General features: G+C 48.9%; 1 protein-coding gene across 2 annotated transcripts; it reads right to left on the bottom strand.

Moving 5' to 3' along the window:
• Positions 1–13,649: 13,649 nt before the first annotated feature.
• On the bottom strand, positions 13,650–61,492 carry Mgat3 (beta-1,4-mannosyl-glycoprotein 4-beta-N-acetylglucosaminyltransferase). 2 transcript variants are annotated; one of them, XM_052161198.1, is made up of 2 exons: positions 61,305–61,492; positions 13,650–18,195 (listed from the first exon to the last, which is right to left on the bottom strand). In XM_052161198.1, exon 2 carries the CDS (start codon positions 18,192–18,194, stop codon positions 16,578–16,580), a length of 1,617 nt encoding a protein of 538 aa, XP_052017158.1. In that variant the 5' UTR covers position 18,195; positions 61,305–61,492; the 3' UTR covers positions 13,650–16,577. The 2 variants fall into 2 exon arrangements, with proteins under 2 accessions (XP_052017158.1, XP_052017159.1); XM_052161199.1 differs by lacking the exon at positions 61,305–61,492 and adding an exon at positions 38,336–38,516.
• Positions 61,493–67,559: the final 6,067 nt, after the last annotated feature.

Genomic DNA, 67,559 nt, shown 5'->3' with positions numbered 1-67,559 from the left:
TCGGGACCTCTGGAAGAGCAGTCAGTGCTCTTAACGGCTGAGCTATGTCTCCAGCACCTGTTTTTTTGTTTTTTTACGTCAGTATCCACTTTGTATTTGAAAATCTAGGCTACTTTCTGATTCAAAGGAGGTGAAAAAATGATACCTGTCAAAAGATAAGTAATGGAGATTGTTCACTGCAGTGAATGTAACTAAAATACACTTAGAGGGGCAGAGAAATAGTGCTGTGGTTAGAAGCATTGGCTGCCCCTCTTGGAGGACAAGGGTTAATCAGCTCAATCAACTCCAGTTCTAGGGTATTTAGTGCCCTCTTCTGGCCGCTATAGGTACTGCGTCCATGTGGTGCACAGACAACAAAACACCTACCTATGCACATAAAATATTTTTAAAAATACAGTTAAAGCCGGGCGGTGGTGGCGCACGCCTGTAATCCCAGCACTCTGGGAGGCAGAGGCAGGCGGATTTCTGAGTTCGAGGCCTGCCTGGTCTACAGAGTGAGTTCCAGGACAGTCAGGGTTATACAGAGAAACCCTGTCTCGAAAAAAACAAATCAAAAAAAAAAAAAAAAACAGTTAAAATTTCATAAATACAAATGCTTTCATAAGACCATACTGTGGGTCCAGGCAATGGTGGCACAAGGCCTTTAATCTTAGAACTAGGGAGCAGAGGGAGGCAGATGTCTGTGAATTAAAGGCTAGCCTGGTCTACTTAGTAAGTTCCAGGACAGGCTGGGATACATAATGAAACCTTGTCTCGAAAAACCAAAACCAAACCAAACAAAACCATATCTATAAGGTGACTACAACTGAGATGCTGGCATACACAATTTTATCTTGTTGCTATTTTACAACGTATTGGCCTCAGACAGCTCTGAGTTTGAACTTACAGCCCAACCACTAAGGCACCTCCCCAGCCCAGTTTGTGTTTATATTGTTTGTTTGTTTGTTTGTTTATTGCATATGTGTGCAGCATGTGCACCTACAGGAGTCAGTTTTCTCCATCCTGCATTTGGGTGCAAGGGACGGAACTCAGGCTGTCTGGCTTGGCTGCACGAGCGTTTATTCACTCAACTACCTCATAGGCACCCTGGCTGTATATGTTTGTATGAACTGCTCTGAGTCCTCTGTGGCACAAAAAGAATGACGGGGAAAGAGCAGGCAGGTGGGTGCCTTAGCCATCGCTGCCCACCAGGGAACAGTGCAGCACAGCTGGAAGGGACCCATTTGGGTTAGTGTGCTCTGTCGTTGACATCGGAAAACTGGTAGGATTCTTTCCAGCTTCTGGCTATTATAAATAGGGCTGCTATGAACACAGTGGAGCACGTATCCTTATTACCTGCTGGGGAATCCTCTGGGTATATGCCCAGGAGTGGTATAGCAGGATCCTCCGGAAGTGACGTGCCCAGTTTTCTGAGGAACCGCCAGACTGATTTCCAAAGTAGTTGTACCAATTTGCAACCCCACCAGCAGTGGAGGAGTGCTCCTCTTTCTCCACATCCTTGCCAACACCTGCTGTCTCCTGAATTTTTAATCTTAGCCATTCTGACTAGTGTAAGGTGAAATCTCAGGGTTGTTTTAATTTGCATTTCCCTAATGACTAATGAAGTTGAGCATTTTTTAAGATGCTTCTCAGCCATCCAAAGTTCTTCGGGCGAAAATTCTTTGTTTAGCTCTGTACCCCATTTTTAATAGGGTTATTTGGTTTTCTGGGGTCTAACTTCTTGAGTTCTTTGTATATATTGGATATTAGCCCTCTATCTGATGTAGGGTTGGTGAAGATCTTTTCCCAATTTGTTGGTTGCCAATTTGTCCTTTTGATGGTATCCTTTGCCTTACAGAAACTTTGTAATTTTATGAGGTCCCAGGTATGATAACCCAGGTATCCCTCAATGGAAGAACGGATGCAAAAAATGTGGTATATATACACAATGGAGTACTATTCAGCCATTAGAAACAATGAATTCATGAAATTCTTAGACAAATGGATGGAGCTGGAGAACATCATACTAAGTGAGGTAACCCAGTCTCAAAAGATCAATCATGGTATGCACTCACTGATAAGTGGATATTAGCCTAGAAAATTGGAATACCCAAAACATAATCCACACATCAAATGATGTACAAGAAGAACGGAGGAGTGGCCCCTGGTTCTGGTAAGACTCGGTGTAGCAGTCAATACCAGAACAGGGAAGTGGGAATGGTAGGAACTCGCTCCACCCAACTCAGCACGCCCAGGTTCCCTCAGAGCTACTTGAAAAAACCCAACAAAACAAAACAGGTCATCTGTGCAAGGCACCTGGCAACCGATGCCCCTCTTTCCGGTTTTGTTTTGTTTCTTTGCTTGTTTGAGATGGGATCTCCCTATGTAGCCCTGGCTGGCCTGAAACTTAACAGAGATCCTCGGGTCTCTCTGCCTTCTGGGTTCTGGGATTAAAGGTACACACCACCACACCCTGCTCTTAGTTTTGTTTTGAGACAATGAGATACTCTGTAGCCAGCGGTGGCCTTGAACTGGGCCCTTCTGCCTCTTGCCCATATTGCTAGTTCCCTGTAAGGCAGTGGTTCTCAACCTCCCTAACTCTGTGACCCACTGATTGTGATAGTTCCTCATGTCAAGGTGATCCCTAACCATAAAGTTATTTTCGTTGCTACTTCACAACTGTACTTTTTTTAATGGTCTTAAATGATCCCTGGGGCAGGATAGTAAAACAGCCCCAAAGGGGTTGCCACCCACTGGTTGAGAACATGTGCCCTAGGGCTTCTTAACACACACACACACACACACACACACACACACACACACACCCTTCTCTCAGCTCTAAATGGAAGGGGATAGATATTTTTTGTCTAGGGACATAGTTGGTTGTCTTTTTTTTTTTTTTTTTTTTTTTTTTTTTTTTGGTTTTTTTCTCTGTGTAGCCCTGGCTGTCCTGGAACTCACTTTGTAGACCAGGCTGGCCTCGAACTCAGAAATCCACCTGCTTCTGCCTTCTGAGTGCTGGGATCAAAGGCGTGCGCCGCCATCACCACCCGCTGTCATTCTTCTCCAGAGGGTCTTGCACTGGCATCTAGCTGTCAGAGGCTAGGACACTACTAATAATTTGCTACCTGTGTCAATGCTCCATGACAAAGAATGAGCTTGACCCATAATGACAGTAGTGCCAAGATCAAGAACCTAGGCTCTCAGAGAGGCTGGATCCAATCAGGTAGCTCAGGCTGGCCTCAAACTTACTATGGAGCCGAAGATGAGCTTGAATTCCTGTTCCTTCTCCCCCATGTCCTGACTTCTGGGATTACATGCATGCACCATCACACCTCCCACAGCCTAGAAGGTCAAACCCAAGACTTGCTCCGCACTAGGCAAGTGCGCTGACAACGGGTCCTTAGCTCCAGCCCCGCTCCCTCTCCTTCTCTTCCTCCCTCCCTATTTCTGTTTTTTAAATTTATTTCTCTTTTAAAATTATTTTATTTATTTATTTTAAGTATGTGAGTCCATGTCGCTATCTTCAGACACACCGGTAGAGGGCATTGGATCCCTTTACAGATGGTTGTGAGCCACCATGTGGTTGCTGGGATTTGAACTCAGGACCTCTGGAAGAGCAGTCAGTGCTCTTAACCACTGAGCCATCTCTCCAGCCCTTCAATTTATTTCTTTTCAATGTGTTGGTGTTGTGCCTGCATGCACACTCGCATGAAAGTGAGGGATACCCTAGAATTGGAGTTACAGACAGCTGTGAACGATATGTGGTTGCTGGGAATTGAATCTAGGTCCTCTGGATGAGCAGCGGGTGCTCTTAACCACTGAGCCATCTCCCCAGCCCCCACTCCCTCTCTCTTTCTTTCAACGTAGCCCAGCTGGTGTTGTACTCAAGCTGATTCTCGGAGTTCAGACTCTCAATGGCTAAGATTCCAAGCATGTGTCACCATGCCCAGCTTTCTGGGAGGGTCTTACATTCAGCTGCCAAAACTGGATGCAGGAATGAGTGATGTGCCCAGCTACGCTAAGGTGAGAACTTTTGTTTTGTTTTTTGTTTTGTTTTGTTTTTTTTGTTTTGTTTTTTCGAGACAGGGTTTCTCTGTGTAGCCCTGGCTGTCCTGGAACTCACTCTGTAGACCAGGCTGGCCTCAAACTCAGAAATCCTCCTGCCTCTGTCTCCCAAGTGCTGGGATGAAAGGTTTGTGCCACCACCGCCCTGCTAGCGAGCTTTTCGAGGGGTGGCGCCCCAACACAAAGAATCACAACCCTTTAAAAATGTCTCAGAGTCCAGTTGTCCACTTCAGCACCTGCTTCCTCATCAAGCCAGCTTGGAGTGGAGGTAGTGCTCATTCTTCCGGAACCTGCCAACTGATGATGAGCTTAAAGTTCTATAGTAATAGAGTAATAGTTCTATAGTACTAGAAAGTGCCTTAGTCAGGGTTTCGATGTTGCATGGTTGCTGCAAGGATGAAAGCCATTATCAACAGCAAGTTTGAGAGAAGAGGGTTTATTTGGCTTGCCCTTCAGTATTGCACAGTCCATCATTGAAGGACAGGAACTCAAACAGGGCAGGAACCTGGAGGCAGGAGCTGATGCAGTGTTTCATATGAATTCAAGACCACCAGCCTAAGGATGCCACCACCCACAGTGGGCTGAGTTCTCCCATACATTCACTAAGAAAATTCCACACAGGCTTGTCTACAGCCTGATTTAGGAAGGTATTTTCTCAACTGAGGCTCCCTCCTCTCTAATGGCTCTAGCTTGTGTCAAGTGTGACACAGAAGAAGCCAGCACAGAGGGACACTTGATGGAGTGTCAAGAGATGCAGGGAGCCTGTGTCTGGTAGGACAGCCTGCAACCCCAGCTACTCAGGGTTGTTTTAGATTTTTAGACACTAACAGCCAGAAGTTACTATTATAAGAAAAGGCTTTGCTGGTCAGTGGTGGTGCATACCCTTAATCGCAACACTCAGGAGGCAGAGGCAAGCTGATCTCTGTGAGTTCAAGGGTAGCCTAGTCTACAAAGAGAGTTCTAGGACAGTCAGGGCTACACAGAGAAACCCAGTCTTGAAACAAAAACAAAAACAAAAGGGCTTTGCTCCTGACTGATATTTAGCCTACGTGTCAAGTCTAAGCCATTGCAGACTGGGGACCACTGATGTTGTGAGCAGGAGGTATTCCAGAAGAGATGTAGCCTATAGAAGACCTACTAACCTCAGCGGACAAGTGGGCTTTTTTTTTTCTCCAAGATTTATTTGTTTATTTTATGTATATGAGTACACTGTAGCTAAGTCTTCAGACACACCAGAAGAGGGCATTGGATGCCATTATAAATGGTTGTGAGCCACCATGTGGTTGCTGGGAATTGAACTCAGGACCTCTGGAAGAGCAGCCAGTGCTCTTAACTGATGTGCCATCTCTCCAGCACAAGTAGGCTTTGTGTGACAGAACCTCAGCCTCAAGGCTGGTGTGTTAGAACATTCTGGAAACAGAGTATTAGGGGATTAGGGGCTGGAGACAGTTCCTCCTCCTTTGCTTGGTGATTCACTCCTCAGACAGCTATTGAATTGTACCAGGATGTATTTGTCCTCAAAATGTAGGAGACAAGCACAGACAAACAGGCCAAGTAGAAAGGCCAATGTAGACAGCATTGGAGACATCATGGAAGACATTGGAGACATGATGAAGACATCATGGAAGCCCAGAACCTCAGCCTAGCCTACGCTCCGGAGGGCATAGCAGAGACAGGTAACTTGCAAGGCCTGAAGAACCTGCCACTGTGTGGTGCCTTAGAGAGCCTGAACTGCATGTAAAATGAAGACAGAAAAGTTCTGGGCCATGAGGATAGCCCACGGGAACTTACCATGGAATGTTCTTGTTAGATGACTTGAAATGCTCTGGGTGGTACCCAGGAGAAAATTCAACATAAAAACTTGTCTGGAAAGTCCCAGGCGTACCAGTGGTAGGGAGTGTCACATGGACACACTGGCAGGGCTTTCTTTTTTCATATGTATGTGTATGGTGTGTGTGTGCAGATGGAGGTTAGAGGTTGGTGTGGGGTATTTCCAACCATATCTCTTGAGGCAGGTTTCTCGCTGGAAGCCAGAGCTTGAGCTCATGGACTCCCTAGAGCTAGCTTGCTCTAGGGAATTCCTGTCTCTACTTCCTGAGGCTTACAGGCTGGCCACCACACCACATGGGCCTGGCATTTACATGAATGCTCGGGATTTGAACTCTGGTCTTTGTGCTTGTACACAAGTACTTTCCCCACTGGATCCTCTCCCCAACGCCACCAGTGAGGTTTGTGCCCTGCCTTAAGTCTTTGGCTTTCCCGGGTTAAGAGAGGGAACTCTATAATTTATGTAAATTTGATTTAAATGTTTCTGAGTCCCTGGGCTTGGCTGGTGCACACTTTTCGTGATCTCAGGACTCGGAAGGCAGAAGCAGGCAGTTTGAGGCCAGCCTGGTCTAAAGAGAAACCTGTCTCAATAAACAAACAAAAAGCTTTAAAAATTAAATAATTTGAGCTAAGCATGGTGGTGTAGATGTGAGTGTGTGTGTTGTGTGTGTGTGGGGGGATACTGTTGGTATTAGTGGTTGTCTTAGTCAGAGTTTCTATTCCTACACAAACATCATGAGCAAGAAACAAGTTGGGGAGGAAAGGGTTTATTGAGCTTACACTTCCACACTGCTGTCCATCATTAAAGGAAGTCAGGACTGGAACTCAAGCAGGCCAGGAAGCAGGAGCTGATGCAGAGGCCATGGAGGGATGTTTCTTACTGGCTTGCTTCCCCTAGCTTGCTCAGCCTGCTCTCTTATAGAATCCAAGAATAACAGCCCAGGGATGGCACCACCCACAAGGGGCCCTCCCTGCCTTGATCACTAATTGAGAAAATGCCCCACAGCTGGATCTCATGGAGGCCCTTCCCCAGCTGAAGCTCTTTTCTCTGTGATAACTCCAGCCTGTGTCACGTTGACACACACACCCAGCCAGTACAGTGTTGTCTTATATCCCTGGTTGTTCTGCAGCTCAGTGTGTGGACCAAACTGGCCTTGACTTTACAGAGCTCTGCTTGCCTCTCTCTCTGCCTGCTGAGTGCTGGGAATACAGGTGTGTAACACCTTATCTGAGTGTTTCTTTTTTCTTTGGTTGTAGGTTTTTTGTTTGGTTGTTTTGGGGGTTTTGTTTTGGTTTTGTTTGTTTTGTTTTAGACAGGGTCACATGAAGTCCAAGCTGGCCTCATACGCCTGGGTTGTTGAGTCATATCCGTCCCATAAAAGCCATTCCAAAACATTCCAAAAGAATAGCTACTGTTGAGGGTGTGGTACCCCAGGACACCTCCCCATTTCCAGCTGATGGCACTGGGTAGACCAGTCAAGACCAGGATGGAGAGGACAGGAAAGTCATCTCAGACAGAAGCTGAGTTCCACCCCGGCCCTGCCGCATCTCAGGAGACCTTGATGCCTTGGGACCCTTCCACCAGACACCTGACCCACAGTGAGCTGGCGCTCGGTAGGGAGGGTTCCCAGGAGAGGTGCGACCCGCCCCACTTTGTTGGGGATTGAGATCCACAGAGCTGACAGATCTCTGCGAAGATAATAAGGTCATCAGGACAGTGAGGACGAGGGAAGAGGCAAAGAAGGAAGGCAGATGAGTCACAGAGGTGAAGGGAAGAAGCCTAGGGAGGAGCTGGATGCCCATGTGTCACCTGTGCCACATCGAAGGGGGAGGGACACACGGGGTTTATAAACTCCCAGCAAGCTCAGGCTCTGCTGCTAGGTGCACACACACACACACACACACACCCAGCGCAGCTGGAGACGTGTGATACACACAGCCCATTTGACAGATGAGCGGGCTGTGAACAAGGGAGGGCTGCTGGGGGGCTGAGGAGGCTGGGCGTGAATAGCTGAGGTGCCAAGGGTGACATCTTGTCCTCATTTCTTTCAGAAAACTATCCGTTCTCTACCTTGACTAGCGTAGACTCAATTCTGACTGCTCTAAGCTTCTAAACTGATCCGAGATTCCACCCAAGTCACCCCGATCTGCTCAGGATGGTCAGCAAACCTAACAGAAGCCAACAAGACCCAGGCTCAAGAGTTTGTTTTGGGGTTTTGGTTTTTGAAGACAAGGTTTCTCTGTTGTAGTCCTGGCTGTCCAGAAACTCTGTTGAGCAGGTTAGCCTCAAACTCAGAAATCACTCGCCTTTGCCCCTCAGGTACTGGGATCAAAGGTGTGCTGATGATCACCATGCCTGGTTCAGAAAGAGTTTTGTTTATTTGTTTTGATTTTTCAAAATAGGGCTTCTCTTGTAGTCCTAGCTATCCTGGAACTCACTCTGTAGACCAGACTGGCCTCAAACTCAGAACACAAGAGATCCCCCTGCCTCTGCCTCCTGAGTGCTTCAATTAAAGGCACACATCACCACCACCTGGCCAAGATTTTCTTTCTTTCCTTTTTTTCTTCTTTCTTTCTTTCTTTTTCCAAGACAGGGTTTCTCTGTATAGTCCTGACTGTCCTGGAACTCACTCTGTAGACCAGGTTGGCCTCGAACAAGATTTTTTCTTTTTATCTATCTATCTATCTATCTATCTATCTATCTATCTATCTATCTATCTATTTTGGTTTTTCAAGGTAGGGTTTCTCTGTGTAAAGCCTTGGCTGTCCTGGAACTCACTCTGTAGACCAGGCTGGCCTCGAAATCAGAAATCCACCTGCCACTGCCTCCTAAGTACTGGGATTAAAGGTGTGCGTCACCACTGCCCGGCTAAGATTTTTTTCTTAATCTTTTTTTTTTTTTTTTTGGTTTTGTTTTGGTTTTTTGTTTTTGTTTTTGTTTTTTGAGACAGGGTTTCTCTGGTGTTTGTTTGTTTATTTGGTTGGTTGGTTGGTTGGTTGGTTGGTTTTTTTGGACTTGGTTTTTTCGAGACAGGGTTTCTCTGTGTAGCCCTGGCTGTCCTGGAACTCACTCTGTAGACCAGGTTGGCCTTGAACTCAGAAATCTGCCTGTCTCTTTTTTTTTCTTAATCTTATGAGTGTTTTGTCTGTGTCTAAATAAGGACATTGCACACTTGTACTGGTGTCCCCAGAGGCCAGAAAAGAGCTCTAGGTCCCCCTGAAACTGGAGTTACACATGGTTATGGTAACTTGTAGGTGCTGAATACCAAACCTAGGTCCCCTGGGAGAGTAACCCTTGTTAAGTCCTGAGCAATGTAGAGACTGAAGTCTGTGTCCAGTCACTTCGCCACCTTGGTTTTTAATTATTTCTTTTATGTATATGAATACACTGTCTTTGTCTTCAGACACCCCAGAAGAGGGCATTGGATCCCTTTACAGATGGTTGTGAGCCACCATGTGGCTACTGGGAATTGAACAGTCAGTGCTCTTAACCGCTGAGCCATCTCTCCATCCCTCCACCTTATTATTTTGGAGACAGGGTATCTCACCGAAGCTGGAGCTTACCCATTAGCTAGACTGCCTGGCCAGCAAACTCCAGGGACCTGTCTGCCTTCCCAATACTAGGATATGAGCCACTGAGCCCAGGTTGTTTGTGTGGTTACTGGGGCCCTGAACTAAGGCCTTTACCCCTGGATTCCGGGTACTTTACCCACTAAGCCAGCTTCCAAGTCTCCAGGTGCAGGGCTGGTAAGGAAAGGAAACTGTTTCTTCTGTGCTGAGTCTGAAGAAAGGAGAACATGAACCTGGGAGCTGTGGCAACCATCTCAGAAGCCGGAGACTAACCATACAGGGACAACTTGCAAAGAGAGGTCACTGAGCCGCAGGGCCGGATGACATTGCACTGGCAAATGACCAGTACCACAAGCCGAGAGGGCACCGCCACCACCTGAAGCACAGCAAATTCCTTCTCCACCTTTGTAGGTTCGGTTGGTTTTTCTGTCATGTATTAGAAACAAATGCGTACGCCGGGCAATGGTGGCGCACGCCTGTAATCCCAGCACTCTGGGAGGCAGAGGCAGGCGGATTTCTGAGTTTGAGGCCAGCCTGGTCTACAGAGTGAGTTCCAGGACAGCCAGGACTACACAGTGAAACCCTGTCTCAGAAAAAAAAAAGAAAGAAAGAAAGAAAGGAAAGAAAGAAAAAGAAAGGAAAGAAAGAAAAAGAAAGGAAAGAAAGAAAGAGAAAGAAAGAAAGAAAGAAAGAAGGAAAAAGAGAAAGAAAGAAAGAGAAAGAAAGAAAAGAAAGAAAGAAAAGAAAGAAAGCAATGCATAAGTTCTTACAAGTCAGTCTAATTAAAGCGCCACAGAGTTCAGTGGGGCTTTAAGTAAGTGAGCTCAGGAGACTGGATCAGGGTGCAGCATGGGCTTGCCTGGGCAGGTTTTTTTCTTGGAGGTGGGGCATTTTGTTGAAGGGAAAATTTAAATGACTTCTTGTTTGTTTAAGGGGGGAGTTGGGTTTTTCAAGGCATAGTTTCTCTGTGTAGCAACTCTGTCCTGGAATTCCCTCTGTACACCAAGCTGGCCTTGAACTCACAGATCTGCCAGCCTCTGCCTCTAGTGCTGGGATTAAAGGCTGACACTACCACCGCCTGGCTGAAAGATTTACTGTGTACACCAGGCTAGCATCAAGCTGGTGGATAACTACCTGCTTTGGCCTCCGAGTATTGAAACTGAAAGTGTATGACACCACCCCAGCCCCTACATTTTGTAATATAAGGGAATTAACCTCTTGCTATAAATGAATCTCTTAGAACTTATCAGAGCACCTGAGGCTAAAGATGCTGGCAAGAGGGCCAGACCCAAACAGGACTTTTTTTCCCCCTTAGATTTATTATATGTAAGTACACTGTAGCTGTCTTCAGATACCAGAAGAGGGCATCAGATCTCTTTACGGATGGTTGTGAGCCACCATGTGGGTGCCGGGATTTGAGCAGTCAGTGCTTTTACCCGCTGAGCCATCTCTCCAGCCCCGAAACACGACTTTTTATTGACTTGTATTTTAACCGTTCATTTGTAGGTGCATGGAAGGGGCTCCTAGAGAGCTTTGTGGGTAATGGACTTTCACGGTCTCAGGATTCGGCTGCCCTGAGCTCACATGTGGCTGGAAGCTGTTGGTTTTTGCTGTTATTGTCTGTTGGTTGTTTTTTGTTTTTTAAGATTTTTATTGTTTTTATCTGGGTATAGTGGTAGAAGTCTTTAATCCAGCCAGGCGGTGGTGGCGCATGCCTGTAATCCTAGCACTCTGGGAGGCAGAGGCAGGTGGATTTCTGAGTTCGAGGCCAGCCTGGTCTACAGAGTGAGTTCCAGGACAGCTAGGGCTATACAGAGAAACCCTGTCTTGAAAAAAAAAACAAATCCAAAAAACCAAAAAAGAAGAAATCTTTAATCCTAGCACTTGGGAGGCAAGAGACAGAGGGAGGTGGATCTCTGTGAGTTCAAGGCCCACTTGTGTGTGTGTGTGTGTGTGTGTGTGTGTGTAGGGGGGGTGTATAAGAGGGGCTATCAGGCCCCATGGAGCTAGAGTTACAAGTGTTTGTGAGTTGCCTGATGTGGGGGTGCTGAGGACCAAACTCGGGTCCCCTATGAGAATGCTTGGGTCCCCTATGAGAATGATACAGGGGCTGGAGAGATGGCTCAGTGGGTAAGAATGCTGACTGCTCTTCCGAAGGTCATGAGTTCCAATCCCAGCACCCACATGGTGGCTCACAACCATCTGTAAAGAGACCTGATGCCCTCTTCTGGTGTCTGAAGACAGCTACAGTGTACTTACATATAACAAATAAATCTTTTTATTTTTTAAGATTTATTTATTTCATTTATATGAGTACACTGTAGCTGTCTTTAGACACTCCAGAAGAGGGCATCAGCTCTCATTACAGATGGTTGTGAGCCACCATGTGGTTGCTGGCAATTGGACTCAGGACCTCTGGAAGAGTAGTCAGTGCTAACTGCTGAGCCATCTCTCCAGCCCAATAAATCTTTAAAAAAAAAAAAAAAAAAAAAAAAAAAAAAAAAAAAACCCGAGCTGGGCTGTGGTGGTGCATGCACTTGGGAGGCAGAGGCAGATGGATTTCTGAGTTTGAGGCCAGCCTGGTCTACAGAGTGAGTTCCAGGACAGCCAGGGCTACACAGGAAAAAACCTGTCTCAAAAAACAAAACAAAACAAACAACAAAAAAAGAATGATACACATTTTTTATCAACGAGCCATGTCTCAGTCCCTTGGCAGTAGAGTTCTAACGGTGGATCTGACAGCTATTATCAATGAAGCTCTCAGCTGCCCCTGCTGGATGAAGGTTTGCAGATATCATTAATTCTCTATGTGTACTAAAGCACTGTATACCCCCATTTTTAGAGGCCAGAGACAACCAGTCCAAGAACATCCTGACCTGGGGTCATCATGGAGCCTGCTGGTACCCACACCTACCTGGACAGCCCATGAGGAAGATACAGCAAGGAGGGCTTGCTGAGGTGGGTCATAGATACTGCACCGCAGCCCTCTCCTCAGTGGATCAGAGTTTGTACTTCCTGTCTGTGTTCCGGCATGACCGCCAGCCTCTGCTGTCCTGTGTCCCTTGCCCTGGGCCCATGCCTGGCAAGGCTAGCAGCTTTAGGTTTGTCATGATACCTATCTTCTCTTTTGTGTCTTCCTGTCTTCCTCCTCAGCCTGCAGGAAGTGCAGTCCCGCAGTGACATTAACCTCTGACCACATGTGAACTGGAACCTGCCATGTATCACACCAACATCTAAAGCGGGTGTGATTACGTTTTCCTTTCCACATTCACCAAATGGTCATGATAGAGAAAGAGATTCTTCAGCCTAGAACTTGGCTGAAAATATTTACTTAAGAAGTAATACCTGAAAAGATGCATTATTTGTAAATATTGATGATAATGATGACACGTCCCAACACAAGCTAGAATCCGGAAAAACTGACTGGCGAGTGGGTCGCTGTCGCCCTCTTCTGGCCATGCAAGGGTGTCTTCAGCTTTGCTTCCCTGGTTTTCCAACACTCACCTTCCCCCACCTCTAACCCAAGCATCCACTCAGTTTTGGGAGTGTGGCCAGAGACCTAAGCAGTTCCTGTCTCAGGAGTCAGGCCACTAACGCTGCTGTCACCCTCTGGCTTCCGGATCTGCAGTCTGATGGGGTTACACAGTTGTCCCACAAAAGCAGCACTTACGAGTCTGATCTGCCCTGTCTCAGACTATCCTTAGGACCCAGCTAGGGACAAGAGGCTCTGTGCTCCAAGATCTTAGTGACTGTTGCAGCACCCGAGGAGAAAGATGGTCATTCCCAGATAAGAGGTCACAGTCTTTTCCCAGGTCCAGGACATAAGCGGCCACGTGACCATGACTGACACTGCGAACCAGGGGTACCTAAAGACAGAAGCAGGCCGTCCGATGCTGCGAGTAGAACAGTGGGAGTGATCAGCAATGCCAGACCCCTGGAGGGTCCGGGTTTCCTTCTTCCTCCCATTGAGCAGCCTAGTGTTTATAATTCCATCCATAGGTGGGAAACACAAGCCTAAGATGAAGGTGACCACATTCCCTAAGTAAAGGAACTGTGTACAGATTCTTTCTCCCCACATATCCAGACCTTATGAGGGCCTGGTGCCCCACAGGTCCAGGTTTGGCAGGGAGACTAGAGTTGTCTGGTCCTATACACCTCTGCCCTGGGGCATCCACAAACTGGACACACAAAACACACACACCCTCCAGACTTCTCAGTTGTTTTATTATTAATATTATCTTCTCCTTTAAGCATCCCTTTAAGGGTGAAATGAAATTCAACCATTTACAGAGAAAATGATTTCAGAATGTACATATTGATTTTCCTTTACAAAAAAAATAATACTATTATTATTATTATTATTTTTATTATTATTGGTGTCCTTAAATTACACATTTCCCAGGGCCCCACCTTCTGCTTGGGTGAGTCCTGTCTTCCCATCCTGAATCTCACCTTTGTTCCCAAAGCTTCATCAAGCTTGTCCCTTATAACCACTGTGACCCCTGGTTGAACGAGGCCATCTGACGCCAGTATAGGCTTCCTTGGGTCTAGAGGTCACAGGCCAGTGGTTCCTGGAGAATGTACCCACATTCACATTCAATTCGGTTTCTCTTCATATTGGGGGAATGGTCCTGGGTCCCTGCCCCCCAACTTCCCAGTGTATGCTGTGGTTATATGTGAAACCCTTTAGCTCCCACATCTCATAGGTGGTCTCTCAGTCTATGGCCAGGCCTCTCCTGCCTAGTTGAAATAATATACTATCTGAGAAGAAGGCCAGCCAAGCAGACCTCTGCCTTCCCAGGGTCCTTCTCTTTCCCTGAATTGGTCACTTGTGGGCAGGAGCCCTGACATGCCTGAAACAGGACATCTATGGAGCAGCTGGGGGTACCAAGAGTTTGTGGGTGAGGATTTCATTCAAGGGGTAGGTATCACACAGAAGCATCCACAGACACCTCAGGAGAGAGCCCTGGCTCAGACGGACCCATAAATCTCTGGGATGCCCTGACTTCTGTGGCCACGTCTCAGTCCCCAGAGGAAGCAGGGAGGAAGGCTCTTTGAAGAAGAGGTTCCACAGGGGATGTTCCTCAGTGGGAGGAGAGAAGCCGTAGAGCCCTTCACACCGTTCGTCAGAACAGCTACCACCTGGCAAACTGCTCCAGACAGAGCTACATCCAGGAGCTGCTGGGGCGGCAGGGGGAGGAAGTGGAGGCCCAAGAGGGACTGAGGGAGTGGTGGGCTCTCAGCTGCATATCCCTGTAGCTAGGAAGATTCCATTCCTCAGACTGAAAAACAGACAGACAGACAGACCCTGCACTCCCTTCTTAAGGTTCCCCCAAGGACTTCCTGCCTCAGGTATTTGTGGAGCCAGAGGAGATGAGACTATGAGATCCAGGTCCTGAGGAAGAGGACAGCCAAGCCTGGGCTCCTACGCCCACAGGTGAGTATCATCTTTGCACAGGGACACATGATACAGACGTACAATACACACCAAGCATGCACCCATGCCCATAAATATACATACACGCACTAACACGGACCATTCCACAGGTAGCCCCACATACTGGCATCGAGGGAATGTCAGGAGCCTCAGGGAGAGGCACCCACTCTTCCCAAACACCTGCAAGTCCCCACTGTACCTCAACCCCAGGGCAGATAGGAAGAGAACAGGGGTAGTGAGCAATCAGTTGTACACTTCCTGTAAAGGTGCTGCTGGTAATACAGAACTCTCAAACCGAGGCAGGCACATGGCAGTCCCGCTCAAAACTACATTTCCCAGTTTTCCTTGCAACTACCTATAGACATGCAGCTAAGTCCTGACCAGTTAGACGCTATCAGAAGCAACAGACACACCTGACTCCTGGCCTTCACAGGAAGGAGTCTGCACGTCCTCATCTTACCACGTGAGCAGGTGCAGCCACTCTATCCAGACCTGGAAGTTGTATGTGAAGCTAAGCTGACTAACAGGCTTTGGACCAACTCCTCCTAGACTATTTACTTAGTAACAAGCTGGTCTTACTTTAATTGCTGGTTGCCAAGGGACTTCTACAGCAGCTTAGCATCTTCTCAAATAACCCTGCACCTCCCACAAGGCAAATTAAGATGGGTTGATATACCACTGACCTTAAGGTCCTTTCTTGGAATCCGAGAAAACCTTGTGGCCTCTTCCTGGCCCTAGCCTGCTCTTATGGGAGCGAGGGTTGGGGGTGAAGTGGCACAGGAATACTTACATTTGGGATGTTGACAAAATGGGACGACTTGGTGCCAGCAGAGAGTGATGGGGAGGGGGAGAGGGATTAGAGGCCTCTGTCAGCCTCCTTCTCTTGTTCCACCAACTACATTGGTTGTCCCTGCGGCCTCCAGCCCCTGTCCCACCCCGAGAACTAGACTCCTAGAGTCCTTTGCAAGTGGCTCCCACGAGATGCCAATAGGAAGAGTGAGAACAATCGTCAGGGTATATTTGGAACCAAAGGAAGATTCCCCAGCCCCCAGGCATGTCTCCTTACAGAGGCAGGGGGCTAACAGCCACCAACCAGCTCCATCCTCCCAGCATCTGTGACCTCGTTCCTTGGGTCCAGCAGGTCTGAAGACGCTGCAAAGTGCTCTCTCTCTCTCTCTTTCTCTCTCTCTCCAGGGTGCCATTTCCCAATGTTTCCCAAGCTTCTAGGCCAAGATCAAGAGCAGATACACTTTCTAGTCCCTCCCTACTGTCTCTTCTTGCTCCTCGACCCAAATGTATTTATCTTCAGGATGCTAGGAACTCCTGGCATTGTATTCCTTCTTGTCCATTACAGGACAACAATCCAGGATGTCAAAGGTGGGCTTCTCTCAACTAGACTATTCCATAGCACTCCCAGTCCCAGAGAACCACCTTATCCTCTTCAGGAACACCTCTTTCCCACAGCACTCTTGGGGACAAAATGCTGCATAGATGTCCGGGCTTGCCCTTCTCTATTAGAAAATATTTTTTTGTGTGTTTTGGGGTGAAGGCCTGACCCTTTCTAGAGGCTTGAGCACAGAGGACCATCTACAAGGACTCCTGGCTCTCTCAAGAGCCCCGGGATAACGAGGAGGCCAAAGATAGCCCTGGTTTAGCCATCATCTTGGTCTGCCCAGCCCTGTGAAATTGCACAGTCCTAGCCCTCCGCTGTATCCAACTTGCCGCTGCCGGCTGACGACCTTCCGTCTGAGCCCTGGTTCCGGCGCCCACCCTCTACAGTGCTTTTGGGCCCCTGGTAGGGGTTTTCCAGCAAGTAGCGGAACTGGTCATAGTTCTTGAGCAGGTATTTAGGAGCATACATGTGCTCACTGGGGTCTACAGGCGGGTACTCCTGCTGCGTGCCGTCGAACCATCCCCCAGTGCGAATCAAGCTGCGGATGTAATTGAGGTCCCTCTTGTCCTCATAGTCACCCCAACGGGGGAAGTCGCCATTCTGGGCCGACACAAGTTTGAAGTAGATGCCCTCGGGTGTGAAGCACCAGGAGCAGTGCCAGCCCGCGAAGTGCAGGGGACTGCCGAGAGACCACTGCACTAGGATGTGGCCAGTGCGGTTCTCGTAGTGTCGGAAGTTGGGCATGGTGTAGTACTGGCGGCGGCGCAGGCGGATGCCGTCCAGCCCGTACACGGCCTGCAGCATGTCAATGGTGCAGCCTGACACCACCTCCAGTGTGCCGGGTTGCTTCCAGAAGAAACCATACAGTGACTTGCGCATGTGGAAGGCGAAGGGCTCTGTCCAGCCATCGTAGAGCTTAAGGAACAGCACACCATCACGCGCAGGGATCTCGTCCGCGTCATCGATGATAAAAACGTCATCAGGCCGTAGGTTGCGCAGGCGGGAGACGCCGTCCTGCGTGAGAAAGGTGCGCAGGTAGTCATCTGCAATCCAGCCGTCCTGACGGCCACCAGGCGGGAAGTGGTCCAGGAAGACGTAGAGCACCTTGTGGCGGATGTACTCGAAGGTGCCATTGGTCAGCATCTCCCGGAACTTGAGCGGCCGAGGCTCCCCGTAGGCGGTGAAATTAGATTCGCAGACCACGAAGGCGTCCACAACATCGCCCAGCTCATGGAAGCGGACATCCAGCAGGTCGAACTCATGGTTAATGTTGATGGCGTTGATAACCCGCCTTGGCACCTCCCTGGGTACCAGACGCTCCTTGGTGGGCAGGTTGGAATACTGAACCACCGTGGGCACCCCGCAGCTGGGTCCGTGCCAGCCTGGCAGGCACACACACTCAACCCACTTGCGCCTAGTGCCCCGGCTGCCCAGGCGCTCCCGTGTACTCAACACGTGCCGCATAGGCCTCCGAGCAGGACCCCTGGCGGAGGAGCCCTCAGCCACCTCTGGTTTCTCTTCTGTCCGCCCTGGAGAAGGTTTCTCCAACATCCTGGTACCCGGTTTGAAGCACACACCGCCAGCTTTGGTGCGCACAAAATACTCTGTGGTGTCCTCTGGCAACACGAAATCCACCCGGTGCAGTTCCTCGGCGGCCTTGCTGGGGGACAGTGGCTGGAGCAGCGGGGAGTGGGAATAGAGTGGAGTCCGCAACAGGTCAGGGCCACCCGGCTCCGGACTGGCCTGGGGAGTGACAGGGGCATTGTTCCAGAAGAAGCTGGATACGAGATTGGGGCTGAGGGAGGCCAGTTCTCTCGGGAAGGTGACATAGGACAAGGTCTTAAAGAAGTGCAGGAATGAGATTAGGCACAGGCCGGCCATACAGAACATGAGAAAGAGCTTGTAGCGTCTCATCTTCATCCTGCAGGAGACAGAGAGAACAAGAAGTCAGGGCGGCCTGAGGCTCCTGTCCTAGGAAGGGGACTGGAGAGGAGTTCTAACTGCTGTCACTTGTGAGAATGTCCTGTACTAAGTCACCCATCTTCTGTCCTTTAGTGTTCACTGTGCCAGGCCTTTAATGACACAGGTCACGCACCTTTAATTGACAATACTTAAAAGGTAGAGGCAGGTAGATCTCTGTGACCCGGAGGCCAACCTGGTCTACCTAGTGAGTTCTAGGACAGCCAAGGTTATATAGAAAGATCCTGCCTCAAAAAACAAAAACAAAAAACAAACTTGACTGTACCAAGACCCCTGTGCTCCAGGTTCCCACAGCCCTGAAACCCATCACAGGTCACCTTTCTGTAGACTGCTCCTCCACCAGAAGCCACACGCTGCTCGTCAGGGGTAGGCTTGGTTCCTGGAGCAAAATGTAGCCAGGGGAAAACTGTCCTAGAGGGTGACAGGCTCCAATGGGTAGAGGGTGGGGTGTGGAACAGCTGCCAAGTGCCCAGGGGCTTGTTAATGCCCTGCCCTAGGCTACTGTTCCTTTTATATTTTTCCTTTTCTTTCTTTCTGTGTGTGAAGGAAACAGCCAATCCTTTTCCATGCATTTTCATAGAAAAATGCTGAGAGACTAAGAGGGATTTTGTTTGTTTTCTTGGTTTGTCCAGACAGGGTTTCTCTGTGTAGCCCTGGCTGTCCTGGAACTCCCCCTGTAGACCAGGCTGTCCTCGAACTCAGAAATCCACTTGCCTCTGCCTCCCAAGTGCTGGGATTAAAGGTGTGCACCACCACTGCCCAGAGTTTCTCTGTGTAGCCCTGGCTGTCCTGTGCCTGGTGTACTCACTCTGTAGACCAGGCTGGCCTCAAACACAGAAATCCGCCTGCCTCTGCCTCCCAAGTGCTGGGATTACAGGCGTGCGCCACCTCGCCTGGCTGCCTGGCTTTTTTTTTTTTTTTTTTTTTTTTTTTTTAAAAAGACAAGGTCTCTACATCAAGCTCTGGATGTCCTGGAGCTCGCTATGTAGACCAAGATGGCCTTGAACTCACAGAGATCAGCCTGCCTCTGCGGGCCAAAGACTGGGGATTAATGACTTTCCTTTACTACTACACCTAGCCCAACTAGTTTTAAACTGAAATTGGATCAGAGTTAATTTCTCCTCTCTCCTCGAGATGCAGAGAGATCTCCAACTGAGGACAGCTACTGTGAACTTATATGGAATTCCTTCCTTTGTTTCTTTCTTTGTTTTTTTTCTTTCTTTTTTTTTCTTTTTGTTTTTTTTCAATACAGGGTTTCTCTGTGTAGCCCTGGCTGTCCTGGAACTCACTCTGGAGTCCAGGCTGGCCTCAAACTCAGAAATCTGCCTGCCTCAGCCTCCCAAGTGCTGGGATTAAAGGCGTGCACCACCACCACCCAGCATTTCTTTATTTTGTTAACTGAGGCCTACCAATCTGCTTTCTCCAAAAGTAAGGGTTTGAAAGTTCATATTTAATCTGCCTCCCGTTGCTGGGATCAAAGGCATGCACAGCCCCCACCACCTGGCAGAGAGCGTGTCTTTCTATTCCATGCTGCAGCTGTCAGGAAGCGAGAGGACAGAAGAGTCGGGGACCTGGGAAAAGAACCAAAACCTCGAGAGGAATGTTTTGTTTTTTTCTGAGTTTCTGGAGTTTGATTGCAGGCCTTGCATGCTCAGGCACTTTCCTACTGAGCTCCCCTGCCCTGACAGGAACATTTTAAGGAAAGGCCAAAGATACCAAAGACTGTGTTTCTGTTCCAGGCCCTCCCTGTGCAAGCTTGTCCACAGTCTAGTACTCTGAAAGAAATACATTCTCTGCTAGGGGTGGTGTGGGGGAAAGGCGCACGCGCTTAGCATGCTGGAGGGCCCAGGTGGCACTCCCAACACCAAAGCCCACCAACATCACATCAAAAACCCAAATAAAATGGAGTTCAGTTAATAGTGACAAGCTGGTATGTTTCCTCTCTGTAGACAGGCTGAGTGGGAGCTAGACCAACATCTCTATCCACAACCAGAAGCTATTTGAGAAATTAAATGGCACCAATGAATAGCAAGTGGTTAGTTCCCACTTCTAGAGAGAGTACAATGATTCATTTAGCAAAACAAAGGAAATGAAAAGGCTAGGCGTTGTTTTGTGGAATTTAAAAGGAAAGGGAAGATCTATTAACACGGAAGTCTTTTCAATTCATTATTGATTCAAGAAAACAACTGGATTGGATCTAGTGTGCTGAGATTTGTGAGAGATACTTAAGAACCAAGAACAAAGAAATCGACTTTAATTATTCATGCCCAGAATTCAGTCTGTTTATTTTTTTTATTTGTTGTTGTTAAAGATGTTGTGTGTTTTGTTTAGTTTTGGTTTTTGCTTTGTTTTGGTGTTTTGTTTTGTTTCTGTGAAGGATGAAGGGGCTTAAAAGGGGGGAGTATAGGGGGTTAGGTGAGTGTGGCTAGGCGGCGTGGGGGAAGGTGTCCAGGCAGGCCCTTGCCTGGGCACCTCTGCTCCTGAGGGACCACACACACACACAGACATGGTATAGAATAGAGTTTATTGGGAGTTAGTGGTAGAGAGAGAGAGGGAGAGAGAATAGAGAGAGTGGAGGCCGGCCATGACCACGTGGAGGGGGGAAGAGCCCAAGGGGCAGAGAGGTGAGAGAGTGTGGGAGAGCAGAGAGCAAAGAGGGAGAAGAGGAGCAAGTAGCCCCTCTTATAGTGGGCCAGATCTCTGGGGCGGGGCATACCTGGCTATTGCCAGGTAGGTGTGGGGTAGAGCCTAGACAAAACCCCAACAGTCTCTTTGTATAGCTTTGACTGATGGCCTTGAACTGCTATGTAGACCAGGCTTGGCCTTGAGCTCAAAGACACCTGCCCACTTCTGCTTCCTGAGTGCTGAGATTAAAGGTCTGGGCCAACAGACCTACCTGACTGGTTGTTTGAGACGGGGGTCTCACTATTTAGCACTGCCTGTCCTAAAACTCACAACACAGACCAGACTGGCCACAAATTTATAGAGCTCTACCTGCCTCTGCCCCCTACGTGTTTGAGGCTGCCTGGTGTACAGAGTGAATTTTAGACAGAGCTACACAAAGAAACCCTGTCTCAAAAAAACCAAGATAAGTAAGCAAATAAATTAAATAAATAGATAAATAAATAAGAAAGATATGTTCCTGGCCTTTAGCAAGCTCCTTGATATTCTGAACCTGTCTTCATACCTGGGACCTGGGCATGGAGTTTCCAGTGCACAGTGGGTGCACAGTAAGCTCAGTAAACATTCAACCATTCTAATGCTCCAGGCTGGAAACCTCCAGCAGGATCTTCTCTTATCTTCTCTTAGCTGTATGATCATAAGGCACAGTGTGCTCAATCTAGAGTCTCCCTCTCTTTTTAATCTTTATTTTGGTCACTGCCTCAAATACTCTGGGCTAACGCAGCATATATGTGAAATGGGATAAACAAGCATCTGGCCTCAGGGCCTCAGTTAAGTCTCTTAGCCTTTCAAGAGGTCACTGTGACCACAGTTTTTACTGATGGGGAAACAGACTTGGAAGGATAGCAAGACGGTGCCCAAAACACCATGACGGTGACTGAGTCACCGCTCGAAAAATGACTGCAGGTTCCTCAAGCAAGCCTGCCTCTCTCACTCAATAGTATAGAAAGAAGATCCAGGTACAGTTAACGTTGAGGAGCACACTGGGCCCTGATGCCACGTTCCTGCCTCTGTTACTTGTGCCTCTGTTACCATGTTTCGATGTTCCTGCCTTTGTTACTATGTTGCAGTGTTCCTGTCTCTGTTACCTGGTTGCCATGTTCTTGCGTCTGTTACTATGTTGCAATGTTTCTTCTGCCTCTGTTACCTAGCTTCACTGAGGCTTGCTGCCTCACACCAGTTCTGTCCTAAGCATGCTTTGTGCACAGCCTCACACAATCTCCCCAACACAAAGCCATACCCGTGTCAGCCTCATATACATGAGGAAACCATAGCCAGAAGAATGAACTAAAGTGTACATTGCCACAGGGTCAGTAGAGTACTTAATTGCAAAGAGTCAATGATGGTATCTCAGCCAGTGACAATGCTCTCTTGAGCCCTTTCCAACTGCTAAGTTGAACCCAAGTGGAATGACAGAATTCACCCAGAGAACACGCAATGGGCAGCCAGCCACGGCCACCTCAGCCCATATCTCTATGTGCCAACACCTAGCTAACCACTGAGAACCTTCAGGGACAAACCCTGCACAAGCGGAGCTTTCTGTCTGTGTGGGATAAATCACTCACACAATACTGTGCAGGAGGAAGAGCGCTGATCTGGGAAATAAGGAAGCAGAATTAAAGGACAGAAGGCACACACTCATGGGCTGGCCAGACAGGCTCCCTGAACAGTGACCTGATGGGCCAAAGGGCTGGTTAAAGGACATCTGGAGAACTGAGCATGCGTCACTTTTTGAGCCTCTAGAGAGTATTTTCAGAGGTTTGCCTGGGAAGGCTGAGGGGAAAGGGTGCAACCTCTTCAGGGGAGGACACTATCCAATGGGAATGGGTCCAGAGGGAACAAAATGGCAGAGCCAGGGCAAGTTCCTCTCTTCTCCTCCTGCCGACCTTGGAACTCCAGGGCCTAAATCAGCAGCTTCTAGAGTTCCCGTCTTTTGGCAGACCTAGAATCACACCGCTCCTTTGTGCATCTGTGGCTTAAACTCAGACAAGGATACCTTGCTGGGGTCAGGGAAAAGAAGCGCTCAAGGTCAAGTTCAGGAGTGTAGACTGGGCTGGCAAGAAGGCTCAGCAGGTAAAGGAGCTTGCCACCAAACCCGATGGAGAACAAACTCTGGCAAGTTATCCTCTTACCTTCTCCTGTGCTTTGCCTCCACCCTCCATAATTGCCTTCCAAGGTGGTAAAAGGAAGCGCCATGGACAGAGGGCTCTGCAAGGGTGGCAGGGAACTGTCAACTCTGGGAGGTACTACGTTGATTAACTGGATGGGAAATAGACTGGCTTTGGGTAGCAGCCACACTGCCATCTGCATGGCACTCGGAAATGGCCTGGGCAGGGGCTTTCAGCTGCATGCCTGAAGCTCCTAGCTCTCACTTTTCTTAGATAAGAGATCCAGATAAGAAGGCAGGTCCCTAGCCGGGCGTGGGGCGTAGTGGCGCATGCCTGTAATCCCAGCGCTTGGGAGGCAGAGGCAGGTGGATTTCTGTGTTCGAGGCCAGCCTGGTCTACAGAGTGAGCTCCAGGACAGCCAGGGCTACACAGAGAAACCTTGTCTCAAAAAAAAAAAAAAAAAAAAAGGCAGGTCCCTGTCATACAACTGCTAGAAATGGAGGCTCTAGGGACACCGCCCCACTCCTACCTTGTTTCCCAGGATGTTCCAGACTTTGGGAACCCAAGATCCCAGGAGCTGCCTGAGAATCAAGTTCAACTGATGAAAGACTTGACTGACATCCAGAGAGATGAGCCACTGCCCTCGAGGTCCAGACAGGCAGCCAGCTCTCTGAAGGCAAAGCCCTTTGGAGCTCTTCTGCAGAGATGGATCCCAGAGCTCAGGGGCTACTCTTAAGTCTAACTCAAGCCAGGAAAAAATCACCAGCAATTCTCCAGGGGCTTTCCAGAACCTTCTCAAGGTATTCACTGTCACTCACACAGGTGCAGATGGCCCCATCCAACCCCCAGCTCTGTCATTTGCTGTGTGCATGGCCTTGGGCATGCTCCTCTGTTTCTCTGTAGCTTCACCGTCTTGTCAGAGTGTGTCTTGTTAGAGTTATATAGAAATCCATGCAAAGGGCCTGGCTCACTCAGCATAAGTATTTGATCTTGAAATTTGTCCCCGCAAATTGACTGCCTTCAGGTAAGGGGTTCACAGGACCAAAACTCCAGCCCAGGGAGGTGCTATCCTATCTCAAAGCAATGAGAAGTGGAGTTGGGGCTCTGCTGTGGCGACCAGACAGAGCCTGAGCCTGCTGAGGCAGGTGTAAGCTGGAGAATGGCACCATGCCCCAAGAGACCCACCGCACCAGCTGCATCCTGCCCCTGGGACTGAGGGTAGAGGTGAGCTACCTCCTGGACACAGGAGGCTGAGGCCAAGATTCTCTCCCTCTTCTCTCTCTCTATTCCCTCCCACACACCCTTTCCCTTGGCTCTTATCAGAAGGTGACATGAAGAAGAAATCTGACAAGATGGAGTGCCACGGCTGTGAGTCAGGTTCTCTAGACATACAGACAGCTCAACAAGAGAGGCACAGACAGAGGATTTATTGAGTGGATTGGCCCACGTGGTTTTGGAGGTTGAGCTGTGAAGTGGCATGCCTCTGCCAAATAGAGACCCTAGTGGGCAAGCTGTGTGGTCCAGTCCAAGTCCAAGGGCCTCAGGACCAGGGAACCCTGGTGTGATCCCCAGTCCAAGGCTGAGAGTTGGAGAGTTCAGGAGCCACTAGTGTGAGTCCTGGAGTCCCGCGGCCAGAGCACATAGACTTGTGGGGTCCAAGGGCAGAAGTGCCCTAATCTTGGAAGACAAGAATTCACTCTGTCTTTTTCTGTTTGCTTCAGGCCCCTATCCCATTGGACAGGGTCCCCCATGCTGAGGGTGGAGCTCTCTCTGTCGCATGTGTTTCTTAATACTGTTAGGGTAACAGCCATCACAATGACCCAGCCATGACCTCAGACTCAGGCTCAGCGGAGTCTGGCTAATACCCCTGGAGGTTGTGACTGGGTTCATGCAGCAGCAACTCTAGGTCACAGCTTGACAGGTGTCACTGAGTGAGAGGTGCCTGTGGAGCTCTCCATGGTCCTGAGCTTGCCGGAGCAGATCAGGATCTTTGCTGGGACCTGATATCCCCTTGACTGCCCTTGTCCTAGCTCCTGCTAACTGGCCTGTGCTGTAGTTCAGATTGTTCATGACCTAAGAGTCATTCCCCTCTATGACACCCAATGGCCTCCCTCCCTCCCTGCCCCTTGATGCCTGGATCTCTGGTGTTCTCAGCTCTGGGCTCGCAATGAGGTCTCTAGTTCTTCCAACTGGGAGAAGGGACCAGATTCTACCATGGTAGAGAAATGGTCAGGCCAACAACTATAGGCAGTACTGGGGTGTACATGAAGTGGAATATGAAGGCAAAACCCAGCTCAGATACGCCTTCAGGAATTCTGCTTGGTCCATCTGCTCTACAGAGTATCCTGACTTTGCGCTAAGATCTGCCCTGTGCTTACCGTCCAATCTGTTCTAGGTTGCACAAGGTCCTCTAGCACTCTGCCTGCTTCTGGGAGCAGAGCAGGAGTGTCTGCAGCAATCTGCATGCCCAGCAGTTCCTGAGGTATGAGGCAGGCAGACCTGTAGCTACAAAGGACAGATCCATATACTGCCTGTGACCTCAAGGAGTTTCTCGACTTCCTGTGCCTTGGTTTCTCCTTTTATTGGTCTGTGGAGAGGGCTAGAAGCCTGCCCAGGCACACAGTAGGTTCCTGTGTGCTCATTCCTGGTTACTGCTAAACCTGGGAATTTGGTACTGTGACTTAGCTGTGCACTCTCAGGCAAGTCTCTTTGCCTTTCTGAGCCTGTCTCCTTGGATGAAAATATATTCTTTTTGCAGCCCTGTAGGCGAGCAGAAGAAGATGTGATGTTGAAGCATCCTCTAGGGCGTCTGGTGCCGGAGGCTGCTCTGTAAATGCTCATTTTGGTGTGTCTCCTGCCAGACACTAGGACGCAGATGTCCCACTGAACGCGCCTTGCTCTGGCAGGCTTTGGTAAAGGACTGGGCCAAATGGGAGCTGCCTACCACTGGCGACTGACACCCATCACCCTGCAGGATCATCTGAGTGTCTCTCTCCTGAGGCTTTCAGGACCTTGGGCCAGGCCTTCAGGCATCTCCAGTCTCTCCTCTTAGCCAAAAGGCCCCTAAGTGGGAATTCTGCCCAGTGTGTGGGAAGATGGCTCATGGGCAAAGTGTTTGCTGCACAAGCATGTAGACCTAAGTCTGATCCCCGGCATCTGTGTAAGGAGCTGGGCATGGCTCGGGTAAGCTCTACAGTTGAATAGCCAATCAGCTAGCTCCAAATTTTAATGAAAGACCTCAGAAGATAAGGTGGTGAGTGACTGAAGATGTTGACATCTGTCCTCTATGTGTACACATACATATGGACACAGACACATATTCAAGCATACAACACATACATACATCCCACCTATAATAAGGAAGGATGCTGCCCAAACCTTCATCCCAAGCCAGTGCTCTGCCAGTGTACCTTGGTCTCCCCTCATCTACCTGGCAGCACATCCCTTCCAAGCCCTTTGAACCCCTGGAAATTCTTCCCTTTTGTTAGAGTACATCAGGCTCCCTGGAGCTTCCGTGACTAGTTCCAGTTCTCATCTTGGGAGTAAAGCAGAGCGAGTCAGCGTCACAGGGCTCAGAAGGACATGAACACCTTCCCTGGTCTCTCAAGATACACAGGGATCCTTGACTTGAAGCTGATTGATCCCATGTGTAACAACAGACAGACTGGGTGCTGACAGAGCACGCCAGACACCTGAAGCTCTGGGATCTGGAGAGAGGCTGATACTGGGTTTGTCTCTTCACTTCTCATCCACATCCACTCCTCTGAGGGGTACGCATCTGGCTCGGCTCCACAGGTCATGGCTGTATATAGTGATAGAGGGGTCACTCTCTAGCCCATATGTCATCTGGCTTCCTAAGCCTCTGTGATGGTTTGTATAGGCTTGGGTCAGTGGCACTATTAGAGGTTTGGTCTTGTTGGAATAGGGGTGTCACTGTGAGCACCCCTTCGTCCTAGCTGCCTGGAAGTTAGTCTTCTCTTATAGGCCTTCAGATGAAGAAGTAGACCTCTCAGCTCCTTCAGCGCCATACCTGTCTGGATGCTGCCATGCTCCCACCATGATGACACTAGACTGAACCTCTGAACCTGTAAACCAGCCCCAATTATATGTTATCCTTTTAAGAGTTGCCTTGGTCTGGTGTCCATTCACAGCAGTAAAACCCTAACTAAGACAGAAGTTAGTGCTAGGACTGGGGTATTGCTATGATAACCCTGACCATGCTTTTGTTTGGAAGAATGTGGATTTGGGGACTTTGGAAAGCAGTGGAATGCTTTAAGTGGGGGCTTAATGGGCTATGCTAGTACGAATATGAAAGACTTGGTTGTTGAGATTGATTTGAACTGTGCAGACCCGGCCCCCAAGAGGGTTCAGTGGAGAAGAATCTCAGTATGTGGCCTAGAGACTGTTTTGTGGTATTTTGGTAAGGATTGTGGCTGTTTTCTGCCCTTGAAGAGTCTGCCAGAGAGTAAGGTAAAGAGATTTATATTAATTACATTGACAAAGGAAATCTCAAAAGTGCCCAGCAAAAACTTTGTTCTTTGGTTAAGTCTCATGAAAAACATTTTGAACAAGAGTAGCAAGCTTAGAAAGGAAAAATATAAAATATACGGTTCCAGTATTAAAGGGACACCAGGAAGTGAAATGGAGCTGAATCCTGTTTTCAAGGATATTAAGTTGAATTAAGGGAACTGTGACCTTGGGGCGAGATTCTACCTGGGTATGTTTAGGAGCGGGTGTGGTAGTATATGCCTTTAACTCCAGGAGACTGAGGCAAGCAGATCTCTGAGTTCAAGGTCAGCCTGGGACAAAGCAAGTTTTAGATCCCTGCATGGTGGTACACATCTTTAATCCCAGCACTTAGGAGATAGGCATGAGTTCAAAGTCAGTCTACAGAGCACGTTCCAGGACAGCTAAGCTTAGGCAGTGAAGGAGTTGGCAAACAGAAAGCTGCTGATAATGTAATAGAACAAGGAGGCCATGTTCCAGCCCCAGGAAGCAGCAGAACTCATTTGGCTTTGGCTTTATATTCAAGAGGAGAGGGAGACTACAGGGACAATTGATGCTGGTCAGTTGCAGTTAAGAAATTAGTGGTGATTAAGAAGAGACCAGCATCATTGAGGTAAAATCTTCTGGGAAGTGTTTTCTGAGAGCACAAAGAAGCTGCAGTCCAGAGATAGGCAAGGTTGTACCTCATGTTGCAGCTGGACTTGGTAATGTGTAAGAGTCACCCAGGTGGCACTGGTTTTCAAGACATGGGGTCATGAAGAGCAGCTGAGGCTCAGCACTGTGAGAGGCCATGGAAGGCCATTGGTGAAGGTGCAGCCTCAGTTGCAATTGATAGTCCAGGAGTGAATGAGTCAAGAGGATTTTAGGCTTGGCACCATGAAGAGAGCTTCTGAGAGGCTATTGGTGAAGCTTAGTTGCAACGAAAGACCCCAGTGTATTGGAGATGCCAGTCCCATGGGATGACCACCAAGAACAGCAAAGGCAGTGAAGTGGATCAACCTGAGCTTAGAGTGCTACAGAGGGCAGAGCTGGAGAAGTGACTCCAGCCCTTAGGAGGAGCCCAAAAGATCATGTGTGGATCCCAGACACTGAAACAAGAAGATGTAGTGTGAAAGTTGCCTTAGGATCCCAAGATGTTCGAGATGCCTGAGCCTTGGGCTGTCTGCTGAGGAAAGCTGCTAGCAGGGAGTGGAACCAGCCCAGGAGAAAGAAGTTTGTTGCAGTCAACAAAGATGAAAACGGAGTTGGAGATCTGAAGACCACTTTGATATCAGGCATGGAGATGCAGAGTTTGGAGTTTGCTCAGCTGGTTTCCTGTCTTTCTTTGGGGATTACAGTTAAGTGATTGGATGAATCTCATTTTGAGACTGGTACAGACTATGGGGATTTTGTTTTTGTTTTGTTTTGGATTTGTTTTTTTTCGAGACAGGGTTTCTCTGTATAGCCCTGGCTGTCCTGGAACTCACTCTGTAGACCAGGCTGGCCTTGAACTCAGAAATCTGCCTGCCTCTGCCTCCCAGAGTGCTGGGATTACAGGCGTGCGCCACCAGCCACCACCACCACCCGGCAACTATGGGGATTTTGAAAGCTGGACGAAATGTATTTTGCATTATGTTGTTTAGGTATGGCCTACATAGACTTAAATGTTTGAACAAGCCTATGGGAGCCAGGGAGTGGAATGTGATGGTTTGTATATGCTTGGGCCAGGGAGTAATACTATTATGAGGTGTGGCCTTGTTGGAGTAGGGGGTCATTGTGGGCGTGGGCCTTATTATTTTTCATAAATAAATAACTTATTTATTATTATTTGTAAGTACACTGTAACTGTCTTCAGACACACCAGAAGAGGGTGTCAGATCTCATTACAGATGTTTATGAGCCACCATGTGGTTGCTAAGATTTGAACTCAGAACCTTCAGAAGAGCAGTCTGTGCTCTTAACTGCTGAGCCATCTCTCCAGCGCCCTCCTTTTTTAAATAAATAAATAACTTATTTATTATTATATGTAATACACTATAGCTGTCTTCAGACACACCAGAAGAGGGCATCAGAGGGTGTGGGCTTTAATACCCTAGTCCTACCTGCCTGGAGGCCAGTCTTCTCTTAGAGGCCTTCAGATGAAGATGTAGACCTCTCAGCTCCTCCTGCACCATGCCTGCCTGGATGCTGCCACACTCCTGCCTTGATGATAATGGACTGAACCTCTGAACTTGTAAGCCAGACCCAATTAAATGTTGCCCTTATAAGAGTTGCCTTGGTCATGGTGTCTGTTCACAGCTAACAGCTAACCTAAGACAGCCTCTGTAGTGCCCGGCTCTGCTGCTTCAAATGCACAGAAAAACTAGGGACTGGTTCCAGAGCCAAGCCTGGTGGAGATAAACTTGCTTAGAAGAAACAGAAGCCTTGGAGTATGCAAGCCACTCATCCAGCCACAAGTCTGACATGGAAATTCTGGGGGTTTTGTTTGTTTGTTTGGTTTTGGTTTTTTCAAGACAGGGTTTCTCTGTATAGCCCTGGCTGTCCTGGAACTCACTTTGTAGACCAGGCTGGCCTCAAACTCAGAAATTCACCTGCCTCTGCCTCCCAGAGTGCTGGGATTACAGGCGTGCGCCACCACCGCCTGGCTCTGGTTTCTTTAACAACTCATTTGTGTCACTTGATATTTTTCTGTGTCTTGTGAAAGGACATGTGATGTTTTGCTAAAAAAAAAAAAAAAAAAAAAAAAAAGACACTTGTGAGGGCGCATGGTGTTTAGAAAGAATATAAAGAATATAAATGGAACCCCACAGCGAGAGAACTCTCTTGCATTGCTATGCCGTACAATGCTTTACAGGTCTTCGCTTCATAGAAACAAGCCAAAGAACTTCTTGTGGTATTCCAGCTGACTCTGGCCACTTCTGCTGACTCCGCAGAGCCTTGCTGTTTCTGCTGTATCATGCTGTTGCAACTGATTCCTGACGATAAAGAGTGGAAATGGCCCAAAGTACTCCTTCTAAACAGGTCCACAACCCCCTTTTCCCTATTAACCTTCTTTCTCCCCTATCTCTGGCCGATGGGATAGAAAAGAGGTTGAAGCATTGAAGAATCCTAAATAGATTTTGAATTAAAAAAAAAAAAAAATCTAAGCATATAGGTGGTGCCCAACATGGCCTGAGCATAATGGGTAACTTCACTTTTTTTTTTTTTTTTTTTTTTTTTTTTTTTGGAGACACGGTTTCTCTATGTAGCCCTAGCTACCCTGGAACTCACTCTGTAGACCAGGCTGGCCTCGAACTCAGAAATTTGACTGCCTCTGACTCCCAAGTTCTGGGATTAAAGGTGTGCGCCTCTACTGCTCGGCATGTAACTTCACTTCTAATGTAGTAGAGGAATTAGCAAGTTTTGAAGGGCTGGCGAGGTTGTTTACAGAGGATGGCAAAATAGCAGCTACTGCCACTGGGTGGTTTCCTGCATTGCTCCCCGAGGGGGTTTTCTGGTTTTGCTTCATAGTCTTCATGTATATGATTTTGAAAAAGACTTGGGGGAAAAGCTGAAACCTTAGAAAGTTCATTTAATTTTCTTGTGTTAGAAAGGATTGCAGAGTTGGCTTTGCAGCTAGAGGTAGAAACACTTGGAAAGCAAAAATAGTCAGTGAGAGGAAAACAGGGTTCAGGCTTAATGTCTGAGACCAGGAATTTACTGCACGGATGAAAGAGGACAACAAACCAGGATGGAAGGCAGGCTGCCACCCTGCCCTGCTCCACACAGTTTCACTGCCAGGTACCCAGAGCTCCCCCTTGAGACAAAGGGCCAGGAAGAACAGGAGACAGGACAGGGACAATGGTTAAAGCTCAGCCAAGTGAACTGCCAGAGGATTTGTCTGGGGGCTACAAAGGCACCTTCAGCCTTCCCAATCTTGGTACAGCACATGCCTGCTAATGATGGCAGTCAAGCTTATAATGAGTTGACATGGTGTCCAATAAAAATGCATTTTAAAGAGGCTGTTGTATTGTATGGCTTGCAGTCTCCATTTGTTAAAGTAACATTAAACAACTGGGCTACACAGCATAGAGTTATTCCCCAAGACTTGAAGAGATTGGTGTCAGTTGTGCTGGAAGCTGGTCAGCAATTACATATTATCATGCAAGAAAATGAAGCTGGTGGAGGCCAAGACTGGCCAGGCATTCTTTGGCAGCTAACAGACACATCTGAGTACTCCCTAGTCGGGGTGTAGGCTGGGCTCCTGGTCTAGGATATACACATATATCCAGGCTGAGGAAAGCCAGGGCTATCGACCAGAGGGGAAAAGTCTGCTCCAAGGAACAAAGTGTAGTCAAGGCTATCAAGGATACCATCCTGCTTGGATGGTCTTTGTGATCCTGTTTACCATGAGACAACTGCCACTGTGCCTTATGTAGACAAAACCATTAAAGCCCAGACAGGTGAAGAAAGCTACACAGAAGGCAATTTTTGCTCCAACCAGTGGTCTGGGGTGATGGATGCCCAGACCACCTAGATCCCATAGAGGTACCCAGCTCCCTTGGCTGTCTCAGTTCCAGAATGGAAGCCTTACTGACAGCTCTCCATCCAATACCTACCCTCGGGCAGGCCCCACCCCTGCTTGCTACCCCACACCCACCTGTACCCTGACTGACTCCTTCCCTTCCTCCAAGCTCTCTTCATTAGCCTGACTTCAGCATCCTGCAGGTTACCTCAGAATTCCTCTACAGAGGGGCCGACAAGTACCTAAGAGAGCTGCCCTGTCAGGACTCTGCCCTTGCCCATACTCCCTACCCAGCCCATTAGCTTCTGGTCCTGCAGAGAAGTCCATGAGCAGGTGGAGACACAGGACAGTTCCACTAGTGCTGGAGGCAAGCAGATTAGTCATGCCCACAGGCTGACTGTACTCAGCAACCTTCATGGTTTTCACTATGAGCCAATGAAGCAGTGACCACTGGGAGCCCAGACTTCCATGAGCTACCTGTGGTTTACCTAATTCATGCTAAACTGACACATACCACTTAACACAGCCTTAACATACATGCCAGGCGCCAGCCAGGAAGCTTCCACAGGCTTTCCCCTCCCTCCCTCTGAGATAGGGCCTACACTCCCATTTTATACATGAGGAAACCAAGGGCTAAGAAGGGTAAAACAGTTGGACTCACTCAGCTGTCCAGACCCACTGACTTTCAGGGCTTGAGACCCACATGGCCCCCTCCTAAGTGGTGAGGAAGGAGACAGGTCTTGGCTGCAGGCTACAGGAGGCAGTAAGCAGGGTGAACTTGGTCAGCTTGTCCCTGAGGATAAGCCACAAGGATAGCCTTAGTGTTGTTCAACAGAACTCCCTGTGACAATGGAAATGTATCCAGACTACACTGCCCAATACAACAACTACTCATCACATGTGGTTACTGAGCACATGAACTTGACATGAACTGAGGAAAAAATGAATTCTTGTAGCTCCATGCACTAGGGACTATTGTATTATGTTTGTAATAGATCGACCTAGAGAGAATGGAGGCAGGGAGGTTGGTTGTACCAGCCCTCCTAGAGTGATGGGGCAGATGAGGGAAGAGCCAGCTAGGATGAAGGGATGGACGTGGGCTAATAAGGTCCTAGCAGACTGCTGTCCTGTACAGTCCACGTAACCGTGGTGGTTTGAAAGAAGATGGCCCCCGTAGGCCTATAAGGAATGGCACTGTTAGGGAATGTGGCTTTGTTGGCGGTGTGTCACTAGGGGGTGGGCTTTGAGCTCTCAGATCCTCGGGCCAAGCCTAGTGTGGCTCACTTGTTCTTCTGCTGCCTGTCCATCTGGATGTAGAACTCTCAGCTTCTTCTCCAGCACCACGTCTGCCTGCACCCGGCCATCACGGTTCCTGCCATGACGATAGGTAGTGGGCGAAACCTCTGGAACTATAAGCAGGCCCCCGTTCAGTGGTTTCCATACAAGAGCTGCCATGGTCAAAGTGTCTCTTCATGGGGACAGGTCCCTAACTAAGACAGAAGTTAGTGCCAGGAACTGGAGTCTTTGGGTTAGAAAAGCAATGGAATGCTTAGAGAGCTGCTTGATGGGCCATCCTAGAAGGAACAGGAAGACAGTGGTACCGAGGGCGATTTGAACTGTGGGAGCCTAGCTCAAGAGGTTTCAGAGGAGCATTTCAGTATGTAGCCCAAAGACCTTTCTTGTGATATTTTGGTGAAGAACGTGGCTGCTTTTTGCCTTTGTCTAAAAAACTCTCTCTGCCTGAGGCTAAACTGAAGAGTCTGGAATAATTGCATTGGCAGAGGAAATCTCAAAACAGCCTAATATTAGTGGTTATTAGTGGTCACTCTTATTATTTTTTTTTTATTCGATATAATTTATTTACATTTCAAATGATTTCCCCTTTTCTAGCCCCCCCCACTCTTATTATTTTTAATAATATGTATTTATTTATTTAATGTATCTGAGTACACTATAGCTGTCTTCAGACACCACAAGAAGGGCATCATAACCCATTACAGATGGTTGTGAGCCACCATGTGGTTGCTGGGAATTGAACTCAGGACCTTTGGAAGAGCAGTCAGTGCTCTTAATGGCTGAGCCATGGCTCCAGCCCTAGTGGTCGCTCTTAGACAGACCTATAATGAAAAGGAGCAAGCAGAGCAAGGAAACGCAGAGAGTGCACACAGGTTGAGGGGAAAATGAGCACCAGGAAGTGGAATGGAGCTGAGTTCTGTGTTCAAGGAGATAAACAGACTAAAGAAAACCTGTGGTTAAATGGAATAAAGGGAGCAGTGACCTCAGGGTGAGACCCTCCCAGCTAAACTTCTAACTTGAGTGAAGGAAATAAAGGACAGCTTAGGTCTGGGCATGGTGGTTCAGGCCTTTAATCCCAGCACTCAAGAGACAGAGGCATTTGGATCTCTGAGTTCGAGGCCAGCCTGGTCTACAGAGTGAGTTCCAGGACAGCCAGGGCTATACAGAGAAACCCTGTCTCGAAAGAAAAAACAAACAAACAAACAAAAAACCCCCAAACAGAAAGCTAGTAAAGATGTAATTGAACATGGGGGAGGCCATGGTCCAGCCCCAGAAAGCAGCAGAGCTTGGCAGCACTGGCCCTGTGGTTCTGGCTTTAAAGTCAAGGATAGGAGAAAGGAGTTATGGGCCCTCCCTCCATGATTAAGGAAAGCCATTGAGGCCAGGCATGTGTCAGGGTGTCCTTGCCCTGAGGCCTAGAGAGGCCATTGTGTGAAGCCTAGGTTATCCTGGAGACCCCAAGATGCTAGAGATGCCAGAGTCGGGAGATACCTGCTGAGGAAAGCTGCTAACAGGGGATGGACCCAGCCCGAGAGAAAGTAGTGTTCTGCTGCCAACAAGCTGCAAGGAGCTGCAGATCTGAAGCATGCTTTGACATCACACATGGAGATGCAGAGTTTGGAGTTTAACCAGCTGCTTTTCCGTCTCCCTTTAGTTCAGCGCTTCCTCATTACGTTCTCTTTCCTCTATTTTGGAATGGTAATGTATATCCTGTGCCATCATATGTTGAATATCATATTATGTGTAATCTGGTTTTTTGATTTCGATTTTATAGGGGACTACAGTTAAGAGATTACATGTGTCTCAGAAGAGACTTTGAACTGTGGACTTTTAAACAGGGTCAAGGCTTTGATAGACTATGGGGACTTCTAAAGTTGGACTAATGGCTACAAGCTTATGAGGACCACAGATAGGAATGTGTTGGTTTGAAAGAAAATAGCCCCAGTAGGCCCATAAGGAGTGGTGCTATTAGAAAATGTGGCCTTAGCTGGGTGGTGGTGGTGCACGCCTGTAATCCCAGCACTTTGGGAGGCAGAGGCAGGCAGATTTCTGAGTTCAAGGCCAGCCTGGTCTACAGAGTGAGTTCCAGGACAGCCAGGGCTATACAGAGAAACCCTGTCTTGAAAAACCCAAATCCAAAAAACCAAAAAAAAAAAAAAAAAAAAAAGTGGCCTTGTTAGAGTGGGTGTGGCTTTGCTGGGGGTGTGTCACTAGGGGGTGGGCTTTGAGCTCTCAGATCCTCAGGCCAAGCCTAGTGCGCCTCACTTGCTCTGCTACCTGCCAATCCAGATGGAGAACTCTAAGCTCCCTCTCAGCACCATGTTTGCCTGTTGTCACACCCTGATGAGAATGGACTAAACTAAATGGCCAGCCTCAGTTAAATGTTTTCCTTTAAATCAGGTAGTGGTGACACGTGTCTTTAATCTCAGCACCAGCATCATCTATCAGGTAGATATCTGAGTTCGAGGCTAGTCTAGTCTACAGGGTGAATTGTAGGACAGCCAGGGCTACACAGAGAAACCCTGGGGGTGGGGAGAGAGAGAGAGAGAGAGAGAGAGAGAGAGAGAGAGAGAGAGAGAGAGAAGAAAAAGAAAGTCTAGCTAGCCTTATTGTGTCTCTATCAACTGAACAACGGAGTCCAGGGAAGGTCAGCAACCTGACCAAGCTCATATAGGAAGTCAAGCTCAGGTTTCTCACCACAGACAGGCCTGGGGTGTGGGGATGGATCTTCTCATTCTCCAGCTGTCTGAGGAACAAACATCGAGGGCAAATAAGAGACAGATGGATTCCCCATCTGGGCCAGTGATGAATGGGTCCTTACTACTCTATACACATACACACACACACACACACACACACACACAGCCCTGTGTGAATATGCAGATGGTCAGGGGAACAACATTCCAGAAAGACCAGACAGGAGGTGGCCCAGACCAGAGCAGATGTGGATAAATCAAAATAACGAGTCATGTGTTACTCTCAGAAATATAACCTTCCTTCATGAAAGGTAGTCCCCTGCAGCAAGGCCTCACATACTATGGAATTGCCCAATGCAGAACAAAGAGTCTGGGCCTGGCTGGGATACAGGGAAGCCACTAGAGGGCCAAGGGGGACACAGGGACTACAATCTAGGACACTGGCTTGGGCGGATGAACAGGCAAAAATGGCTACCTGGGAGCATTTGCAGCAGAGGTCACACAGAAGGACAAAACTAGAGAAAGGATCTTATAAACATCACCTGTCGATAAGAAAGCCGGAGAGAAATGAGCTGAGGCAGGGAACAGAAGGTGGAACACTGGCAGGAAGAGAGAGGATTCTGGGAAATAGAGATAAAAGAGACTCAGGGAGAGCCGTGAGAGACGAGACAAAAAAAAAAAAAATGGGCCAAGGAGATGAATGAAAACCAGCAGGTGGATGACCTCGGAGAGACGCTGAGGAAGAATCCGGGCCGGAACTGAAGGAGAGGTTAACTAACCAAATGGTAGACAGAATAGTTTAAATGGGTTACATAAGTAATGACCTAGTCTGGGAGTGAGCCAAAGTTTATGGCCTAGGCATTTGTTAATAAATATTTAGTCTCAGAGTCATCATTCTGGGAGCTGGACTTGGGAAAGGAAAAACAGTTTGTTAATTTTTTTTAAACACAAAAACCCTTAGAGAGCTCAGCACAGAGGGAGAGGCCAGTGGAGGAAGCTGAGGAGCGAATCGGGTCAACGAGAGTTTCTGAGGAGGGCACAAGCAGCTAAGCCCTGTAACCGGGCAGGGGCAGACAGACTGTGGGAGACTGGAATCAGATCATCCCTCCCAGAAAACGGCACCTTTACCCTCCTTCTGTTCACAGCGGGGGTGGGGGGTGGAGGACTCCTGGAGTACTGTCTGCTGCCAGACACTGTGCGCCACCTTCTTCCCTACCCTCTGAGGACAGAGGCTCTGAGACACAGCTGGCTGGTGGCAGCCTGGCATCTACAGTTCTCAAGCCATGCCTCAAACCAGTGGCCAGGAAACCACAAGGATACCGCTGCACAAGCCTGTCCTGCCAATTACCACCTTCCTGCTGGAGGCTGCCTCCAGAGCTCGGACCAGTGTGAGTTCCCATGTTTTTTGTTTGTTTGCTTTTTGTCTTCTTAGTTTGTTTTTTTTTTTTTGCTTTTTTGTTTTGTTTTGTTTTGTTTTAGTTTTTTGAGACAGGGTTTGTAGACCAGGCTGGCCTCGAACTCAGAAATCTGCTGCCTCTACCTCCCAAGTGCCGGGATTACAGGCATGCGCCACCACTGCCCGGCTGGCTGCGGGATTTTAAAAGCACAGTTCACAAAAGCCCTAAGTTCTCTGAAGATCTGAAGGGACAGCCAGCAGCCCCTCAACTCTACCCAGTTCCTTAGGAACTTGTCATCCTGGACAGCACCATCTGTCAAGTCGCCCACAATTTGGTGTGGAGAAGGGGAGTAACTGGTACTCTAGGAGGTTAGAGAAAATCCAAGGGGTGATCTGGGCTTCACAAGACTAGCAGGGCCTTCCACACAGTGCTGACTCCTACCTTGACTGTCCCTAGCATGCTGGTCCACGCCCCTCCATAGCAACCTCCTTGCTCACATCTCCACCCTCCCTCCATGTGCTGCTCCAGCCCTGACCACTGGGAAGTCAGGCCAGGGGCCGAGGGCTCCAAGGTTAGTGCTCCGGCTCTTCAAGTGCTGCATTTGCCTGCCTGACTCTAACCTGTCCCACAGCTCTCAGGGACCCGCAACTGTGGGACCTACGGGGGCCTATCCTGAGACTGCCAGAGATCCCCACAGAAGTCTGCTCAGAGTCCTTCACTTTGCATCCTGCCCACAGCCACTCACTGCTACTTACAAGTAAGAGGCTAAGGCACAGAATCAAAGACTAAGCCCCGCCTTCCCCATGGCCGTCTGACCCTACCGAAGGCCTACGTTCCCCACCCTTCCACCTGTACAGCGACACTGCCTGGGTCCCTACTGGCCATCTCTGCCCACCATTCCACCATATGGTACCTGTTCGGAGGCACCCCCAGTTCGGTCCCAGCTTCTGGCTTTTGTAGAATCCGATTCCTTCCTTGATGTCCCAGGCCAAACGAGGTTTGTCAGCTGTGTGACTTTGAGCTGATCTCAGCCAGGTCCATGCCAGCACAGCCATCTACCTGGAATGGCTTCCTAGAGCCACCTCTTCTCAGGCTTCGGGTCTCCTTATGTGTAATATACGTGACCAGGCAGCTGGAAGGGCAGCTCTAACTCTCATAGGAGTCAGGTGCTGGGCGAGGCAGGAAGCACCTGCATTTTCCCTTCCTGGAGCAGGCAGGGCCTAGTGCAGGTAGCCAACCTCAGACCTCCCTCCTCTGAGCTCTATCCATTCTCAGGGCTGAGTGCCTAGAGGATACACCCACCCCCTGGGGATACTCTCAGAAGACCAAAGATCAAAACTGGAATGATGTGTATAGCATGTAAGCAAACTCAGTCTCTTTCTCTACCTTTCTTTCTTTCAGTCTGTCTGTCTCTGTGTGCACTTGTGTTGGGACAGGGTCTCATGTAGCCCAGGCTGTTCTCCCACTTGTTAGAGGGTCAAGGAAGACCTTGAACGTTTCCATCCTCCAGCCTTTAATTCCCAAGTGCTAGGTTGGACCAAAAATCTCTGTGTAGAGAGACCCAGGTTGACAAGCCCAGGGTGAGAACCTGTGCTGCCTCCTTTAAAAGCAGCTCAGGGCCGGGCGGTGGTGGCACACGCCTGTAATCCCAGCACTCTGGGAGGCAGAGGCAGGCAGATTTCTGAGTTCGAGGCCAGCCTGGTCTACAGAGTGAGTTCCAGGATAGCCAGGGCTACACAGAGAAACCCTGTCTCAAAACAAACAAACAAAAAACAAAAAAACAAAAAAAAAAAAAAAAAAGCAAAGCAGCTCAGTACCCACAGCTCCACGGGGGAGTGCAGCCGGCATAGCTCTCCTTCCACGGGGGAAATGAGATCTGTGTGGTTGACCACAGATGAGACTTTAGAAGCCTAGAGGAGATCCCCATGCAGCTGCTACACTACCTAGGAGTCCCATTTTTGGCCTGGCCACAACCCTCATCCTCTGTGTTGGATACACACCTGGGCAATGGAGGTGGCCGAGCAGAGTTCTGAGAATGAGCATTGCAGGAGGGGGGGCACTGGGCTTAGCTTGGCTTTGCACACATGGTACTCCACTCATGGACGTTTCTCTCCCCACTTCTACCCCTCAGGATAGCCTCCACCTCCCTGAGAAAGTCTCCAAGCTTAGACCACTCAAAGGCCCTGGACTTCCAAGTAGTTGGCTCAGTAACCTGACCCTTCATCCTCCCGGCAGGCTGTAACCACCAAGTCCTAACCCTGCCCCCTCAAAACACACTTGAACATCAACATAATAAACATCCTACAAACCCATAACCAAACAGGATGCCCACAGGCAGGAGCCCTTCCCCCTCTGTGTGTCAGCATCTCCATCTGCCACATACGTCACAGCACGCACTGGCCCAGCCGCCCGTAGCCCCTCAATGGGAAGGAGACGCCAAGCTAAGACACCGAGACTGGCCCTTCCCATGTCTGTAGTGAGAGGCTGAAAGAAAACCTGAGGAGAGGGGCAGGTTTTGACCTTCAAAATAGGAGAGGACAGAGAGGAAACTGGGAAATAGTGAGGGCAAGCGATTAATGATTAACAGCTTCAGTTGGAAGAAGGTGAACCTGGCTCCTAGGAGATTCTCTGGAAGCTTGGAGCCTCTGAGAGTCACTGAGTGAGCTCCAGGACAGCCAGGACTATACAGAGAAATCCTGTCGGAAAAAAAACGAGAGAGAGAGAGAGAGAGAGAGAGAGAGAGAGAGAGAGAGAGAGACTGAGTCACACCCACTTGAACTGATCACAGGCATCTTCAGGAACCCAGAGGCCAGTGGGGGATGAATCTGACAGGGGCCTCTGGCCCTCAACTCCCTGATCCCTACGAGGCTCAAGCCTCCCACACCTGGAAAGGTGGCCCTGTCTCATGAGCAGTAGGAAACAAAAAATCCAAGCAAATCCTAGAGTCACACCAAGGCCAGCTCTGTCAGGAATTGGCCTCCACAGCTGTGGAATGAAGAGCCGGGTGCTCCCTGCCCCAGTAACGCCCACAACACAGCGTCAAGGGGCACCCTGAGGTTGAAGTTGGGTAGTGGTAATAACAGTGGGTGCCTCTCAGTTTATTAAGGCCAAGGCCAGAGAGAATGGGACAAAAGAAACCTTCTGGACCCCTGCGATAGTGCTGGGGGGGGGGGGGGGAGATCAGAGCTGAAGGGATTTAGACTCCAAGCCTGTCCTTCCTCCATTCCCACCCCCGAGTGATCCTAGGCAGGTAACCTCAGAGCTCCTGCCTGCATAGTCAAATCAGCCATGCCTTCTCTCCACAAGAACTAAATGGGAGGACATCCCGAAGCCTTGACAAGGCCCTGCTTTACAAGATCCTGAGACTCCTTCTACAGGTGGCCTCACCCCATGTCTGGTAGGGTACTTGATCTCTCTTCTTCTTCTGCAACCCGGAAGCCATGCTCACTGGCTTCCCTCAGCCTCTCAACAACCATGGGTCTCTACAACGTCCTCATCCAGGCATCTCCCACTCTTACGGCACATCACACCCAGAATGAAACCTAGGCTGCTCTGGGTGTCCACAGATCCTGCCAAGGTGACTCTCACGCCTTTACCAAGTTCATCTGCCTCTTCCTGGCTCTTCCTCCCCAGGCTAAGCCTCACCCTGGAGTCCTCATGCTGGCTGGTGCTCCCTTCTGGTGCTCCATTCCCTCAGATCTCTGAGTGCTTGGCTCCAACAACTCTCTCTCTCTCTCTCTCTCTCTCTCTCTCTCTCTCTCTCTCTCTCACACATCAAGTCTCAACCCCACAGTTCAGTTCATCCTCAAGGGAGATGCTAGCCCTTGTTTATGTCTCTCTGCCTTCAGGAATGTCAACTGTAGGAGAGAAGGGTCACTTTTGCTCTCCACCCCCACGACACAGCACAGCGTGGCTGGCCAGTAAACAGCTGCTGGGGACTGGAAGCAAGCACCGCAAGGACCCAGGGCACCCTGGAGAAAGGGTTCGCATGCACAGTGACAATCTCTGTCTGGCTCAGGGGTGCTCAGAGGATGGGCCCAGACACTAAGAACTCACATCTGATGGGACACCCTCCCTGACCCGGTGCCAAGAAAATCCCACCACCTTCCCCCTCTTCAGAAAGTCCCCTCAACCCCCTCTGCTGAGGTCAGCACTCTTGTCCCAGCAGTGCCAGCCCCTCCCACCCAGGCCTCGAGCCTCCAGAGACAAAGTACAAAGGGCCACTTTAGCTCTATCTCTAGCCCAGAGGGCTGGGGCGGGGTGTGTGTGTGTGTGTGTGTGTGCTGTCCTACGCCTCCACTGTCCTCTCAGGACCTCTCTCGTTGATGGAGTCAAGCCCCTTGAAAGGAAGCTTTGCCCCTAACACTGTCCTGGTGATCTAGATGCAGGACAATGCATAGAGTGAGGGACAGGTGTCATGGCGGACACTCCCATGGATACGAGGAGCCAAAAGGAAGGGAGGGAGGGTGTGGGTTATACCGCCTGCCTCCAAGGAGACTGGCTTAACTTCTGCAGGCAAGCAGCAAAGGGCTCTGAATGAACCATTCTGATGACAAGCTGATAACCCATTACCCACGCCTGGCACCGAAGGAGTCTTTGGGAACTTCTTTATGTCTGGAATTCTTTCCTTGGGGCCACTCAATGATTAGCCAAGCAACTGTAATACATACTGGATCCCCAGAAACCCCACCCCACCCCACCCCTGCCCTACCATTCAACATTCCTCCTCTGTCCAATGACCTGCTGAGAATTCAAAAACAAACTAACAACAACAAAAAGAAACCTTCCACCTAGCCCTGGCTGCCAGGTTCTCCCAGCATCCCTCAGTCCCCACCTGTTGCACAGTCTTCCTGGCTGGCAGAAGCACCCCTTACCCTAAACTTCTCTGACCCAGTGGCTGTGCCCTGCCCGCAGCTGTTCTGCTCTCTTATAACCCAGCCATTTTGGTTACAGGTCCCATTTTTTGGCCTTCTGTCACTTTGGCTGCGACTCAAGGTTCCTCCTTCCTCTCCCCTCTACCCTTCTCACATGGTACAGTCCAGTCTGCTGGTCATGTCCAGCCTGGATCTTTCCAGATGCCTCTGTCTATGCTCTCTCATATCTACAATAAATCTTCTCCGCCATCCCTAGGAACAGTCATGTCCCCCACTTATTTATTTATGTATGCATTTATTTGTTTGTTTTCATTCAAGCACTTACCAAGATGGTCCGATCGCCTCTCTGAGGGACTTCCAGCCAGGTCTCCAGGAACCAGCCAGGCTGACACTTGTCTTAGACCCCATGATCAGCAATTAGCACTCACCAGGACAATAGTGTAGCCTTCCTGAGAGAATCCCAGTCAGGTTCACAGGAGCCAGCCCACTGTTTTCGTTCTTGGACCCAGTGCCCTTTGAATAATGTCTAAGCGCAAGGGTAAAGTCCAAGTGTGCTAGGAGGCCCCAAGTTCCCAAGCAATCTCCCTCCCTACAATTCTCTCACACTTCAGCCTGCCTGCTAGAGTTGGGGCATCTAGCCTGCTGGGCCGTCCTCTGATTTGTACCCTTAGCCCCAAGTATAATCTGACGCAGAGGAAGTAATAAAACATGGTCTGTTGAGTGAATAAATGACTCTCTTCAAGGCCACGCACCTGAACCTTTTGACAGCATGGCTGGCCTGTAACACTGGAAAAGCGAGCAAGGTCTCAAAGCTGCCCATTGTGTCACCTCAGGCTCCTGAGCCCCTGGAGAAGTGGCTTCCTTATGGTTTTCTTACAGAAGGAGGGACAGTGGTGCAGAGGGGAGACAAAGGAAATGACTTCAGTCTTAGGTGTATAGAGTGAGCCACACGGGGATGGAGGGGCCAAGGGTGCGGGGAGCACAAAGAGCCTTCACAGGTGAGCGCAGGGACAACAAATGAGTCTTCTATCTTTCTTCTCCTTTTTTCCCCCCCCAAAACAGGGTTTCTCTGTGTGGCCCTGGCTATCCTGGAACTTGGTCTATAGACCAGGCTATCCTTGAACTCAGAGATCCACCTGCCTCTCTGCCTAGAGCTGAAATTAAAGATGTGTACTACCACTGGCTAAAAACAGGAATTTTCTTTTTTCTTTTTCTTGGTTTTCTTTTCTTTTTCTTTTTCTTTTCTTTTCTTTCTTTCTTTCTTTCTTTCTTTCTTTCTTTCTTTCTTTCTTTCTTTCTTTCTTTCTTTCTTTCTTTCTCCTTCTCCTCCTCTTCCTCCTCCTTATTCTTCTTTTCTTCTCTGTGCAGCTCTGGCTGTTCTGGAGCTTGTTCTGGGAACCAGACTGGTCTCAAACTCAGAGATCCACCTGATCTGCCTCCCAAGCACTGGGATCAAAGGCATGTGCCACCACCGCTGGCTAAGGAATTTTCAGCAGGAAAGATATATAACCTGTTTGCCCCCTTAGAAGACTGGGAATAGCGGTAGTTAATTACCTAGTGATTTACACTATCTGTAAGTTCAGGCCATATCAAGCTCCCATGAGCAGGACTGGAAGTGTCTAATAGCCTAGATGAGTTCTGTACTATCTGTATAACCAAGATCACACCAGATCCCTTCCTAGGCCCTTAATCCATGTAGCCTATCTCTAGAACCCATCTTCTTGGAAAAACCGGAATGTGCTTCAAGGCAAGTTTCAATGTGGTTATGCCTCTGTGTGCACAGAGGAGTCATTACACCAGGAAATGTTGTTCCAAGCTGTACTGTACTTAAACATGCTCTGCGTGTCCTAGAGTCTGACTCTGGGAGTTCGAACCAGCCCAGCTAACTACGTTGTGCTGAACCATATTTTCTTCATGCCTCTTGCAGAGAATTCGTCTGCCAGCTGTAGCATTTGCAGGGACCTCCACACATGGGGATAAGGAATGTGGGAAATGAGGAGAGATGGATGAAACACTGGGCTTAGAATCCTCACCACGTCCAAACTGCTGTTCCCACTGTGAAAGAATAACCAGGATGGGCGCCTGCAGCAGATGACAGGTCCAAAGAGCTTCCTGTACCTTGAGACCCAAGAGCACATGAATACGGACACAAAAGAACAAGTGAGGCTGCTGGCTCCGGAGGTCCGTAGGCTCTGAGCGTCGAATACTCTGGGCTACTCAGCTCTGCTCTCTGCCTGGGGTTCATCTGAGATGCCGGCCTGAATCTGAAAGTCAGCTGTACAGACCTTAATAGGAGCGTTCTTGCAGGTCCAGTGCCAGCTTCCTATACACTTTCTAGTCCAAGGGATGAAAACCACAGCTAAGTACTTTCCCATGCTATCAGAGCCTCTAAGGATGACAGGGCAGGTCCCAAGGCCCTAGGGTGACTGATCTTAGCGAGGGTATTTCTGAGTGTTGGCAAGGACATACCATAGCAATCATACCACAGAGTCAGACTGAACCTTTCTGCAATAAAAGCCTTGGGTCAGGCTCTAACTGCCTCCAATGGAGACTAGGAGGCTGTCCATCATCAAAGGGCAGGGATGGAGCTGGAGAGATGCTTCAGCAGTCGAGAGCACATACTGATCTTGCAGAGGAACAAAGTTCAGTTCCCAGAACCCATGCTAGGCAACTCACAAGCACCTGTAACTCCATCTCCTGGGCATCTGACACTCACTTCTGGTCTCTATGGGACCTACACTCTGCACAAACCCATACACACATAATTAAAAAGTAATCTTTTTAAAATTTAGGGGTTTTTATTATTCATTCATTCATTCATTCATTCATTTTCCTTAGACAGGGTTTCTTCGTGTAATAGCCCTTGGTGCCCTGGAACTGGCTCTGTAGACCAGACTGGTCTTGAACTCACAGGAATCTGCCTGACTCTGCTCCAGAGTACCAGTGTTAAAGGACTAGGCCATGACTGACCAACTTAATTTTATTTTAACTTTTCACAAAAATTAGGAATATCGGGGGATAGAGAGATAGATTATTAACTGGTAAGAACACAGACTGTCCTTCCAGAGGACCCGGGTTCAATTCCCAGTTCCTACATGGCAGCACAGAACTCTCTGTAACTTCAGATCTCACACCCTCACATGCAGGCAAAACACCAAAGCACTTTTTTGTTTTGTTTTGTTTTTCAAGACAGGGTTTCTCTGTGTATTCCTGGCTGTCCTGGAACTCACCCTGTAGACCAGGCTGTCCTCGAACTCAGAAATCCACCTGCCTCTGCCTCCCAAGTGCTGGGATTATAGGAGTGTGCCACCACCCCCGGCTACCAATGCACATTTAAAAAATAAATAAATAAATACCACATAGGGCTTCGGTGGAGCCTGCTACTCATCACCTCATGAGGCCACCAGTCAGCTAATTCTTGTCCCATCAATGACTTAACTTTCTCACTTGGAAGACCCAGTAAGTGCTAAAGGGCAGCATGTGAATTCGTAAGCCTCCCAGTAACTCTGAGGGGCAGGGGCAGGAGACCCAAGTCATCTCCAGCCATTATCAAGTTCAAGGCCAGTCTGAGATACGTGAAATCCTATCTCAAAAAAAAAAAAAAAAAAAAAAAGGAAGTGTTTTCCTGTACCACGTCCACGTAAGGAATGTTGCTCCTAGGGCCAGGAAAGTCCCATTAGGGGTTCCCACAGGCAGCCATAGCTCAGGTTCAGGAGATGGCACCAGAACCAGACAGAAGGAGGGGAAGCTGTAATCCAGGAACTTTTCTTCCCTCTTGCCTTTCAAAGACAAAACTTCCACTTTTCTGTTTTTTTACCGGTTCCCTTTCCCTTTCAGGAAAACAGCAAAGGAAAGAGGGCGGCCTGGCCCTTCTGTCTAACCAGATCCTTCAGCCCTGAGTTCTCACAGGCCCTCCCCTTCCCCTTGCACCATTTTTTTTTCCCTGAAATAAACCTTCTCCATTGACTATCTCAGCTCTGGGGCAATGTGCATTTTTCTCTATCCTGTACACTAGAGGATGGGAGCTCAGGGAACTCCATTCTCCCCTTTCCTCTTCCGTCCTAGACCTGACCATGATCCTGGGGACAAATTCCCTGTCTTGGGGACAGGGGCAGCATGAGAGGTATGATGGTGATAGCCCAGAGAGTCCTGGGCTATCACACACCACCAGGACTTTTAGCCTAACTAAGTCCAGAGTGTCACAGACCTCTATGTTCCTCTGACAAAATGAGCAGTTTTATCTGGCCACGAGCCTGCAGTTCCCAGCTCCCGCTGCTTGGCTAAGGAGACGACGGCCTGGACTCAGCTTCACCTTTCCTAGACTGTCAGGAGCTAAGACAGAAAGTCTGTCCCACCCCTCGTCTGTCCCTTTGCCATGGAGATACAAGGAGCCACAGGAAACCTTGTTGCTGGCCCTCGAACCTTCAGTTCTGGCCAATCCCCTTCTTTTGTTCCACAGAATCTCTACCAGGCTCCTCCGTGTCCTTGGCACAAGTCCTCTTACCTATGCCAAGGAGAAGACAGACCAAAGCCTTGGGCATTGTGGGCTCATCCTTGCTAGCCCTGGGGCTCAGGCCTAGCTTTCTGTGGGAGCCTCAATGACCAAGGCATGAAGGGTTCAGAGAAGAGCTGAAACGGGGCTCTGAACAAAGGGACAAAAGCCAGTACCAAAGGTCCTGAGTTCAATTCCCAGTGACCACACAACCACGTATAATGGGATCTGATTACCTCTTCTGTCATGCAGGCATGACATGCAAAAGACTACTAATATACATGAGTGAATGAATAATTAATAAATAAATACTAGACTCATTCTTTTAAAAAAGATTTATTTATTAATTTTATGTATATGAGTACACTGTAGTTATCTTCAAACACACCAGGAGAGAGCATTGGATCCCATTACAGATGGTTGTGAGCCACCACGTGGTTGGTGGGAATTGAACTCAGGACCTCTGGAAGAGCAGTAGGTGCTCTTAACTGCTGACCCATCTCTCTAGCGCCCCCTCCCTCCAGACGGGGTTCCGAAACTCTCTAGGTAGACCAGGTTGGCCTTAAACTCAGAGATCCACCTGCCTCTCTAGAGTGTTGGAACTAAAGGTGTGTGCCACCATGCCCGGCCTCAGCATCTAGATTTCTAAAGTAAAGGTGCTGGCACCTTCACACCAAGACATGAGGTATGTGATTCTTCCCTGTTGCGTGTTCCTGTCACTTTCTCCTCAGTTGTGAGTACAAGTCACCAGCCTGTGCTACAGTATGGCTCTACATATTTCCAACTGTGGTGACACATGAGACCCTAGTCAGCCCTTGGATGTCTGGTCTCCAGGGTCCTGGGGTAAAAACTTAAGGGTTCTTTGGAAAGTTGGTTGGATGGTGCTTTGCTGAGGCAAACACATAAAGGAACATTTTACTGAGGTGGACACAGGTGAAGGGATGCTCTGCTAAAGCAAGCATGTGAAAGGACACATGATGAAGGATTCTCCACGAACACACTTGTATCGGTCTGCCTTACATCGCTTCGTTGAGCACCATTTGTCTGGACTCTATAAACACCAGAAAAACTTCTGATGGTGTGCTACAGTTTCTTACTGCTTCCAGGCGGAGCAGTGTCAGCTGGGGGGGGGGGGGGGCCGCGAGCTAGGCTTATTTACACAGCTAAATGCTTCCTGGTCTAGAATCATGGCTGATCTTTGATTCCCTGAGGAACTGATTCTTCAATTAGACTGAGAAACGCACAGCAGAGAGCTTCTCCTGGCGTTCCTGCTGGTCCCTCCTGCTGACTCGTGCTCAGGCTAGAGCCTGGCTGTCTCTGCTAGGTAGTGCCACCTCTACTGATTCCTGTTTGCCAACCCAACTCTAATGAACTGGACTGCTGGTGTATCCGTGAAGTGTTTGTGAGTAGAATAAACTTCCTTCCTTCCTTCCTTCCTTCCTTCCTTCCTTCCTTCCTTCCTTCCTTCCTTCCTTCCTTTCTTTCTTTCTTTCTTTTTTTTCAAGACAGGGCTTCTCTATGTAGCAAGGCTATCCTGGAACTCACTCTGTAGACGAGGCTGGCCTCGAACTCAAAAATCTGCCTGCCTCTGCCTCCCAAGTGCTGGGATTAAAGGCATGCGCCACCACTGCCCAGCAGGAATAAACTTTCACTACTGACCTGTGAACTAAACTGCTGATTTCCAGATAACACAGACAGGAGCTGCTCCAAAGAATCTTTCTAAACAGGTCCACTCTCCCACCCTCCCACCCCGACCCCTGTACATACCCCACACCCCCATATTTTCTTTTTCACTACCTTTGGTGGGTGGTGGGCTAGAAGGGAGGCTAAAGCGTTTAAGAACCATCATTAAAAGTAGAGTTTGGGGGACTGGAGAGATGGCTCAGCAGTTAAGAGCACTAACTGCTCTTCTGAAGGTCCTATCCCAGCAACCACATGGTGACTCACAACCATGTGTAATGAGATCTGGCGCCCTCTCCTGGAGTGTCTGAAGGCAGCTACAGTGTACTTACAATAAATAAATCTTTTTTTAAAAAAAGTAGTTTTGGCCAGGCGATGGTGGCGCACGCCTGTAATCCCAGCACTCTGGGAGGCAGAGGCAGGTGGATTTCTGAGTTCGAAGCCAGTCTGGTCTACAGAGTGAGTTCCAGGACAGCCAGGGCTACACAGAAAAACCCTGTCTCGAAAAAGCCAAAAAAAAAAAAAAAAGTAGTTTTGGAAAAATTAAAGTAGTACCTTGCCTGGGTGTGTGTCAGGTGAACTTTGGAGAGTCCGTTGGTCATCCTGTAAGACCATTCTACAAAATCATAACCCCCCTGCTCAGTCCCTGTGACCTCTTCCAAGCTGGCTGCACTCCGGTTCACACTCTGGGCATGCACTATAGCATGCACTATAGCAGTGGGCTGCCTTTAAATAGTTTCTGAACCCAGATACAACAAGTTAGGAAGCAGAGCTGTCCCTTCCTATCCACTTCGGAATGCTTTGAAATCAGCAATAAGAATATCATGGTCACACCCCACTATGGCCCACTCTACCTATAGAACTTCCTGCTTGTGTGACTGCTCTAGCCTGAGACTCAGTTTCTACATAATGAAATGAGAATTATTCTGGGACCATGGTCTGTGGGGAGCTCAAGAGATACTAGAACAGCAACCCTCAGGAAAGAAACATGGCTCAGCAGTTGAAAGCCTATACTGTTCTTTCAGAGGATTGGAGTTGTCTCCAGCGCCCACATCAAACAGTTCATAAATACCTATAACTCTAGATCCCAGGAATCCAACATCCTTTTCTGGCCTTTTCGGGTGCTTGTATTCATGTGCACAACATCTATACACAGAAACAATTAAAAAATAAAGGACGGGCTAGAGAGAGGGTTCAAAGGAACACGAAGAACACTTGTTCTTGCAGAGGACGTGTGTTTGGCTCTCAACACCCATACAGCAGCTCACAAATATCTGTAATTCCAGTTCTGGGGAATCCAGTGTCATTTTCTGATATTCAGGGGCACCAGGCATACACAAATGACATACACACATATACATGCAGACAAAACACTCATACATATAAAATAAGTAAATCTAAAATAGGAAAAAAATTTTCAAAAATAAATCTTAAAAATTATAAATGAGGGGCTGGAGAGATGGCTCAGAGGTTAAGGGCACTCACTGTTCTTCTGAAGGTCCTGAGTTCAAATCCATCCACATGGTGGCTCACAACCATCTGTAATGAGATTTGATGCCCTCTTCTGGGGCATCTGAAGATAACTAGAGGGTGCTTACTAATAAATAAATAAATCTTTAAAAAAATTATAAATGAACAATAAAAATAAACATAGCTCTGATACAAAGCACTTGCCTCACACATACAAGGCCCTGAGTTCCACACCTAAAGAAAAAGAAAGAACAGCCCGGAGATGGGTATGGTAGCTCACATCTGTAAAGTCTAGATGGAGAAGGAGCTGAAGCAGGAGGATTGAAATCTGTTTGAAGTCAACCTGAGCTACATAGTAATTCCCAGGCCAGCATAGCTACAGTGTAAGACAGTATAAATAAATTAATAAGTAAAAAATAAAACAAAACTCTAGCATATTGGTCCTGTTAGCATTATAAATATAAGTTCTAACCATTTAGGTTCATAGTACTTATTAGAAGTAGGTGGTTCCTAAGCCATATGGAGTTTTCTGAGGACTCTGACTGGCCAAACTCAAGCTTACCAGCTTTAAGCACACTTGCAAGAACCTCAGAGACCTTTGGGGGAACCTGACCAAGGCAGTTGCTCAACTGCAAGGACCACAGGAACCAACGGAAACACTTCAACAAGTTGCTTGTGAACTTTTAGCAGCGTTCAGTGGACTCACTTCGTTTTCAAGCCTCAGGCAGGGAGCGTGCCCAGTTAGCCTCAAGATGAGCCTGAGGGTACTGCAGTCTCAGAGACTCACTACCTTGAAGGCCTCCAGTAACTGTTCTATTGCTGTGAAGAGATGCCATGACAAAGACAACTCTTAGATAAGGAAACATTTAACTGGGGTTGACTTACAATTTCAGAGGTTTAGTCCACTGTAGACGTGGTGGGAAGCATGGCAGCACACAGGCAGACATGATGCTAGAGAAGTAGCCGAGAGGTTTCTACATCCTGGTCCACAGGCATTGGGGGTGCAGGCTGGCACCCCCAACTGAGCCTGGCTATGGGCTTTTGTAACTTCAAAATTTTAACACCAATCACCCCAGTGACATACTTTGTCCACTGGAGATTGCCACAGCCCACACAGCAGATAAGGAGTCTGCCTGTGAGCAGTGAGTCATGCTCGGTAGTTGGAGGGAGGGAGGAGGGAGGATGTGTATGTGGTGGTGGGGGTTGTGAGAGTATAGGGTAAGGGGCTGGGGTGGGTGGGTAGGGGGAATCTTACAGCCTTACTGACTGGCAGTTGGGGTGCTTCTTTATTTATACATAACTCAATAGGCCCAGATAGATTTATATTGTTCTAAAACACAGATCATATCATTTCTGTCCCCAACATTTGTTTTAACTTCCTCTTGGTCATAAGTTTAGTCACCATTGATAAACCATGACAGAACAGAGCTATCTTTTTTTTTTTTTTTTTTTTTTTTTGAGATAGGGTTTCTCTGTATAGCTCTGGCTGTCCTGGAACTCACTCTGTAGACCAGGCTGGCCTGGAACTCAGAAATCCAGAAATCCGCCTGCCTCTGCCTCCCAAGTGCTGGGATCACGGGCATGCGCCACCACCGCCCGGCCCAGAGTTATCTTTTATAATCATTTTCCCTCATCAACCTCATAAACAATTTTTAAGAATCTAGAGGCATATTTTACCAAAGCCAACAGCCTGTTCTCAGGTTGGTAGCTCTTGTGGTTTCAAGGGCATTAGACAGAATGAAAATCACCAAGCCAGCCTGGGCAGTGAGTGGGTCATATCCCAAGCAGTGTATTATCAACTTAATGGTCAGAGTGCTAATTGTTATTAGGCCCCAAGAAAAATCTGCAGGCCAAAGCTGCTACAGTTATTTTTTTTAGTTTTTTATTTTTTGGATTTGTTTTTTTTTTCGAGACAAGATTTCTCTGTATAGCCCTGGCTGTCCTAGAACTCACTCTGTAAACCAGGCTGGCCTTGAACTCAGAAATCTGCCTGCCTCTGCCTCCCAGAGTGCTGGGATTACAGGTGTGCCCCACCACTGCTGGCTGCTACAGTTACTCAACTTCTGCCATAATACAATGTTTATATTTTATATCTCTGTAGAATTTATTCATACATCTAATCTTGGTATTCTTTTGTTTCTTGGTTATATGATAATGCAGTGGCCTAACATGAGTTAACTTTTCTAAGATGGGGAGGTCTTGATATTTTATTCTTTTATCTCTTATCCACAATATTCTTTGGCCATTAATATAAGCCCTTGTATAGGGCAGCGATAACTCCAGCCAATGTAACTTTGTTGCTGTATCTTTTCCTCAAGGGGCAAACCATACACAGGCCCCCAATCTTATCTGCTACATAATTGCCTGAGCATGTAGCAGAAGAGCTTTTAACCTGAACCTGATCTGTTGCCCACTCTTTAGGCTAGCTTTGTCTTGTTTATCTTTTCAAGTTTACTTTATTTTGGTTATCTTGTTCCCGAGTAAGTAAAGTACAGAGGCAGATGTCCCAAGAGTATCTTGGAGTCAGAGCCTCATAAGAGATCTCTGGTTGTCTTAGAGTCACAGCCTCCAGGGTGTAAGGAAGACCTTCAGGTGGGGCCAGATAAGGATGGCTTCCTAAAATTGGCAGGGGTAATATGCTCAGGACTTTGAAGCTTCGAAGCAGTACTCCTGGGAGAAGGCATAAATGATTCATAAGAAAATTTCCATTAATCCAATATCCCGAGTTGTACAAATATTTAAAGCTCCCGTAAGTATGCGGCACGTGGAGACCGGGAGGAAACGTGGGAGACAGCACGACACTGGGCGTGGCATGTGGCTCAGCTCTGCAGGATCTTGGTCAAGCAGATGGGCTGGCTTTGTGACTGTCGCTTTTCCCATTAGATATGACAGTGCCAATACTTGTTCCAACAAGGTCACACCTCCTCATCCTTCTCAAACAGTACTGTACTGCTCCCTGCCGGTTAAACTTTCAAGTTTTTAAGCTACAGAGGCCATTCTTATTCAAATCATAGTAGCCTCTGAGACTCCAGCTGTCTGTTGCCAACTTCTGGGTGTCAGTTACTACCCATCACCTCAAAGACCTGATCTTCTGGAAGTCTTCCAAAGCTGTAACACCTGTCTCTCAGAGCTAATTCTCGGTTAGCATCCCAAGGCCTTTGAGCTGTACATTTTCAGAGCTGTATCCACCCTTGGCCGGTGCCCCACTGAGAATAAACACCTGTTTCATTTAAATCCCATGCTGTTTGTTTATTTGTTTTGATTTTTGAGACAGGGTTTCTCTGTGTAGCCCTGGCTGTCCTGGAACTCACTCTGTAGACCAGGCTGGCTTTGAACTCAGAAATCCACCTGCCTCTGCCTCCCAAGTGCTGGGATTACAGACGTGCGCCACCACCACCCGGCTATCCCATGCTGTTTTATTATCATCTGCCCACTCAGTTCTTTGAAGTGGGTGTGGCAAGGATTTAGTTGGAAACAGGAGACAAATGCACAAACCACCTCACTGGGTGTGGTCAAGAAGGCACCCTGCTGATCTTTTAACCTTGCCAGTCAAATCCGGAAATGGCTCTCACTAGCTGTCCTAGTAACCCCATTCAATAAATATTTAAAGACTATTTATTGAATGCCTTCTGCCTGCGAGGCCCAGTGCAGCCCCTCGCACCATGCCTTGAGGCCCTCACCATTCAGGTGCTACAATAATCTAACCACCAAAATCTTCCCAGAATACAGGCAAGCTCAGGGAGCAGCCCAGGCCAACATCAGCCTCCAAAGGAGGCAGAAAGGTCCAGCAATAGCATAGTGATTGAAGGCCTAAGTGTTTGGAAACAGAGGCCAAGAACAAGAAGGGGGTGGGGGGAGGGCAGAGGTATCGTGAGGCAGCCTGGACTTCCCAGGGCTAGACAGTGGTTCTTGGGAGCCCAAGGGTCTGGCAATCTCCAGGAGAATGCTTTTTAAAGCTGCATGGCTAGGAAGATAATCTGACGGTAGAGCACTTGCCTAGGAACCCTGGGAACTCCTGAGTTCTTGCTTTAGAAACAAAAAATGTAAAATAGGGCCAGCAAGGCAGCTCAGGGGGTAAAGGCACCTGCTGCCAAGTCTCCAAGTCTGGTGACCTAAGTTCAATCCCCTGAGGCCACACAGTGGAAGGTGAGAACGGACTCCTCGATCTGTCCTCTGTCCTACACACACACACACACACACACACACACACACACACACACACACACACACAAAGTGCAATTACACTTTTATTTGTTGGCTTTTGAGAAATGAGGCCAGCCTGGTCTACAGAATGAGTTCCAGGACAGCCAGGGCTATACAGAGAAACTCTGTCTGGAAAAGCCAGAGAGAGAGAGAGAGAGAGAGAGAGAGAGAGAGAGAGAGAGAGAGAGAGAGAGAGAGAGAGAGAGAAAATCTTACTATGTGTGATGCTTTGAGTATACTTGGCCAATAGGAAGTGGTGTTAAGAGATGTGGGGAGATGTGGCCCTGTTGGAAAAACATGGAGGTGGTCTTTGGAGGTCTCCTTCAGCACTCAGGTTCTACCCACTGCAGAAGAGAACTTCCTCCTAGCTGCCTGAGGATGCCAGCCTTTCCTGGTTGCCTTTGAATCAAGATGGAGAACTTGTCCCCTCCAGCACCATGTCTGCCTGGACGCTGTCACGCTTTCTGCCTTGATAATGGACTGAACCTCTGAACCTGTAATCCAGCCCCAATTAAATGTTTTAAGAGTTGCCTTGGTCATAGGGTTTCATTGCTGTGAAGAGACACCAACTAAGGCACTATGTAACAACCTTGGCTCCACTGAAACTTTCTATGTAGACCAGGCTGACCAGGAGCTCACTGAGATTTACCTGCTTGTGCCTTCTAAGTATTGGTAAAGTTCACATTTACCACCATGCCCCACCATTACTGTCTTTTGTGGGCTCTAATGCACAGCCGGTTAGGGACTGGGAACCCTAGCCCCTCCCTCAATCAGCAAATGAGGCCAAAGACAGGAGACAACTACAAAGCAAGCAAGCACCAGAGCTAGGGTAGCCTAGGGTCTCTGCAGCTACTGCTTGGGGAAAGGTTTGGGTAAGTTTTTGGGAACCCAGAGAGAGAGACGGGTCAGGTCTGGAAGAACAAGAGGTCTCAGACAGCAAGTAGGACAAATAATCCCTACAAATGAAATGTACCCTTGATCCTATGACTTCCTGGATGTGAGCCTCCATTCCAGGCATCCCGTCCTGCCCCGTGGGACTGACGCTCGCATGCCTATACTCTGGCAATGGGTAAGTATCCAATGAACAGGGACAAGTCATTAACTGGGAGGTACAGCTGAGAAGACACCTAGGTGGTGACCCATCTGGGGGTCTCTGCCAGACAGACACCCTGAGTCCACAATGCCCATTGAGAGCCCTCAGTTCCAAGCTGCTGCTTCTGGAAGGTTCCTAGCTGAGAAGAACAGGGCAGCAGGAAGGCCACACAGGCTGTCCAGGCCTTCTCCTTCTCCACAGAGGGCTCCACTTCAGCAGGAACCAAAGTTTTGTGACATAACCTTTAAGTTCATAAAGCAACTGAGTAATTAGTAGATGCATGAATGGTCCCCATTGCTCCGATTTTACGTTTGTAGGAAAGATGAAACTATATAGGCACACCAACAGGCATTTCCTATGAACTATGTACATGTGGGCAAGACTATGGCCCTGGTCTGCTCCACACTAGACCATGGGAGAGGTCATGGGCAAGTAACTCCTACCCTTGTCTCCTTCTGAGAGGTGGAGACAGTAACCCTTACCAAACAGCGTCCCTGTGAGCATCTCTCTGTATTGCGAAGCTGCCCTCTGCAGGGTCAATTTTCACCATCAGGGATGGAGAAGGGAGAGAAAAGGTCAGAGCACTGGGGGCTGTGTTGAGAATCATTCGTTTATGTATTGATTTGTTCATCCACATTTACCAAACATCTCCTCAGTATATCACTGGCTAACTACTGAAAACACGTTAACAACAAACAAGCCAGGGCTGGATGGATCAGTGGTTAGGAGCTGCTCTTCCAGAGACCCAAGTTTCATCCCGGCACCGGTGTCAAGCAGCTCAAAGCTGCCTGTAACTCCTGCTCCAAGGGATCCGACACTTTCTTCTGGCCTCCTCAGGCACCTGCACACATAGTGTATGTACTCACACAGATACAGACACATACACAGAGGCAAAACAAAAAAGAATCCACGTATAGACAAAAACACACAAACACGCCAAAGCAAGAGGCACATGCTCTGTGGATTGACAGAAAGGATCAGGACCCACATTGGCTTCCCTAACACGGTAAGGCTCAAACTATGAGAACAAGGATTAGCCAAGGTAAACAAATTGCACCTCAACGTACTCCTCCTGGTATTGGTTACTATAAGCACACCACATACAACTATTAACATTTCCATGGCTAGGGGCTAAGGAGATGGCTTAGTCGATAAAGTACTTGACATTTGTACCAGCTGGTTTTGTGTGTCAACTTGACACAGGCTGGAGTTACCACAGAGAAAGGAGCTTCCGTTGAGGAAATGCCTCCATGAGATCCAGCTGTAAGGCATTTTCTCAATTATCAAGGGGTGCAGGCCCCTGGTGGGTGGTGCCATCCCTGGGCTGGTAGTCCTGGGTTCTATAAGAAAGCAAGCTGAGCAAGCCAGGGGAAGCAAGCCAGTAAGGAACATCCCTCCATGGCCTCTGCATCAGCTCCTGCTTCCTGACCTGCCTGAGTTCCAGTCCTGACTTCCTTTAGTGATGAACAGCAATGTGGAAGTGTAAGCTGAATAAACCCTTTTCTCCCCAACTTGCTTCTTGTTCATGATGTTTGTGCAGGAATAGAAACCTTGATTAAGACAATGCTCAAGTATGAGGATTGCCTATGTTTGACCCCCTAGTACTGATATTATTTAAAAAAAAAAAAAAAAAAGCCTGACACTGCATGCACACTGCCTGTAATCCGATGCTGGGAAGGCAGAAACCAGTGGATCCCTGGGGCTTGCTGGCCAATCAGCACAGCCAGGTCAGTAGCTCCAAATTCAACGAAGAGATTTCATTTCAAAACATAAGGTGGCTGGGTTGACCAGATGGCTTAGCAGTTATGAGCACTGCATGCTATTTGATTCTAAGCATTCACATGACAGCTTACAACTATCTGTAACTCCAGCTCTAGAAGATCCAGTGCCTTCTTCTGGCCTCTGGGAGAATCACACAAACAGTACAGACATATAAGAAGGCAAAGCATTCATATACATCACATAAATTTTTTTTTGCTTTTTTTGTTTTTTGGATTTGGTTTTTTCGAGACAGGGTTTCTCTGTGTAGCCCTGGCTGTCCTGGAACTCACTCTGTAGACCAGGCTGGCCTCGAACTCAGAAATCTGCCTGCCTCTGCCTCCCAGAGTGCTGGGATTACAGGCATGTGCCACCACCACCTGGCATTAAAATTTTTAAAAATAGAAATAAAGTGGGTTGTTGAGGAAGCCACACAATGTTAACCCCTAGCCTTTATATGTATGCATATGTGTGGACACACCAACATGAATACATTATACTTGTGCACACACAGACTTCCAAGAGAAAGATATGCACATCTGAGGACATTTGTGGGCACAGATAGCAGCAGCAGGAGTGGGCTGGTCCGACCTGAGGTTAGGAGCTGGTTTTGTGAAGGACGTACAAGAGGAAGTTGCTGATGGGCAGGAAGGGGTGATAAGGAACGAAAGCTGAGCTGTTTGAAGCTCATCTCTGAACTCTTAGGCTAGCATGGCGGGGTTCAGATGGACCATTCTATTAAAAGAAGGAGGGGGGACTGGAGAGGTGGCTCGGCGATTAAGAGCACTGACTGCTCTTCTGGAGGTCCTGAGTTCAAATCCCAGCAACCACATGGTGGCTCACAACCAGCTGTAATGAGATCAGATGCCCTCTTCTGGTGTGTCTGAAGACAGCTACATTGTACTTACATATTATATATATATATATATATATATATATATATATATATATATATATAGAGAGAGAGAGAGAGAGAGAGAGAGAGAGAGAGAGAAATATGTAAAACAAAAAGAAGGAAGGGGAGAAGGAGAAAGAAAAGGAGGAGAAAGAGGAGGGGGAAGAGGAGGCAGCCAGGTCAAGATGGAGGGGAGCCCTTGTGAGAGCAGCAGTAGACAGTCAGGTTCAGTGATGTGAGGGAATCACCTCAGGAAGGAGTTCTTAATCTTTTCATCCACCCTGCTCCATGGCAGATCAGGTCCTTGGGGGAGAAATTCTGCCCCCAGCCCAGAAGCCTGAACAATCCCTTCTGGTAACGCTCTTACCTATGACACTGCCTGGAAGCTCCCCAGATTCTTCTCCTCAACAACCCCACCTTTCATCAACCATCATTATTAGGCACCACCTGAATGCTTGTCCAGGCATGGAAGCTGATGTATACCACCTCACATTAGCCACTGCTCAGAAGATGGACATTGACCGGCACTAATTATCAGGGGTTTTATTTTACCAGATGTCCAGACGTCAGCATATCAGTTCCCCACCCCACCCCCACCCCCAAGTGAGGCCTCGGAAAGACAAGCCCCTGACCACAGGACCATGCACGACCCGTATGTTGGGACAAATGCATACTTTCCAAGTTTCACTCTAAGAGGGCACAGGAAATGCCCAGCAGAAATCATACCAAAGTACTCAAATGAGGGCTGGAGAGATGGTTCAGTGGTTAGGAGCACTGATTGCTCTTCCAGAGGTCCTGAGTTCAATTCCCATCAACCACATGGTGGCTCATAACCATCTGTAATGGGATCTGCCCTCTTCTGGTGAGTCTGAAAACAACTATGATGTACTCACATAAAATAAGTAAATAAATCCTTTTTTTATTAAAAAAAATACTCAAATGATTCCATTTGAGAGTCAGGGAAACTGAGGTCAGCGATATAGTCACAGACGGAGAAGTGGCAGAGCCAGGATCTGAACCTGGCCACTGGATCAAGAATCTGCTTTAAGTAATTATGCCAGGGTCCCTGGCAGCCAGCACAAGGCTGGGCAGATGCAAAATGCCCAGGAGAACCTACTGCCCTGCTAGATGCCTACCTGAGAAAAAGTCTTATTTTCTCTTTAGTCCCTACCCTTCACCTGAACACAACATGTTTCTTGGCCTGAACGTCTGAAGAAACTTCTAGAAGGGAGCCTGGGTCTCCAAGTAGAGAGCTAGATCTGGTTAAAGGAAGAGGAAAACTATCATATGGTATTGGGGGGTGGGGGAGAGGAACTATCCTTAGTACTCCGGGAGCAGCGCAGTATGCCTCAAATCTCTTGCACGGTGGCGGGTACCCAGAGGGACGAGAGAACCCTTCTCTGTAGAACACCCACTACTCACCACTCACCTCCTCCTAGAATGCCAGAAGAAAGTCCTGTGCGGTTCCCTTGACCCTCCCTTCCACACCAGTCCTCCCGTGATCCTCGGCACAGCCCTTCCCCCTCGTGAAGCTGGCCTCACAGCCAGCTGGCATCAGATGACCTCATTTTACAGGTAATAATACCTACGCAGCAGCCAGCAATTTCCCAACATGGTTCAGGTGTCAGGCATCCTTACATGCCACGTCACTTCCAGTCCTGGCCAAAAACCCGGGGATGGGGGTAGGTGGGAATCTCTCCACTTCACAGAGGTGGAAACTGAGGCTCAGAGCACCAACTTCCTGAAGTAAGACAATTACAGCAGAAGGGGTAACTGGTGGGTACTGACCACAGGACACACAGAGTCTCAAAAGACGCAGCGGAGGCTATTTGCTCAATCCCCTGCCAAGAACAGGTCCCTGCAGTTCCCGGGGGCCAGTCCTATCTTCCTGGTGTGGTCATCCACACTTTCTCCACCTGGCCCTCCTGTTCTGAAGCCTTGGATTCCCTCTCCCGCTGTTGGCAACCAGGCATACCCACTGGCTTGCCCTCAGGGACCTAACAGCAGCTTATGCCAGACGCTGGAGATGTGCTAGGTGCTGCCCAGAGCTCTCTCACATCTCGGTCTCCCTATGTGTCTGCCTCTATCTGTCCCTCATGTCCTCACTCTGAGGCACACCTTGGCACTACCTGCCAAAAGTACCTCTCGCCACATTTATCCTAGCACTGGTGTTGGGACTAGGATTTGAACCCTGGTTGTTGCAGCCATAGCACACAGTACTAACCACTATACAATCACAGCCAGCCACACATGGTTCAGTGTTCCACCATGCTGCACACTATCTCTCAACACACCAGGGATGCTCACCTCTAGGTCCTTTCTCTATTTCTTCAGTCCTGGGAACTTTTCCGTCTTCCAATAGCTTCTTTCTCCCTAGGGCAAAAAGCCCCTCTTTCTAACTTTCCCAGAAACCCTGCCTATCCCCCTGGTGTTGGGCAGCACTAATAATCCTGGAGTTGCCAGCTCTCAGAAGGAGAGAGAGAGCCTTGTCTTGCTCTCCCTGCCATCCTCACGGTTGGCTCAGTGCCTGGACCTTTAATAACTATGTCCCTCCAGGTCAATCTTCCATGAAGGCATTTCTGCACCCGTGTCCCAGAGATGATAGAGGACCACAGAAAATTCCCAATAGGGAAAATGTTCCTGCCTACATACCCCTTCTGGTTTCAGACCTCAGGCCATCAGAGCTGGCTGGGGCACAGCATCTCTGCCTGGTGCGCCCCGGCTCAGCCCCCCTCAGCACTCCCCCCCCACTAGCACAATCAAGCGAGCTCCCCTCCCCACCTCACCCCGGTTCCAGAACTATTTGTAGATATTTATAGCGCCCTCCCCCAGCCAGGAGCCCTCCTCCGCCTTGGGCAGTGCAGTGCAAAGAGAGAGAGAGAGACCCCCCTCCCCAGTAGAAGGTGGGGGCCTCTCATCCCAAGCTTTTTCCTACTCCCCACTAAGGCAGCTGTAGTTACAGCTCCAGCCACAGCCCCCACACCCTCCCAGCACCCCAACCGCGCCTGGGCCTCGGCCAGCAGCCGCAGCAGCCCGGGGTCGGGGGTGGGGAAGGCAAGAACTGAGGCCTCGCGCCCCGCGCCCCGAGCCGCGCCGGAGGTGGAAGGGAGAGCACAGCGCACAAAGCATGGCTGGAGCTCCGCGCCTCGGGACTCTCCCACCCCACCCCAGTCCAGCCAAGGGAGGGGGTCGCCGCTCCAGGCTCTGCCCCGTGGCCAGGGAGAGCTGCGGAGAACTGGTGGGGGCAGGGGGCGCCGGTTAAGCAGTGCCCCACATCTCGCTCCTCCTCGGCCCCAGGCCCCCGCCCCCGGGGCTGCGGGACCAACACGGAGGGGGGGGGGGACGCGGAGGCGAGGCCTGGGGTGCGGCGAGGATGCAGGGCTGCAGCGCGGGTCCCCGGCTCCAGGGTCAACTCACCCATCGCCCGCTGGGTCTCAGCAGCGGCGGCAGCAGCAGAAGCGGCGGCGGCGGCTCCGGGGCCCCCGGGGTCCCCGGCGGGGAGATGCTGGCGTCCGCCGCAGCCTCTCCTCGCCCCATCCCGGGCTCCGGCGGCGGCGGCTGCGGCGGGCGCCCGGCATCGCAGGCAGCGCGGCCCGGGCTCGGCCCGATCCCCGCCCCCCACCCCACCTCCACCCCGTCCCGCGGGCCCCGCGCGGCCGCTTGACTGCACCCCGGGGCGGTAGCGGGGGCGCGGCGGCGAGGCCGAGCGCTGCGCTGGAGGTGCCCGCTCCCGCCGGCCCCCGCCCCGCCCCCGCGCGGCCGCGTCCCCTCCCCCGCCAGCCGGGATCAGCGCGCTCCGGGCCGGGGGCGCCTGGACCAAGAGCTCCCGCCGCCGCCGCCCCGCGCCTCTCGTGTGTGCAGCGATCGGACGCGCGAGTGTGCGCGTGCCCTGCCTGTGACCGTGCGTGCGCCGGCCCACGGCCCCGGGCGTCCTGTGTGCGGGTGTGTGTGCTGTGTGAGGCGGAGCTGGCCAAAGTCCTTGTCGGGCTCTGCGTGAGTGGACCTGTGGGTCTGTGTTCTGCAGCTCGAGGTAGATTGGCCCTTGTGTGCATGGAGTGTGTAGATGGATCCGTGCTGCGGCGTGATTGTGTGCATACTGTGGCTAAGGGACACAGGCCTCCTGTGCTGTGGTGTGACAAGGTCCTGACTGATGTGAAGAAGTGAAGTGTATTCAGCACTGTAGCCCTATAGAGGCCTGGTACTAGGAAGCCTATAAAACACTGGGTTGGCAGTGTCCCTGCTGGTTTGTCTTACTCGGATGTGTTGGCCTCTATACATCCTTCTGCCCCGACCCCCTTCATCAATGCACAAAGCCACCCATGAGGCCCAGAGGATGAGAGTAATAGGAATGCACTGGATGTGGGATTCTCCCCATCCCCACTCTTCTTCCCCCAGGATGCTGCTCATAATGGACAATCTCTAGCACTCAGGTCACCTGTGGTAGACATGTATGTATATATGTATGTATGTATGTTTTTTCTTTTTTCTTTTTTTTTTCTTTTGTTTTTTTCAAGATAGGGTTTCTCTGGCTGTCCGGAAGCTCACTCTGTAGACCAGGCTGGCCTTGAACTCAGAAATCAGCCTGCCTCTGCCTTTCAAGTGCTGGGATCAAAAGTGTGCACAACCACCACCTGGTGGTTTTTTTCAAAACAGGGATTTTCTTGTGTAGCCCTGGCTGTCCTGGAACTCACTCTGTAGACCAGGCTGGCCTTGAATTCACAGAGATCTACCTGCCTCTGCCTCCCCATTACTGGGATTAAAGGCATATGCCACTACTGCCTGGCTAAATGTTTAATAATTATGTTATGTGTTATTTGACTATATGTATGTATACTTTATGCATGTAGTGCCCATGAACACCAAAAAAGATCATTGGATTCCTTATAAGTGCAGTCACAGATGGTTGCTTGTAAGCTGCTATGTGGGTACTGGGAACTGAACCTAGGAACCCTGGAAAAGCAGCTCTTAACCTCTGAGCCATTTCAGTATAGTCCCTAATTAGTTTTCTTATTCATAACTTTTTAAGAGATTTATTTTATATGAATGTTTTGTCTGCATCTATGCCTGGTGCCCATGGACTTTGGATGAGGGTGTTAGATGCCCTGGGACCAATGTTATGGACAGTTGCAAGGTGCCACTCAGATGCCGGAAACTGAACCCCAAGTGGGTCTACTGAAGAATAGTCAGTAATCTTAACTGCTGAGCCTTCTCTCCAGCCCCCAGTTTTCTTCCTATTATTATATAAAGTGATTTCATTTCTTAAGAAATATTTATCAAGCTGGGTGGTGGCGCACGCCTGTAATCCCAGCACTCTGGGAGGCAGAGGCAGGCAGATTTCTGAGTTCAAGAACAGCCTGGTCTACAGAGTGAGTTCCAGGACAGCCAGGGCTATACAGAGAAATCCTGTCTCGAAAAAAAAAAAAAAATCCAAGAATATTCATCAAAAAAAAATCATGCTGGGCAGTGGTGGTGCATGCTTTTAATTCCAGCACTCTGGGAGACAGAGGCAGGCAGATTTCTGAGTTCAGAGGCCAGCCTGGTCTACAGAGTGAGTTCCAGGACAGCCAGGGCTACACAGAGAAATCCTGTCTCAAAAGAAAGAAAAAGAAAGAAAGAAAGAAAGAAAGAAAGAAAGAAAGAAAGAAAGAAAGAAAGAAAGAAAGAAAGGAAGGAAGGAAGGAAGGAAGGAAGGAAGGAAGGAAGGAAGGAAGGAAGGAAGGAAGGAAGGAAGAAAGAAAGAAAGAAAGAAAGAAAGAAAGAAAGAAAGAAAGAAAGAAAGAAAGAAAGAAAGAAAAAGAAAAATTCATGCCACAAGGGCAAACTCATTTCCACCTGGCAAGGAGAACCCTTTTGGTATTATAGTGAAAAAAGTTATTAAAATGTTTTCTTCTTACTGGCATGTGTGTGCATGCATGCAAGCTGGCTTAAGTGATCATGTTTATTGCCTTGGTGAATACACAGGTAAGAGGACACCTTTGGGAATTGATTCTTTCCTTCCATAGTGGGACCCAGGCATCAAACTAAGGTCCTCAGCCTGTCATGGCAAGTGCCCACTGGCTGAGCTACCTTCAAAGGTCCCCCAGGTTCTTGCCATTTTGTTTTTCTGAGATAAGGTCTCATCTATCTCTGGCTGGTCTAGAACTCAGTGTATACCCAAGGATGACCTCTGGATTGATTAACTATGCCTGCTTCTTACGTGGTACTAGGAAGAGAGCTCGGAGCTTCACACGTGGCAGACAGGTGCTCCACCACCTGAGCAACACCCCCAGTCCCATGCCCCTTAATTTCTGAATGACTTTAAGTGAATAGATTATTATAGCACACAGTCTAAACTGGAAGATTATCAAAAGGGGGTTTCCAAATGGTAATTTTCATTGTAAAGGAAGTCCACCCATGGCCCCCACTTCTCAGTTCCCTGTAAGTATCAGCTTTACGATTTAATGTTTTCTTTTAGGGGTGGGGTCCTCTCAAAGGTCAGAAAAGGGCCTTGAATCCCCTGGAATATGGTTGTAAGCCACCTACATGATTTTAAGCTGCCATGTGGAACATGGATGCTGGGAATCAAACCCAGGTCCTCTGCAAGACTAACGAGTGCTCTTTTTTTTTTTTAAAAAAAAAAGATTTATTTATTACTATATGTAAGTACACTGTAGCTGTCTTCAGACACCCCAGAAGAGGGCGTCAGATCTCATTACAGATGGTTGTAAGCCACCATGTGGTTGCTGGAGTTTGAACTCAGGACCTTTGGAAGAGCAGTCAGTGTTCTTGACCGCTGAGCCGTCTCTCCAGCCCGACTAACAACTGCTCTTAACTGCTAAGCCTCACCTCTTTTCTTTTGAAATATTTGCTTTTATTCATTTAGTGTGTGTGTGTGTGTGTGTGTGTGTGTGTGTGTGTTTTGCAGGTGTCCTCAGGGCCAGAGGATATCAGACCTCCCAGAATGGAGGAGTCAGAGCTCCCAAGTATGAGCTCCCAAGTATGGGGACTGGAACTCTGATCTGGAAGAACAGCAACTGTTCTTTAATGGTCCCCAGTGATACTTATCTTTCTAAATAATTTTTTAAAAAGATTTATTTATTTATTATAGGTAAGTACACTGTAGTTGTCTTTAGACACCCCAGAAGAGCCCATCAGATCACGTTATGGATGGTTGTGAGCCACCATGTGGTTGCTGGGATTTGAACTCAGGACCTTCGGAATAGCAGTCAGTGCTCTTAACCACTGAGCCATCTTTCCAGCCCCTCTAATTAATTTTTTAAGTCTTATTTTTATTATTTACCCAGGCATGTGTATGTGTCTTATGAATGTATGCAATATATATGCGGGAGTGGATGTTGGAAGAGGCAGTGGGATCCCCACTGCCAGAGCCCTGCTGGATTGCAGGTAGTTGTGAGCCACCTGACGTGAGTGCTGGGACTTCCCTCCAATCCTCTGGAAGAACAGCAGGTGCTCTTAACCGCTGAGCCATTTCTCCAGCCCTGTCACTTTTCTTGATGTGAGGCATTCGGTGGTGACTTAAAAACCAATACACCACCTCTATCACTTGACTCCCTCTCAAGGTTATCAATTTGTCTGAATGTATTATTATTGTGGCGCTGGGGATGTAACCCAGGCCCTCCCATATGCCAGCCAGTTGCCTTGGGTTATATTCCACACACAATTTGCATGGCCTTTGATTTCAATATAATGCAAAATGCTCCCATTTGCCTGTCCTTAGAAGGCAGTGAGAAGTGCCACCCCCACCTTTGTGAGGATGACAAAAGATGGCCCTGCCTTGCCCTGCCCAGAGTTGGCCACATCTGGAAGGTTCTGGAGACCCGCTGTTTGCTCTTTCTCCCCACCCCATCCCCCACCCCCCTTGGATCTTTGTTTTCCTTCCTTTTCCAAATTCCCAAGCTTCTTGGGAGGCCTCTGGGAAGGAGGAGGAGCTGTCTTGGTTAGGGTCATACCAAAGTCCGCCTCCACTTCTCAGTATTTCTCCTGGTCTTTTGGGACAGAGTGCTGAGTACGGATTTCCCCAGGCCTTCAGGGATAGCAAGTGACTTCCTTGGACACATTTGACCAGTCCCGGGTATGGCCCAGGATAGCAAATGCCCCTCCCCGACTCAGCCCAGACCCGTTGGGAGGAGGTGCTCACCTCCCCTGTAGCTGGCAGGAAAGAAAGAGCCGGCCTCTCGTTCCCCTTCCCCAGAGCCCTCTCAGCTCCTTCTCTCTGGCCAAGCCGCTTGAGGCAGGGAATATGGATTTATCAAAGCTTGGATTCTAGTCCTGCCCCACCATGAACCCTTGAGCGTCTTCATTGTGGAGTAAGATGCTTCTTGTGTCGATCTTCCTACAGACATCAGCAGCATCTGGCTACCCGTTCAGTCACTTCCTGTGTGTGGGTAGGGAGGGGCTTGGTAGGTGGTCCTCCTCCCCTCCCCCTCCTCGGGACTGGCTGGTAGACTTGGAGGCTGTGGGAGCTGGAGTTGGGAGAAGCCCAGATACAAGATTATCCTGGCCCCAGCATGTTGCACGGTGTCACCTTACAGCTCAAGCCGGCTTTCTCTCTAGAGCTGATTTGGCTCCGGGAACAATTGCTAGGTCTGTTAGCCAAGCATTGGCTCTGACTGCTAGGCCACTGCATCCCCTCCCTGGGTCCTCTCACCTGGCCTCTGGGTCTACAGGTGAGGGGTTCCTACTCATCCTTCAGGATCTAGCCCAGACATCCCATCTTTCTGAAGGCCCCTGAAGGGCTAACATCCAGAGTTCTAGTTGGAGAATCTTCACCTGGGCAACCCTAAACAAGTCTCTTCTCTGCACGCCTCAGTTTCTACTCTGGTCAAGCCTGGGATAAATAAATAGACAGGGATCCGTTATTTCAAGGTATATAGGAATATTCCAAAATTCTCAGAAACATGTGTGCTTGTAAGCATATGTCAGCATATGCATGAACACACGAGTATGACTTTGTGCACGCGTTCGCACGCATGCGTGCACACATACACACACACACACATAGTTATGTGGACATGGGCATGCTCAGTGTTCCTGGGGTGGGCTCAAGACTATCGTCAAATTCTCAAAGGAGTGGGGACACACATTTAGGAATCCTGGGCTCTTCAGCATCTCAGGGACCATCCTAGGCCGATCCTCCCTCTGGTGCCTAGGCCTCCTATTCAGCCTCTGCTCAAAGCCCAGCCGTCCATCATTCTGCCAAGCACAGCCCCCCTGGGCCCCTTGTCTGCCCTTCTCCTCCTCCGCCTTCTCCCCTCCCACTTCTCCCCTCCCACTTCTCCCCTCCCACTTCTCCCCTCCTACTTCTCCCCTCCCACTTCTCCCCTCCCACTTCTCCCCTCCCACTTCTCCTCCCACTTCTCCCCCCCCCCCCTTGGACTTTTCACCTGCAAGCCTAACAGATAACTCAGCCTTGTGGCTTCGCCTGGGAGGGCAGGGGTCTTTGCTGACTTTGCTTGCACCCAGCACAGCCTGGCACACAGACCGCAGGAGTTCTACAAACCCTGCCAATTGGCCGGGAGCCTCAGGCACCTTCCCTGGCTGGCTTCTGTCTTCTTTTTGAGGAATACCTCTCACCAGAAGGGTCTGTGGGAGGCTTGTAAGCAGGAGAGAGCCCAGAGAAAAAGTGGCAGCCCCTTGGTGAGGGAGGCTCTTCACTGGGAAGTACCTTCGGCG

Source organism: Apodemus sylvaticus, chromosome 17, assembly GCF_947179515.1.
Source record: "Apodemus sylvaticus chromosome 17, mApoSyl1.1, whole genome shotgun sequence".
In the NCBI taxonomy this organism is placed as follows: domain Eukaryota; kingdom Metazoa; phylum Chordata; class Mammalia; order Rodentia; family Muridae; genus Apodemus; species Apodemus sylvaticus.
Note: the sequence above shows the minus strand (reverse complement) of the source record. Positions and strands in the feature narration are given on the sequence as shown.

Coding starts and splice junctions, on each gene's coding strand:
- Mgat3 (XM_052161198.1), bottom strand. CDS start 18,194: ATGAAGATGAGACGCTACAAGCTCTTTCTCATGTTCTGTATGGCCGGC.